The 70,112-nt window shown below is 40.4% G+C and overlaps 5 protein-coding genes, 1 long non-coding RNA gene and 1 pseudogene across 12 annotated transcripts in view; 1 reads left to right on the forward strand and 6 right to left on the reverse strand.

The window, feature by feature from the left end:
• Positions 1-378: 378 nt before the first annotated feature.
• On the reverse strand, positions 379-4,005 carry LOC144988233 (uncharacterized). The gene is made up of 3 exons (XR_013652076.1): positions 3,760-4,005; positions 2,805-2,861; positions 379-2,673 (listed from the first exon to the last, which is right to left on the reverse strand). It is a non-coding gene; the product is annotated as an uncharacterized LOC144988233 (long non-coding RNA).
• An 11,102-nt stretch (positions 4,006-15,107) lies between these two features.
• snx16 (sorting nexin 16) lies at positions 15,108-24,954 on the reverse strand. Of its 3 annotated transcripts, none has more exons than XM_011488758.4 (9): positions 24,567-24,764; positions 23,134-23,605; positions 22,887-22,973; positions 20,913-21,061; positions 20,689-20,758; positions 18,989-19,125; positions 18,777-18,899; positions 17,783-17,814; positions 15,108-17,078 (listed from the first exon to the last, which is right to left on the reverse strand). In XM_011488758.4, exons 2-9 carry the CDS (start codon positions 23,512-23,514, stop codon positions 17,008-17,010), a joined length of 1,050 nt encoding a protein of 349 aa, XP_011487060.1. In that variant the 5' UTR covers positions 23,515-23,605; positions 24,567-24,764; the 3' UTR covers positions 15,108-17,007. The 3 variants fall into 3 exon arrangements, with proteins under 3 accessions (XP_011487060.1, XP_011487059.1, XP_004080983.1); XM_011488757.4 differs by having other exon boundaries at positions 17,783-17,817; positions 24,567-24,738; XM_004080935.5 differs by lacking the exon at positions 17,783-17,814 and having other exon boundaries at positions 24,567-24,954.
• A 2,212-nt stretch (positions 24,955-27,166) lies between these two features.
• LOC101169985 (leukocyte elastase inhibitor-like) lies at positions 27,167-30,708 on the forward strand (annotated as a pseudogene). The gene is made up of 10 exons (XR_013652078.1): positions 27,167-27,275; positions 27,518-27,699; positions 27,815-27,955; positions 28,094-28,211; positions 28,317-28,459; positions 28,539-28,616; positions 28,737-28,811; positions 28,885-29,065; positions 29,184-29,427; positions 30,223-30,708. The product of XR_013652078.1 is annotated as a leukocyte elastase inhibitor-like (transcript).
• Positions 30,709-32,430: 1,722 nt separating this feature from the next.
• On the reverse strand, positions 32,431-36,719 carry adh5 (alcohol dehydrogenase 5). Its single transcript, NM_001104786.1, is given in 9 exon segments — positions 32,431-32,559; positions 33,485-33,623; positions 33,717-33,852; positions 33,972-34,232; positions 34,314-34,533; positions 34,610-34,697; positions 34,790-34,931; positions 35,734-35,835; positions 36,679-36,719. Coding segments are annotated over 9 exon segments (1,140 nt in total). The 5' UTR covers positions 36,697-36,719; the 3' UTR covers positions 32,431-32,525.
• Positions 36,720-40,073: 3,354 nt separating this feature from the next.
• LOC101170231 (leukocyte elastase inhibitor-like) lies at positions 40,074-41,100 on the reverse strand. The gene is made up of 4 exons (XM_078938391.1): positions 41,027-41,100; positions 40,806-40,895; positions 40,546-40,726; positions 40,074-40,398 (listed from the first exon to the last, which is right to left on the reverse strand). The coding sequence occupies exons 1-4, from the start codon at positions 41,084-41,086 to the stop codon at positions 40,172-40,174; spliced, it is 558 nt and encodes a 185-aa protein (XP_078794517.1). The 5' UTR covers positions 41,087-41,100; the 3' UTR covers positions 40,074-40,171.
• A 2,674-nt stretch (positions 41,101-43,774) lies between these two features.
• On the reverse strand, positions 43,775-48,467 carry LOC101165267 (leukocyte elastase inhibitor). The gene is made up of 9 exons (XM_004080919.5): positions 48,115-48,467; positions 46,724-46,905; positions 46,468-46,608; positions 46,212-46,329; positions 45,917-46,059; positions 45,629-45,706; positions 44,570-44,659; positions 44,310-44,490; positions 43,775-44,161 (listed from the first exon to the last, which is right to left on the reverse strand). Exons 2-9 carry the CDS (start codon positions 46,898-46,900, stop codon positions 43,932-43,934), a joined length of 1,158 nt encoding a protein of 385 aa, XP_004080967.1. The 5' UTR covers positions 46,901-46,905; positions 48,115-48,467; the 3' UTR covers positions 43,775-43,931.
• Positions 48,468-58,843: 10,376 nt separating this feature from the next.
• Positions 58,844-70,112, reverse strand: part of LOC101163464 (leukocyte elastase inhibitor) — a 16,694-nt gene continuing 5,425 nt past the window's right edge. Inside the window, exons 2-10 of one of the 4 annotated variants that reach the window (XM_020700724.3) lie at positions 64,131-64,273; positions 62,583-62,764; positions 60,649-60,789; positions 60,393-60,510; positions 60,098-60,240; positions 59,858-59,935; positions 59,637-59,726; positions 59,377-59,557; positions 58,844-59,228 (exon numbers count right to left, since the gene is read on the reverse strand). In XM_020700724.3, coding sequence (XP_020556383.1) covers positions 58,999-59,228; positions 59,377-59,557; positions 59,637-59,726; positions 59,858-59,935; positions 60,098-60,240; positions 60,393-60,510; positions 60,649-60,789; positions 62,583-62,759 — 1,158 coding nt within the window. In that variant the 5' untranslated portion in view covers positions 62,760-62,764; positions 64,131-64,273 and the 3' untranslated portion in view covers positions 58,844-58,998. Of the gene's footprint in view, positions 59,229-59,376; positions 59,558-59,636; positions 59,727-59,857; positions 59,936-60,097; positions 60,241-60,392; positions 60,511-60,648; positions 60,790-62,582; positions 62,765-62,845; positions 63,087-64,130; positions 64,274-65,868; positions 69,592-70,112 lie in introns of those variants that run through there. The other 3 variants (XM_020700725.3, XM_078938393.1, XM_078938392.1) reach the window with 3 other exon arrangements.

Here is a 70,112-nt window from a genome sequence, read left to right on the forward strand (position 1 = left end):
CCATTTCTTTTTTATTTAACCACGGTCCGAGGTTGTGAGGCTACAGCATTAACGGCGTCTGCCTCTCACGTGGCTTTTTGGCATTAGTAATGCCCACACTGTGCCCTCCAAACAACACTTTTCTCTTCTTTTCCACCTCGCCAACGATAAATTCTACTTCACATCGAGTGAAGTTACGTTTTTTTCATTTCCTCTTGTTGTGTGCCATTGTTTCGCAATCAATGAATATTCATTTGTGGGCGTTTCACGGACTATTTATGGGCAACTATGGGCGTGTCATGAGGCCGCAAAAGCTGCGCTGCATTTAGAATTGGTTGTGATTTATTAAGGGAAAGATGCGTAGGATGTGCGTGCGCACGGTTTTATAAATCCGAATATTTCTGTGCGAGTTATAAAACCGTGCGCACGCACATCCTACGCATCTTTCCCTTTATAAATCACAACCGATTCTAAATGCAGCGCAGCTTTTGCGGCTACATGACACGCCCATAGTTGCCCATAAAGAGTCTGTGAAACGCCCACAAATTAATATTCATGGCTTGCTAAATCATGGCAAACACAGAGAGGAAATCAAAAAAACGTAACTTCACTCAATGTGAAGTAGAAGTTATCGTTGGCGAGGTGGAAAAGAGGATAAAACGTTGTTTGGAGGGCACAGTGTGGGCATTACTAATGCCAAAAAGGCACGTGAGCGGCAAACGGTGGCAGACGCCGTAAATGCTGTAGCCTCACAACCTCGGACCGTGGCCGAAATAAAAAAGAAATGAAAGAAATGATCGGACATCAAAGTCGAGCCAAAAAACTGCTAGCGCTGCATCGGCAGAGTGTGTCCGCCACGGGGGGGGGGGGGGGGTGTACCGGAGCTGACCCCTCTTGATGAGAAACTGGCCGCTATTATTGGGGAATCCCTATTAAGTACCCCTTATCGGCGTCCTCCTCCGCCTCAGTCACCTGACTGAGACGGAGGGGACGCCGACGCGCCAGGGTCAGGGTGACACAGGTAAGAGAAATAATTCAAATGAATGCAGTCAAGTCACATGTATGCAGGCTACACAATTACAGATTATTAATATAGAACAATTTTATTTTAGTTGCTGGGTGTTCCAGCGGGGCCAGTGGTTACGATGCTGCAGCTGAGCAGCCGTCTGGACCCAGCGTCTCCACGGCACGCGGCTCTCTACCCTCCAGCAGTGGACGTTTCCTCACCGATGCAGTCCTTGAAATGCAGAGGGAAGTCAGTAGTTCAATCAGAGAGGTGGCCAAGGAGTTGGGCGAAATCAAGATCGCCCTGACTGAAATAAACTGCACGATGAGGGAATTCTTAAATAAATAATATTTTCCACACCTCTTTTTCTTTATAAGCGACGCATCACTTCCAAACGCTGGCACACAGCAGCAGCAAATGGCTCAAATGCGTGGGGATGGGGTTCAGGGTCGGGGCCAACACAGCAATCAGCGCCAGGGGGTAGAGGCACGTTTTTAAGCTGTGCCACATTGTGTAGCACAGCACATGCCAGCACGATTTGGCACACACTGTCACTTTCACGTGTTTCTTCCATCTGCCGACGGTGTCGCCGTTTCTCATTTCACCCGTTTTTGTGCGTACGCCTGGGTCAGAGCTTGCGTGGAGGACCGCACATTTTCCCGTCAAGTTTGCTTTTTATAAATCTCAACTATTGCGTAGAGAGTGGCGTACGCCTTCTTTTGTGCGTACGCAACGTTTATAAATGAGGCCCCAGGACCGGCCTTCTGCTGGTTTTCCAGAAATCCTGCCTTATCTGCTGCTGATAACCTGGATCAGGTGTGTTCAGCCAATTAGGAGCTTCAATGGAAGGTTGGTGGGAAAACATATTCGACAGCGATCCTTGATGCCTGGATTCTGATACCCCTGCGTTGTAGTCACATCTGGCCTTGCTGCTAGATACTGATTATCTGCGGGTGGAAAATGGGCAAACCTGTACGGGACACGCAAGGGTTCTCAGGAAATATCAAGAACATAGAGCGCTTGGTGATCTTGCAGAGCGAAGACATTTACACACACTTTCTTCTACGAGTATGCCACAAGCAACAGGTCACACACTTATACACCACAAACACTTATATACACCACATAAGGGTAAGAGAGGGTAGGTGAGACGGAGCCGTGATATACAGATTTGGAATTTTTTCAACTCTCCCAAATTCTGGATGCTGTACGAGGAGCTTGTTGGAGCTGAACACATGACAAGTGTTTACTCCTTGCGCAACCTGAGAGTTAGAAATGTGGAAAATAGACAAAAAGTAGTTTATGTGGGCATGCTACAGGTGTCCTAGGCATCTTGTGCACACCCTGTTCATGTAGCATTTCCATATGGTCAGTAAGGAACTAGGACTCACGCCTAATTACCGCTAAAGTGCACTGCAAGACACACCTCTTTTTTTTACCTGCTTTAGACTCCTTGTGCCATTCTGTGTTCTTTCTTTGATTTGATCTTGTTTTGACATTGTGAAGTACTTTGTGAGTCACTCTCTGAGAAACTTACTATATAAATAAAGATTTACTTACTTACTCTTCACTTTAAGATGTGGCTCCTCTCTATGATCCACTTCAGCCCAGACAACCCAAAAACCTGCAGCACTCGGGTCAACCCCCGGTACAGGTGCTTGTGACTAAGGCTTTAAGAAGTGTCATACCTGAAAAAAATTTGACTCCTCAGTGATTGAAAGTTCTTTGTTAAGATAAATGAGACTCTATGGGTGCGACTGCTTGTTCAGGTTCAAGGTCAGCAATGCCCTTTACAGAGTTTTTACTCCTCTCAGCTTACATGTTTTTTGGAGATGATTAACCTCTGATGGAGGACTTGGAATGACTTTCTCTCACACTGGAAAAAAAAAAAAAAAAAACTTTGAGTCACCGGAGTATCCCTACAAATGATAGAGTTGAAAACTCTCACACAGAGGACCATAATGTTCTGGTGAAAAGGAAGATAAAAGGCACCGGACCTAGTTTCCATCTTAATTTTCTTCATATATATCCTCCATCATGAGAAAGTTGCTACAAGAGCATGTTAAAATCAGCTAAAACACGGTTTTCATTGGTGTGGGTCTTTAAGGTCAGCGTTTGTTGAAACTATCTTTGAGCACCGCAGAAAAGCTGTCATTGATGATCCGCAGACATTCCCAAAACAGATTTTGCAAGAAAAGGCAAACAAACCAAACACTCTTATCACCACACACATGTTTTTGACAATTCTTACGGCTGAAAACTCGTACATTTTGGTATTAAGTCACAAAAACTTGCAGAATTTAAACAAATCATCAACATTGGGACCTATTAAGTTTCAGATGACTGTGAAGTTTGGTGCCAGACAGTCTCTGAGTATTGAATGAATTTTAGAAACTGGCTTTGACTCAAACAAATTGAATTCCCCCTGACACTTGAAAACTGAAACTTAGCAGAGAATCCTCATATGACATCTGTAACCAAATTTTTTATGTAACAATTTTTAGAGAGCAAAATATTTGATCCTTCGCCAACATTAATTCTGGTAGAGGCTGTGCTTGTGTGCTTTACAGATTAGTTTGAGAAGATGCTCCTGGCAGACATCTGTCTACGAAACATTTATCTTCCATGTAAACCTCACATCCACGGCTGAGACAAATCACTGTAAATCTGCACAAAGCTGGAATGAGATGCAAGGACTTTAGAAACACTTGACAGACGGAGAAGAAACTTCAGGAATGAATATTTATGAATGGCAAAAAAAGAGACAAACCAACCTCTGGTCCTCCAGCAAGATTCCACATTCTGGGGGATAAATAATCCTGAAATTATGGTCATAAAGAAAACTATTGGTGGCAAACTGTGCTGCAATGAGTTGAAATCCTATACGGCTCATATGGTCCCGTTTGAATAGTAAGGCACATGTGATGTCTGCCAGAGGGCCCACAAAGTTGAGGGAGAACTGGGTGAAAGTGTCATAGTTGGATAAGACCAAAGCCTTAGCCACAACTGCCCTTGCGAGTGGATAAGGGCTGTCTGCAGGCAAAAAATCTGTACGAGGCACAACAGGGGGTTCTCACACAACATTTTAATATTGTAGACCACCCGGTGAGCCCGTGAAACAATAAGGTTCATGGACATTTTTTTTCTACAGGGATGCTGCAAGGTCATAGCAAACAGGTGAGGTGCAGGCTTTTTAAGATTTTTTATTTTTTCAACCCCCCCAAACCCTTCGTACTAGGGTAAGAGCCTATTAGTGCTGTCCAAAGGATAGGTGTGTGTTACTTGCGTGCATCCTGACTGTTAGTAATTGGGAAAATATACAATCAGAGCATAGTTTGCGTAGCCATTGCACGGGCATCCTACACTTATATATTGCCTGCACACCCCGTCTGTGGAGCATTAGCATGTGGTCAATAAGAAGCCAATGCGCGCACCTCACAAGTGGCCAGAGTGCAGCCTAATGACACTGCATGACAGTTTTACCCATAGGTCAAAAATGCGTGAAACCCACATTATCCTTACAAATACTTCACGAGTCACGACACACTTACCACACGCAGGACAATCGGACTTTTCATTTTCATGACTCCCTTAAGGTGGCATCAAGGGGGACACCTGTAAGACACACCCCCGCTCCATTTACAATGTGGCCACACCTTTCACAAGCATGGACAACCCAAAAAACCTGCAGCACCTGTATGGGTCAACCCCCCCCCCCCCCCCCCCCCCGCTCCCCCACACGGGTGCATGTGACGAAGGCACTAAATTGAGCTGGTGGCACCAACTCAACTCCTAATGTTAAAAAGTAAGTAAAACAATGTGACTCTGAAGATGCAACTCTACAGAGAACCATGGAGGTGCACATATCATGCTTTGGGACAGTTTCTCAACTAAACAGACTTTACTCCACCGATGAACCAGTGATCAGGTTCATGTATTGTAAATAAATGAATAAATAAATCCGCTTCCTTGAACCACTGAAGATGGGACCATTCATACGACACTACCAAATCCAAGTCCCTTATCTGTCAAAGTTCAACTGGTTTTACTTGCAATGTGTGTTCAATGGTCATGTGTTTTGTACGTAGCGCTTACATTTCATTAAAAAAAGTTGATTGAACTCATGTTGCCGAGGGCGGTGTGAGCGTAGCTTTGGAGATGCAAAGGTATTGAAAACATCACTCAAGAAAAAGTACATTGATGCGCAAAACCTTCACTAAATGTGGAAGCTATTCATCCATGAAAAGGAGCAGAAGACCTACCATGTGTTAAAGGCTGAGGCACGAACTCAAAACTGCTACCAGATAACAATTAAAAAAACATGACCTGTTATGATGGATATGAGTTTTAGCTGCAACAATTTGGACAGTAGAGTCATAACTTGGTGTAAACATCTTGATAAATATTTCTATGTACCGGTATATGTCAACATTTCTGGTAAATTGTGGCATGGCATGGTGTGGGAGATTTTTTTCACACACTTTGAGCTCCTTGGGGCTCACATCAAACTTTATTTCCTCTTATGGCTTGCTTTATCTGAGCAGGTATGAAAGTTGCATGAGCTCATCTGAACTCTAGGGCAAACTAAACAAATGAGCTCTGGTCTGCATGAAAAAGGGGGGTCTTTGTTTGCTGGGAAGTAAAAGCCCCGTGTGCTTCGAGGAAGGCACACTGAGTACTGAACAGCAGACCGAAAGTGGAACGAAACCAAAGAGAAGTAGATGTATAAAAAATTAAAACATTCCACAATGCAAATCTGCAGAGGTCTCATAAAAAAAGCAAGAAAACGTCTTGCCAAAAATGTGGTGCGTGTAGAATGATAAATGTATGATAATCAATAGCGTTTTGGGACGACTTTTTTTTCTTCCTGGTCAGAACCTTTTTAAAACTACACCACACCCAAACAGCTGTGGAACTCTGTTACATTTCCCAATGGTTTTGTCCGCTCTTAGAGTGAAGACCAATGAGGCTTAGTTTCAATAGTGGATTTATTAAATCAATCAATTCATACTCTATAGAGGTTTTTTCTTGTGTTTTAGGATAATTTTTTGTTTTTATCACATGTTATTTATGAAAGTTCTGCTTTGGTTCTGTTTAGCTTTTATAACCAAACCAAATAAGTTTTGAATACGAATATAAAAACTAAATTTTAATTAAATCAGATTGAATGGTAATTAAAATCAAACTTGAACCTTGTGAATCAAAATGGAAAAAATTCAATCCTGTCTGAAGAAATGAAGGCTTCATCCACTGTGTAGTTTTTTTTAAAACTACCTCAAACTCATCATATTTCACATTGCTTTTAGGTTGTTTTTACATTTCCTCATTTTTTATTTGATGTATTTTTACCTGTTTGCTTTTGTATAATGTGTATGTTGGGAGGTTTTCATCACTTACTATTATTTTTACTTTTATTTTTATTATCAGTTATTCATTTATTTAATGTAAAGCACTTTGAGGTGTTCTGCAACAGGAAAATTTCAAAATAAATGCAGTTACATTTGACAGACATGCACATCCAACACATTGCTGGATTGAAGCCTTGACAAATTCCAGCATTTCTGAAGGGAGATGTAGTAATGGTGACGTTTAGCAGATGAGTAAAGAAGTCATTATATTCATTCATTCAATTCTAGAGCACCTTCCACCACCAGCCAAGGAGGGCAAAAGTAGGGATCAAGGAAAGCAGAATACATTATATAATCCTAAAACACATAAAAGACATGAAAATTAGGTTTTAAACAGAAATTGAAACCAACATAATCACTACGGCGCGAAAGTGGAGGAACAGCTTGGCTTTAAACTCTCCAAATGTGTAACTTTTCTAATAGCCGGTGGCAATTGTCACATGTGATGGAAGTTATCGTACATGATAACCTTAAAATTTTGTGCTGATGATTTGCAGAATAGGGGGAGACATTTGTGCTTCAGCTCTGGCTATCTATGCAGTGTACATTCTTTTCCCCAAACAAGCAGAAAAACACAAACATAAAAGACGCATAACTCTTATATGCAACAAGGAAGTCAGCAAGTGGCGTGGCTTTTGGAACTCAGAATTACATGTCAATCTCTAAACACACCAGCTTTTTCTGACTAACAAACAGCACTGTGGACCAGCTACAGCAAATTGGAACGCACAGAGAAGAAAGAAAAAAAGCAAAACTTTTCAATGGGTCTGCAACAAAAAACGGATGTTTGCGGTTTTACTGAGAACCGAACATTTTGACCTCGGGTCAGACTTCCTGGGAAGTCTGCTTGTGGGACGTTTTGCTGCTCCCGCGGACCTGCATGATGACAGCACCCTGTTGTTCAACAGAGTTTCTGTTCGTCTACAGTAAAGCTTCAGATGTGACAGCAGATTTCACATGCACATACAGCTAAATAATCCATGTGAAGCCAATTGCAGTGGAATTAGTGGCGTTATGTTATAAAGCGCGATTGAAAGGGTTAAGGCTACTTTGTGAGATGTGGAAAAAAAAGCTTTAATCGTTAAGAAATCTAGTTAAATTCAGGATTTCACTTGAAAATAAATTCATTAAAAAGGACCATTTAGATAGTCGGGGGCTTTGGCAGCAAAAAACTGTCAAGTGACAGGAAATGGGTCCCGATGAAAGATGGGTACAGATGGAAAACATGTAGGATTTTTAAGAACTAAAGGTTTTTAGCTCATTATCGGGGTTTCAGGCCAAGATGAGAAAACACCAAAGACAAAAAGGGCTGGACATATCAGAAAGTACTCCAAAAAAACAATCAGACATGCACATCCTGAATTGATCCTGGTGGTGGCAACATGAGTCACATATTCAGTGTTTAAAAAATAAAAATAAAATCTTACAGTACTTCTGTGTCTCCTCTTCATCAGAATGATCTGGAAAACCGCACATGCAAAAAGCCTTAAATCTAAAAACCAGTTTGAAAAATTCTAGTTTGGAGCCTGAGCATTACATTTATGCTCAGGCTCCATATTGTTTTTCACACAAAACTAAAGCATTGTATTGTTTTGTACTACTGTAGAAATAAGCAAGTATAATTTATAGCCTATAAATGCCATTTTAGTATCTTTTTTAATTCCTGTGAAATTGAGAAGGCTTCAGCATTCATAAAGAAGGTTTTAATACATTTTTAGAACTTAGTTTGCTATTGTATTGGACGTTTTTAAATTGATAGCATTTTTCCAGTTTTTTTCTTGGAGAATGAGACAGTTATGTTTAAAAACAGCTTTTCCTGGATGTGCATGAGCTTTGATGCTTACACCCCAGTGCACAAACACCAGATCACCTCTGCATGGAAGTTTTTTAAAACAGATATTTTACCATTTGGCTCAGAGTTCTGTGCTCAGCCGACTGGAAGCAATGGCTCCATCTACTGAGTTATGGGTGTTAAGAACATATAGGACAAATCACAGTTAATAATCAAAAGCAAATTTTCTTTTAATGAGATAACAATTCCTTACAGCTGCAGTAAATTGGGATTCCAAGAATAAAGTTTTAAAGTACAAATAAAGGTTTTGCTTGGCACAAATTCCTTCATTGATTTTTTTATGCTTTTTAAAGCTGCAGAAACTGTGATGCATGCAACACGCTGGAAAACTGTATCTGGACAAAACCTAGCAGTGTCTTATTGTAATTTTCCATGGGTGGGGGTATACAGCCTCAAGACCAGATGGGGGGTGGATTGGGCTTTAATTTTACAGAAACATTACAATTTATTTTAGTAACTTATTTGACTTAAAAAAGTTTGCTTTCTAGGTAAAAATAAATATCAGAAAGCACATTAAGCACGCCCAAGTGACCATTTTTGACCTAATTCAGCAATCTTTAACACGTTTCTTACTGACCCAAACCAAACGAGCCCCAAAGCCCGATATTATCAATAGAAAATACAACACTATCTATGTTTTTACAACCATTAGGGAATTATACATAAACTACAGTTTAAAATATTATTAAAATATTTAAAATATTATTAATTTAGGTTCCTTTTACTTTGATTGTACACATTCCTTTAAAATATATATTTTTTAAAGAATGGTCTTGCTGCGTCAAGAGCAGCCAGTTGTGGCTCGGTATCTGGTCCGGACGCCACCTTGAGGAAGCATCCCAGGCATGTTCTACTGGGCGAAGGCCCGCGGGGAAGACCCAGGACACGCTGGTGAGACTATGCCTCTCGCCTGGTCTAGGAATGCCTTGGGATCCCCCCAAAGGAAGTGGATGCAGATCCCTAACTTAAGTGATCATGACAGAAAAGAACTGTGATTTTGACAGTGAACTTGGTAATTCAGTAAATTTTCCCAAATCTTCACATGCAGATCTTTAAATCTCAAAGTAATCAATGGTTTATTAACATGACCATTTGATTAATTGCTGATTTTCTTATATCAAGTTCGTTGTATCTATAATTGTAGGTTTGGTCTAGAGCAGGGGTGTCAAATCAATTTTGGTTGGGGGGCCACATCCAACCCGTCTGATCTCAAGTGGGCCGGTCCAGTAACATAAAAGCAAAATAAGCTATGGTCAGCTAGTTATCTGTTGGTTTGGTTTTGTTTTCTGTCTTTTTCTCGGTTAGGGTTAACCCTAACCATCTAATCATCTCCACATCCATCACAAGATGAATAAAGAAATGCTCAGAAACACAGTTTTAATCTAAAATTCTTTTATACATGTCCTCCATCAGGAGTAAAAAGCTCCTAAAACATGTTAAAAACACCAACAAGACACAATTTTCATTGGAGTCTATCTTTAAGGCCTCCAGATAAAAACTTAAAGGCAATATGTTCTTTACAGTTGATATAAAAAAACATATATATATATACATATATATATATAATATATAGAAAAAATATAAGAACAATGTATAAAACAAGACTTTAAATTTTAAAATAGGCTAAATAAAAACAATAATGCATTGTTAAATGATGCCATAACTGGTAAGCTGAACTAGTGAACATAAACCAGTGGACTCTGTTAACATGAATGATGTCAGGATGTCATCAGATGTCATGATTTGTCATAATTTGAAGTCAGAAGGCTTCCAAGAAAACTTTTGTATACGTGTGCTTTCAAGCTTCTAACTGTTCTGAACGAGCACGTGAAAAAAGCTGGACGAGAGCACAAAATAGTCCAATCACACAACAAAGACAGCCACCAACGTTCCAACCCAGACAAAGAACGGAGAGGCAATACAGAGTCTTGTCATCATTAACACCCACTTTAAGACACCGTATCAAACACCAACAATGTCTGTGAACACAGATTTCAAAAAGGTGAAACCTGAGGTGTCTGTTCAAAAGACTGAAAGAGTGGGAAATCGGTCTCCAAAAAAGACAGATGCCAATGTTCCAACCCAGGTCAATAACGGAGAGGTCAAAAAGAAGAAAAAGGTCTTCAATAACGCCAATAAAGTAGTGTTTAGTTTCATGTCAACATCTGAGGACAGGAGCTTGCTCAGGACAGCCCCAGAGAGGAGCAATCACTACACCAAAAACAACACTAAATATGTGGACTTTTGGACCAAAAAAGAGGTATATCAGCCTCAGAAGAAAATTGAATCAGAAAGTGACCTCCAAAAACAGATTGAGAAATTGAAAGAAAAATTGCAGAGGAAGAAAGTGTTTCTTGATCTGAAAGAAGAAATCAGAAGTTTAGCTCAGAGAGATTTGGACCTGTACATCCCAGTATTGACACAGCTGGAAAAAGAGTTCCAGGTGGAGCATGAATGTGGGCAGGTTTTGGATATGGAAATCTCCAAACATAAACAGGTCATTGGTGATTTCCAGAGTCATGAGGTTGAATTTACTAAAGAAGTTCAACCCGCTCCATCCAAACTCAAGAAAGGGCAAAAATTCTGTGTTTAAATGAGCTCGATGACTTTGGGGAAGTTGAAGATTTAAAGAATCTAAAATCACAACTTGATGAGTTGGTGATATCCAATCTGGAGCTGAAAACCAAGTTGAAGCTGCAGGAAAAGGAAACAAAAAGGCTTCAAGAGCAAGTAACTGAGCTCACCAAACAACTGGATGGTTTCAGCCTAGGCCGAGTTCTCCTGCTAAAGAAGCTCAACAGCAGAGACTCAGAGAAGTTGAAGGAGGTGGGAGGTCATTGAGATGTAAATAGTTGGGTTGTCATGGATACAGGGGATTAGCATTGAAAATGACCGTAGGTCATTTAGATGTAAATAGTTGGGTTATCATAGTTACAACCCAACTATTGGTGAGGGTTTTAATGCATTAGGGCTGCAAAGAAAGGTGAGTACTTTGAAAATACTATAAATCAGGCCTGCTCAATCCTGGTCCTCTGGATCACTTTTTAGAGTATTATAGATGATAAAACACACAAAGACACATTTTTTTTTACAATTGAGGGGAAAAAACTAAAAAAGGGGAAAAAAAGAAAGACTGTTCACTTTGGGGGGGTTTGAAAAAACAGGGCGGCGCGTTGGTTTGTTGGGTCGACTTTGTATCCTGACAGACCCGTGTTTGTGTGGGTTTTCTCCGAGGGCTTCGAATTCCCCCCACTTATGCAAATTCACTTGTATAGATGGTGTGGATCTTTCAAAGTCCTTAAAGCATTATCTGACCTGACATTTAGCTTTGGATTCACTGAATCACTTGTCAGGTACAGATACATGTCACCACACCAAGCACTAGGTTAGATTAAGGATTTCAGAAGCTAAGTACACAGAGATTTTTACTGTGAATATATAATTGGCACTTAAAAAAACAGGGCGGCACGTTGGTTTGTTGGGTCAACCTTGTTACCTGACAGACCAGTGTCTGTGTGGGTTTTCTCCGAGGGCTTCGGTTCCTCCCACTTATCCAAATTCACTTGTGTTGACAAACTAAATGCATCTACAGAGAGAAAAAAATCAGTCACCCAAAATTATTGGTAGCAGATTAAAAGAGATTGAGCAGGCCTGTGGGTTTCCTCCGAGAACTTCGGTTTTCCCACACAAATTATTAGTAATTGGCGAACAAACAAATTTTTCCCTCCCTGAATCGCCACCTTATCCTGGTGGAGGGGTTTGAGTGCCTGAATATACCCCAGGAGCCCGGTTGTTGGGAGCATTTGCCCTGCCCTTGTTAGGGTCAAATGCCCCATCATGACGGTGTAGCTCCTGGGAGACTTCCGGCAGGACTAAGGGCGATTCAAAAGATCCTCAGAAAAACAGATACAGCAAAGATCCAGTTTCCATGTCCTAAACAAAAGTCACCACCAACTCAAAAGCTTCCTTTCATGTTTGGTCAAAAAATAAAGAGACTGATAATGGTATGCCTGCTTTAGCAGGTTAGGGTTCGATTCCCTACGGTGCTCTGCCAAATATTTGGACTTTTATACATGAAAAGATGAGCTTTGCATCCATAAAGCTGGAGAAGAAAAGACCAGACATTTATTCATTTGTGAGAGATTATTGATATTTTCAGAATGGTCTTTTCTTCTCCAGCTCTATGGTTGCAATAAAGCTGTCTGAATTTTTTGTAAACACCTGCCTTCTTCCTGACCTTTGATGGGCCGTCATCAGACTGACATCACGTGACCAGTTCACTCCAACATTGTCCAGCACAGTAACTAGAGAGCTGACTATGTCATCAGCTGTTGTAGTGCTCAACAACTCAAAAACTCCGCCGTGACGGTCTCTTTAACACCTCTTATAAATATGAACAGTTATATGTGATGTTTGAGTTTTCATCAATAGTGACTGAAAATGCAATAAACGACTGGATTCCTTCATATGGCGCCCTCAGAGATATTGGTTCTGCAGTTGAGGTCGACTGCTTTTGGGGCACAAGACTTCTGCAGCCCTCAGCATTTTTTGGATGTTTGCAACAATTTGTTTGCAATAAGGTGTCTGTCACTGCTCCATCACTGACGTCACGGCTGGAGTAAATGCAGACTGTTGTTCTTCAGTCCAGCTAATAGTTGGTAAATCTTCTCTTTTCTTAACTGCAAAAGGTGAAACTTTTTTAGAGCTCAGAGCTGTTAGGTTTTGCTATTGGGACATGCACTGATATACTGCTTCACCTGTTCTGCTTCTCCTTTGCTCCCCCTAGTGGCGGAGTTGCGCATTTCGGTTATTTCTTTAAAAAATCATAACTCGCCACAGGAATGGACTAGAATAGGGGTATCAAACATACGGCCCATGTTTCACAGCTCTATTCGGATATATGAAAGACTTTGTGTCATAAAATGTCAGTTGGAAACAAAAAGTTATTATCAATTTATCCTTCATGATCAATTTTTCAACGTTTGGCATTTCTGTGAATTAAAAGGGAGGCCACCCGGATGTCACTACCAAATCAGAGTCCCTGCTTAGTTATAGTTTGACCTGGTTTAACTTACATTGGGCATTCAGTGGCCACGCATGGCTACGCATGAATGCGTCTTTTAAATGCAGAACCCCAAAATGCGTGTTCACGTGTCTACATAGACTTTCATTGAAAGTGGTTGCTTGAACACCTTTTGCCGAGCGCCGTGTGAAAATAGCTTTGAAGATCCACTGTTTTATTGGCCTACTGACATTTATATGTAAACCAGCCTCAAAGCAGAATATTTGCATGTCTAAGCTGTTTTGTTAGGCTGTGTTCTCAGGGCCACAGTGTTTTCCTTCCTTCCTTCAAGTTTGTTCTCAAAGCCCAAAACTCTTTCAGCAGTTCTCCAGACTCTTGAAGCTCCGTTCACACCACCCTCTGCAACGTACGTTCAAGCAGCCACTTCCAGTGAAAAGTCTTTGAAAATGCGCAATTCTACGTTCAAAACTCTCGCATTCACGCGTCTCTAGGCAGGTTTTACAATCGTTTTTGGGCTCTATGTACAACACATGCATCCATTCAATGTACATTGAAAGTTAAACCAGGTTGAACTTTGACCAATCAGGAACTCAAGCTTATTTCAAAATAGAGCTATGAAAGAAAAAGTCTGGTGCAAGATTTGTGGGATTTCCATCGCTTTGACTTTTGGCACCAAGCCTTTTCCAACTGTAGGTTATATCTATCACCCTGTCCATGTGAGGTGAAGTGTTGCAGATTGATCATTGCAGTTTTCTCCTTTCACCACACTGTTTTACCAAAGTTCTTGCATCCCATTCCAGCTTTGTGCAGATCTACAATCTTGTTTTGGGATGTGGTTTGAAACCTGAGCTGATCAGAAGATTTTTGTGGGCGGACGTTTGTCAAAGCAACTTCTTAAACTAATCTGCAGAGCACACCAGAACATGGACAGTCTGTGGGAGTCAACCTGCAAGGTTCTTTTTACTTTAAATCTGCTCATCGTGTTTTATAAAGTGCTTCACTATTAATTCTTCAGGAAAAACCTCTGATAAAAAAGACATTTTTGTCTTTTCAAGGGGGATATTTTTAATGTAAAGCAATGTTCAACTAATATTTTTCCATATATTACCTTTTACTGATTTTAAGAGATTACAAATTTAAAAACTTTTTTTTTAAATTGACCAATTAAAAACTCAAATAATCCTCATCATTGACAATCATGTTTTATTGATTAAATATGTCATGTGTGTTTACAGTTTGTATGTATAAACACAAATGTCTATTAATGATTATTCAATTATGTTATTATTTCTAATCCATTTATACATTAATATCTTAAATACATTTAAAATATAGGAATTTCTCTTTTATGAACCTTTGCTTTTATTGCTGAAATTGCTTGAAACAATGGATAAGAAATCTCTGTAAAATTAAGTTGATTTATAAAACACAAATTAAAAAGCAAAATGAAATGAATTTGTTGAAAAAATGTTTTTGTTGTTGAGATATTTTAATTTTTAAATTGTCATTAAGGTCAACTATTTTATATTTATCTAGGGAAAACTAAATGTGATCAAGTGCTTTGATCAACAGATGTTTTTATGCCATTTTCTCTCTTCTTTCAAAATACAATGAATAAAATGAGTAAAAAAAAATATTTTAAAAAAATATCAAACCAACTTCCTAGTTTTCGTCACAAACACAACCATTTCTATAATTATGACAAACATTATTAACAGTTTTGTCACATTGGTGACCTTTCTCCAGATTGTTACATCATTTGTGGACAGATAAAGCTGAAAAAACGAATTAATCAAAATTTTCTGCATTTTTTTACACTAAATAAAAAAACAGACAATATTTTTAATATGTCAAAGTGTTTTTTATTGTGTCAACCTTTTTATATAACAAACATCTTTGCCCTATATTGTTCAACAGTGTTTTAAAATTATTATTATTATTCCACAAGTTATCCCTTTAAATCTGAAGCCTTATAACACTACTATTCATAAATATTGTATAGTGCAACTACAGGTGCATATCTGAATCTAAGAGTCCATTAAGGTAATATTACAAAAACATCTCATCTTGAAACTAAACCAAGAAGGAAAACACATGAATGTCTTTAAAAGATTATCTTCATCAGGGTGAAAAGGATGACATGTTTCCTGTCGTCTATAAAGCTATTCCAACACGTCCAAAGAAAAGCCAAGAGGAGAACATCTTCAAGGCACTTTGCTTTGCAAGTAGATCATCTGACGTAAAGTACAGGACACCAAAAAGAGAAAAATCAAATATATATATACACATATATTTAAACGTATCTGATCCAGTTGGAGGTCGAAACACATTTGATGATCAAAACATGTTTTATGTTTCAAGGTAGTAAAAAAATAACATCCTAACAATCGCCATTCATCCATAAAGTGCATTATATGACCTGCTGGAGGCCGAGAATGACGCGATGAAACCTTAAATATCTTGTTCCTCATAAACCGGCCCAGGAAAGAGGAAAAACAGCGGTTATAGCATCATTTCTACACAAAAGCATGTCCTTCAAGTATTATTTAGGCAGAAAATATGGCTTAGGTGGGTGATTTCCCAAGAACAGTCTCAGAGCAAACAAGCCAAAGAGCCCGACTGGTGATTTGTTGCCAATGGCAACCAATGTACTCGATCTACTTTTACGCCTCATCTTAACTTTATTTGCCTTGATGTGAACCACAGCCGCCAAAGTGGTGATAGGAAAATGAAATCGTTTGGAAGTGTGGAAGTTGAAGGCTTTTTTTCTGCATGTCCTGATGTTTATGGACATCAAAGGATCTACTCTTTGAGATGCTTGTGTGTTTCACCTGCTGAGATTTGAACAACACGCCTTTAAAGGATGTCCCAGTGTCTTCCTCTGAGGCCCGATCGTTTGTCTGAAGGCAAAATCCACGAGTAGCAGCGTTGGAAAACCATGCTTAAAAAATCTTCTAAAATATCTACAAGCAAAACATGATTTGCCATAAATGCGCGTATTCATATATCAACTGAAGGTTTTCTGTCGGTCATTAGAACTATTGAAATCGAGACAGTGAAATAAATAACTGGTGTATAAATTGGTGATTTTTTTTAAACCACAGTTCACATCTGGCACTGACAACACACACAAAATTAAACGTAAACTTAGTGACAGACAGTTTTTCGAGAAGAGCTTTGTCTAAAGTTAAACCCTTAATTGCTGATGGCAGTCCAGAAAGAAGACATGACGTCAGCCTGCTGCAGTCCTCAGTCCTTTAACAGCTGCAGCTCTCACAGGTTTTTCAAGATAAAGGGCCAATTCATAGGAAAGAAGAGAAATCGGTCAACACTAACGACATGAGGGGTTTTTGTGTAGATAATCTTAGTTTTGAAAGGTTTTTCGACCATTTTTCAGAAGTTTTTTTCAGTTTTCTGAAGGTTTTTTTTTAGCCAAAAAGGCCAACATTTTGCTGGATAATCAAGCATATCAATCCAAACTGGAAGCTGTAGATGTTTTTAAAATGAAAGGGACTGAATTTTTAGGGTTTTTCAAGTATTTTTACAAGTTTTTTAAAGTCTTGAATAACAGTTATAGTCATTAAATTAAAAAAAGTGGTTGAAATATGAAATGTTTGAAGAATTTCAGAAACAAAAAGTTGAGAATGGAGTAGCAGCGTTTTGCTTGAGAAGGAACACAAGGAAGGGAATCGGAGGACTTTTTAGTGTTCAGGTTTCTTGTAAAGCTGAGGGACCTGGATCATTGGAGGAGAGACGCTGAGCGCTGGTCCGCACCAACACACGGAGGATCGAACGGTCCGGACCTCACACCTGAAACAAAAGACAGAGACGTCACAACTGTGGACAAGATTTCAGTTTTCTGGAAAACAAAAGCTGACCGAAAGCTGGACAAACCAAGACGAAAGCAAAGGAAGACTACTAGAACGTCTCTTTTTAATTTTGGAAAAACAATGACAGGTTTTCTCGTCGACTACTCTTCATCTGTCACTTCCTGACAGATGTTTTGAACAGGTGCAAAGACAGAAAACCATGAAATCCAAGGAAACTAGCATCGCCCACACTTTTATCAGACATCACCATGTGACAGGACAGAGCTGGCAGCATGTTAGACACAGACGTTCAGCCAAACAAGGTCACAGTACAACACAGACAGCTGGGGTCAAGTCAAATTCAAGCCAATTTAAACCTCAGTGGTTATAGCCCCTGTAATGAATTAGCTTTTACATGTATGTAAACCGTAGAAGTCTCAATATCACAAATAAAATCTGTTCTAAGATGTTTTTTTTCCCTTAAACTAAAGGCTTTGAAAGGGAATTCACCCCATCTGTCATTAAAACCCTGCAAATATTGAGCAGGCAGTGCAGACAGACAGCTCAGATGCAACAATTCACAGCACATTCAGAAAGAGAGAAGGAAGCGAACCCCCTCCTGCAAAAACACCCCCACATCACAACCCAGGCCGGATTTAACAACAGACGGGAATCGTGAGTTTGGCTTCTGAGCCGGAACCTTACATGTTACGGGGTTCGGCAAAAGGAGGGCGGTGCTGCTGTGGAATATGTAGGGGGGGGGGGGGGGGGGGGGGGATAATAAAAAATATGCAGTCAAGTTTAGAAGTCCAACTCCATGATTTTACCTCTAGCTTTATTGTTTAAAAAACAGGATAACTGTTTTCACTTTTATTTTGAAATGTAGTTTTCTATTGATATCCTTGATCTGTTATCAGATTGTTTCCACTGTCCGACCAGTTGTGATGTCTACAAACCAAGATGTTTCATTCATATTTTAATTATTGCTTTTAATTTTGCTTCACTAGGACTTGACACTTTACTAGTTACTGCATTTATTCACATCTTTAGAATAATATAACCCATATTCTGACGTTTAATTTTTTACAAATGCAAAATCCAAAGAACCACTGTGGTCTTACTGCTTTTACTGCTGACTTTTCCACTCGTGTCATCGAAAAATGTAAACCCTTTTTGAAAAAATAAAAAAATAAATAAGCCTTGCTTTAATAAAAACTCTCTCCCTTGTGTAATGTAATTAGTAAACAGAATGAAATCCATTCTAAGTTCCAAAATTCAGTACAAAGTAAACAGTAAGTTCACTACAGTAAGTGGAGTGGACTCTATTTTTTACAAAAACTGAAATAAAATAAAAAAGACTAAATATTTATTTAGTTTTAATTTCTGTTTTTTAATTTACTGTTTTTCTGAAAAGTATTTATTAAATTTAAAGCGAAACTTCTTCGAAAGTCTTGTCAAAACTTTAAAACAAATAAAACAAAGAAATGGTTATTTAACAAGCTTTTTTTGGAGTTTGCTCTTTTAAATATGTGTATATAATTTAAATAGGCTTAGCCATGTGTAATATATTAGTACATAGAATCGAGGCTTTTTAAAATACAGGATACAATTGGTAAAGAAGCTTAAAAATATTGAGTTAATTAAATCATCTGATAGTTTTTTTCCTCCTCATCCTCCCCGTCTCCAGACGGTCATTTACCCGTGTTCATCAGGGACGTCCTGATCGGCCTCCACAGCAGACGACTGCACGTCCACCTCGGCGCTGCTCTCGCTGCCCCGTGCCGACAGCCCGCAGGGGGACTCCGGGCTCACTCTCTCACCACTGCGGGACGAGCACGTCCATCAGTCCACCAGGAACGGACTCGATAAAACACAAAGCCTGAATGTGCGTCCAACCCGCCTTCCACTTACTTGATGTGCTTCTCCAGCAGCAGGATGAGCTGCTCCCTGTCCTCCAGCCTCCTCCTCAGCGCGCTGATCTCCTTCTGTTTCTCCAGCAGCTCCTTCTGAAGACGATAATTGCTTTCCTCAAGAGTCTCGCAGAACGCCTGAAAGGAAATAATTAAAAAAATGTCATCCTTTTTTGATTTTGCATCAGTGAAGAAAACCAATAAAAATAGAGAATCTGCCAACTAACAGCAAATTACCCCAAAGTCGTCCAACACTGAGAATTTTCTCTTAATGCAAAAACGTTTAATGTTTCTCATTTAACTCATATTTAGATGTAGTAAAGTTAAAAAACAACCTTCTGACCTCTCTGTGGAGAAGCATTTTAAATAAATATCCTCTGAACAACAGACAATCACTACGTCTGACTTCCCTCACGACTCTATAATGCCTAAAAAACTATATATGTTCAGTACTTGTTTTCTTTTTAAACACCAAATATATCGTCACCTATTTGCTGACGTTAAAAGCTCGTAAATATGAAAATTTTTAAACAACTATTTATGCATCCACTGTGTTCTGATGAGAAAACATGGATGGTTTATAAAAAAAACTAATGTAAAGTTTTTTTTTTTATGATAACTTTTTCAAACTGTAGTCTATATCCTCCGATCTAGTGAGCATCCGTGCACACTAGTTTTTCACGGAGACTTCTGGGCAGTTTCCTGGATTTTGGAATAGTAGATTCGAGCACCATGACAAAATGGCAAATGCCTTATAGGGTTCGCTAAGTAGGAAGTAGTGAGTAAACTCAGACATAAATGACAAGAGGAAAACCTAAAAGCCATTTATGGAAGTGAACATTTTTCAAACCTGTATTTACTCATTATTTCCCATCAGGCACCACTTTCATTTTGAAATCTCTTTAAAAAGTGCTTGACTTGCAATCCTTGAACTGCACATGACCTTCAGCTGATATGCTGATGGAGGTCTGTGAAGCATCATTACTGTCAGTGAGATTCATCAAAATAAGACTTACTCAGGAACATCTGACCAACAGGAACTAACGGGGTGTCTCATAAAAGATAATGTGACAGTAAACCGGGAAAAACTGCCAGAGTTTCCTCTAAAACTCATGTCGCTGGCTTGGTTTATGTCTCTCTCTCACACACACACACACACACACACACACACACCCACACACACACACACACACCCACACACACACACACACACACACAAAAAAACACAAAGTCTTAGTTAGACCCTTCTAAAATATACATTAATGATTCTGCCCACTGCAGGACCTGTAATGGCAAAGATGCATTGTGGGTAGTGATGTTTTGTTCTGTTTAGGGTGTTTTTCTTTGTTCTGGTTGTCGAGGCTTGTGATTTTTGGTTGTTTTGGTTGTGTTGTTGTAATTTGCACCATAAATACTTTGTAACTCTACTACCACAGAAACTGCTAAAATACTTTTACAAAATCTAGAGGATTTTAATGATCTTTAGTTTTTTTTTTTTTTTTTGCAGTTGCTGGGAATTTAGAGATAAATAAACACACGTGACATGTTGTCATCAGAAGTGTAAATATATTTAATAAATAGAAAAACTCTCAAGCTCTAAATCTTAAAAGAGTGAATTTCCCATCTCAAGCTCTCAGTGAGTTCAAAAGTATTTGTGTTTTCTGCATCTTTGCCGGTGTTTTAGTAAATGCGCAGACTTACCCTGCTTTCCTCGAGACTATCAAAAGGTCCCGGAGGATCATCCAGACAAAGAAACTCCCTCACCGGCACACTGGCAAGGAGAAGCAAACACTGAAAAATCCCGTTCTCCACACCCTCAAAGCTACTTCTACTAACAGGAACGTGTTGTTTATTCATCAACCATATTTAAAACCAAAGTTCTCTTAAAAGAACAGCAACAATTCAGTAGTGGAAGGTCTCCATACCAGCTAGAAATGTCTTTGTGTGCAACCAGGTTTTGTAAAAAAGCTTGCAGGCCCAACTGTCTGTCTTCCAGGAAGTCACTGTTGTAGTTGTCCTTGAACCATCGCTTAGGAGGCAGCGAGAGGCGGAACCCAGGAAACATCTCCTTCAGCTGAAATAAAGACGCAAAACATGAGAACTGTGTGTGCGCAATTCAAGGGCCGGACTAGGACAACAAATACAGACAATGTCACGAAGGGTGAAATAAAGGCCTAGTCTGGGTATGTGTGGGGGAGAAAATGGTTAGTAGATGCTTTGATAATGTACCATAAACATTTCTGAAATGCTTTGGGAATTTTTGAATAATCAAGATTCAAAACATTCATGTGATTTAAAGTAAAAGTATTTGTTGGAACGTAAACACGGCGCAGTTTCCGTTGGACAGTTTTGAAGAGCACACAAACGTGGCCGACCTTACAGCCCGCGTGATCCGACCCCCCCACCTTCGCTTAAAGCCAATGTTTGAAAGGATTTTGGCTTTTTTAGCGTTGACGGCCAAAAGCTTTTGGACTAAAGTCATGAGGTGTGTAAGTTGCATCCTACCAAAATGATCATGTTGCAAACTTCTACGCTGTATTTACATATTATTCAGTAACTCGCTGGGCACTATTTATTTTATTTAAAACCAGGAACCTTCTCTCCTGCTAGCTTACAAGCCCTCCCACGCCCAAACGTTAGCGGTGCAACAAAAACGATGAGCAATACTGGAGTTTTCCAGCCGGACAGTTGTGAGCCGGACACCGGCTCAGACGAGGAAAACAAAGGCGTTCATGGATCTAGTCGTGGATGCATCGGAATGGAGCGGAGCAGGGAGCTGCTTTCAGGACACCAAGTTTGTGAGGAAGCTCGCCGACTGTAGTTTCAATATCACAACTATTCCATAAAAATTCAATTTTATTTGTATGCCCCAAAATCCCAACAACAGTCGTCTCAATGGGCTTCGTACCAGTAATTGTAAAGTAAAACATAAATCAAGAGGATCCTGAATACAAAGAATTCAATAGAAAAAAAAACCTGAACTGAACTGGGCATCCCTGCCCTTAAACCCTCCTTTGTGGTAAGGAAAAACTCCTAAAAAAAGAAACGCATTCCAGGAAAAACAAAGAAACTTAGGGGTGCCCACATGAAGGACAAGCTTTTTGAAACTGTTTTTGTTCTGCTTCTGATGTGATTTGGATAAAGAATTACTCAGAAATAAAATTTAGAGCTCAATTTTTACAAATGGTGGGGGGAGGAAAGTAGGTAGAGAAAAGAGAAAACATTTTTTAAAAATGCGTATATTCAGAATGCATTTTTTATCTTTTCATTTTATAATTGAATCGGCTCTTGAGTCGTAATCAGGTCGAATCATGAAGTACCTAAAGATCCCCACTTGTAGGTTTGAGGTACTTTTCAAGAAAAGACCTTGGAAATGCTTTTATTGAAGGAGCAGGATGGCCGCATGAATAGAAAAGCATGACTGAGCAGTTTCAAAATAAAAGTGCGTTGGAACTGAGACAATCATTTCCCAGTTTAGGTTCTGTTCTCTCTCCTTTGCCTTCAAGTCAGTTATTTTATCTCTATTTATATCCTCTTGTCTACAGCAACAACCTCCAATAAAATGCCTCCTTTGTTTTGACGAAATGGTCATTTTATCTTTTATTGATAAATAACAAAATTGTTTCTTCATTCTGATACAGTCAAAGGCCCCACAATGTTCCTTCTTTCTTTGTTTTTCAAATCCGAAAGAGCCGATCACCTGCTTGGCTCAGGCTGTTTATGAACAGCCAGCTTCTTTGTGCGGCTCTAATCTGCCACGTTCCCTTCAAGAACGACGGCAAACACGCTGAAAGCAAGCGGCAGATAAAGAGTCTGAAAACAGGGGGAGGAGGGGAAAACTTCAGGTGACCTTGAAGTGCTCGTGCAGCGGCGTCCACACGTGGCCCATCGCAACTGACCTTGTCGTTGAGTCTTGAGAAGTCTGCATATCTTCGAAAGATGACCCAACTCTGGTCGGGATTCTTCCTGACTAGGATCTTGTAGACCTGGAGGACACAAACATGCAGCTTTGAAGTTGTATGAAATAAAAATGTATGAGTTTACAAAGAAAATACTAAGAAATCCTGTCTTTTTTTTCTGGGGTGAGTAAACTGTACGACTATCAGTAACCATGGTGACAAAATGATCAGTTTTCCAGCTTGGTACCGTGAACTTGGCCCTCTCCTCCATGACCTCGTAGCCCAGCACCGTGGGGGTGATTGGCCTCTCCTCTGCTTCTTGGCTGCCTGCAGAACCGCACGCAGAATGAGGGCAGTTTGAGAACTCCACGCACGGCTCCAGGGGTCCGTTCATCCGGGCCCGTGTCACCGGGCTCTGCACCGGTGGTGGCGGGGTGCCGTCCGTGCAACTGGACTGAAACCGGGAATCCTGCTCCTTTATTGTCGTCCGGGCAACCGGGGATGAAGACTCCGAGCTGCTGGAGACGCTTCCAAGAGACGCCGCTCGCTGTGGCCGCCTGGGTTTGCTTCTACCACCTGACAGGGTTCTGTCCATGGGAACCGGGACAGGCACAAAAGGTGACGCCATCTTCCTGAGTTGTTTGCACCCGTCTTGCCAGTAAGGCTTTGGAGATAGGATCTAGGAACGACCTGTGGCACTTACATTGATTTAGAAGACCCTAAAGAAAAAGAACCAAACATTAAACTTTATAAATCTCTCATCTTCAACATATATCAGTGAATTTAGGTAATTTTGGTAAGCAAAGGTTTAGATATTGACAGCTGTAAGCCCTCTGCCATTCAGTTAAATGATCTAAGTGTAAAAATTGTAAATGAACTCTGTTAAAGGTTGAATTTCTCTTGTAAGAAAATACAACATTTTCAAGAGTTTTCTTAGAATAAAAGGTGAAAAGCTTTAAGATTAATTTAAGTAATCTGACATTTAAATAAATCTGTAATTTACAACTGAGGATTTGTGGGCAACCTGTCCAAGAGTTCAGAGAGGAGGTCAGGGAAACTAATCTATACAAAAATAGGGGGAAATCCTTATAAAAACTTAAAAAATAAATTTAAAAAGTTAATAAAGTCGCATTAGAAATTTGTTTGTGTTGTGAATGTGTTGTGAAAGAGTAAATAAAAAAATAAATAATGAAATATTATATTAATATTTCTATTCTTAAACATTAAAAAAATATCAACACCAAAACAGGAAGGAAAATAACGTGGTATATAAACCATCCTAAACCAACACAATAAACTCCAGATAAATGATAGTTTTCCTTTCTGTGAATAAAAAACATTTAGCATTTTTATTTTTCTAACATTAATGTAACAAAAAGCAACAACAACCATCAATAACGTTAACCCTGACTCTCGAACAATTTAATTTAAATAAAAGCAGCTTTAAAAATGAATTACGACCGATAAAAAAAGGCACTTTAAAAAAAAAAGCCCCTACATTTTTTTGTTTTTATTGGTCTGGAACATTTTTTTAACTAATAATAACGTAGATAAGACAAAAACGACCTGTGTTTAACAGGTTTGGGTGAAATCCACTGTCTGTGTGATCATGGTGGTCAGGTTAGCTAACAGGCTAAAGACAGGAAAGATACCGCCGAATAAAATGAGCGTTTATCTCACCGTTATATTCAGAGTGGCCTCCCCTTTCAAAACGATTTTTTTTCCATAAAAATAATCAAGCCTGCAAGGCGGATTGTCCTTTTGCTGCTGATCTGCTGCATTCCTCTGTTGACCACTTTCTGTTAGCTTGTTTGAAGTCAAGCTTAGCTGCCATTGTAACCACAAGAGGGCGCTGTTTCGTCGTTCTTAAAAAATAAAGTCAAGAAAGAAGTAAAAGTCAGAGGTGTAAATACAAATTGTAATTTTATTTAAAAATGAAAATTAAAAAGCTTTTTTAAAAGTAGGGTTTTGTACTTCTTAACGCAAAAATGACCTTCAGTGTTAGTATAAATTGTTTTTTTTAGTTGGGACTGTAAATCTAGGTGTGTCACCTGGAATCATTGAAATGAAACCCCACAGGCAGCGCCAAAACAAAACCGCCTAACTGTCAAGATCAAGTGACACGAACAGGCGTGCCTGATGTGAAAAACAGGACTTGAGCTACTTTTACATGACACCTTCATATTACTGTGGATTTCAATTAGATTTCAAGTGTCTTTCTCTTCCAGATTTATTTGGTTCACTTATTTTTTAATTAGGCAGCATGGTTTTGTTATAAACAGACATATTTGTACAAAAAAAATCCCCAAATTATTAAATAAAACATTGAAGTTTGTAGAACTAAGGAGTCACGTGGCATTTTCAATGTGTTTAAAGCATATAGAAGACAAGAAAAACTGAGATGTTTGTTAAAATTCATTATAACTGAAGGGACCATTTGTTTGCTTCTTATACTAAAACATTTAATTTTGTAAATGTCCTTGTTTTATTTTAATTATTCCAAATATTTGCATTGGTGTTTGTGTGTATTCTGTCATGTCTCCTGAGAGATCTATTTATTTGCACATGTTGGCAAATGTTTAGTACAAAAAGTTTCCATACACACATTTGTCCCACCAGAGGATTAGACATACCTAAACTTAGATTTATTGTGTAGGACTATTGGTAGATTTAATTATCCCCCAGTAAGATGAGACACTGTGGCAGGCAAATGAATGGTGACATCTGAAGAGTTTTCAAGTGGGTGCCCTCCGTCTTCAGTGTCTTGCTGTCCAAGACAAATCCAGGGGGTTCAGCGGTAAATCCCAGCGTCCCAGGTTCACCCGATCAGCCATCAAACATTTGGAGGTCCAGGTCAGGTCCTTCATCTTGATCCACAGAGCCATTGATTCCCCTTCTCAGCTACTGGAGAGGTCTGTAACTGTCTGCCTTTGAGCCTTCCCTCGCACTCGCATCTCCCTAAGTAGCCTAAGCATCTTGTGTCTCACACTGCCATCTAGTGGATTATAACAAAAGTGCTTTGACTGATCAATCAATCAATCAATCAATTTATTATTTGTATAGCACTTATACAAGCAGAGGCAACCAAAGTGCTTAACATAAAATCAAATAAAATCAGAAACAATATGATAAAATAAAGAAACAATAAAAGCAAAAAACAACAAAATAATAAAATTAACAAACTGACCCACTAAATCTGCTCACTGGAGTTAAAAGCCTAACTAAAAAGACAAGTTATAAAAGTGACTTAAAATCACTGACGGTTCTGGCAGACCTCACAAAGAAGGGGAGAACTTTCCAGAGTTTAGGAGCTGCTGTCTCTCCGAGTCACAAGCCAAGTCCAGGGAACCATGACAGCATTTGATATTCAGATCTTATGACTCGACGTGGACGATACACATGTAACAACTCAGAGAGATACAGAGGTGCCAGACCATTCAAACATTTAAAATCCAAAAGTACAATCTTATATCTTATCTTGTAGTTTTTTTAAATTTGTAACTGTTTATGTTGTATCTGTCTTCTTCTATCTCCTGTCTTCTTCATTCGAGTCTGAAATAAAGTGAATTATTGTATTATTATTAAAAATGATCCTAAAAGACATCCATGTTCTCTCTTTACATTTTAACTGACTTAACTCAATAACACTATGACAATAACCATTTGTTATGTATTATTTCTGTTACATTACTAATGATCATGTTTACAATTTTATGTGTTTAAAATTTCTTTACTTTTTGGTCTAAAAATCAAAACATTTTGTTCAGATCAGTTCAGATGATCCAGATAACTCTACGTTCTTTGGCAACATCGGTGCAGCTGAAACTTCAAAACGAAGCGTTGTTCGATTTCAATAAAGGTTTAGTGAAAAAAATTAGTGTGGCGTCAATTCAGGGAATTTTGTAAAAGGGATACAACAATGAGTCATAAGTTTGGAATGATAACATTGGTTACTACGGCTGATGTCCTATTTGATTCCCTAATGTTGCGTTTTGTACTTTAATACTATGTTCAATAAAGCTGTGGGTGTGTGTGTGTGTGTGGGGGGGGGGGGGTGACAACGAGTTATATGAATAACTCATTGGCCTATGTCCAATTAACTCCATGTTTTTGTCATTTTTGCTCTTCAATACTTTTGAGTGACGATTCTGAGTTAGTCTGTGTAGGTCATAGACATATACATAGTTTGGCAACATCAGTGCGGCTAAAACAGAAGAAAAAAAGCGGTGTTCGATTTAAATAAAGGTTTAGTTGGAAAAAAATAAGCTTGACGTCACTTCAGGGAACTTAAAGGAGATTGCGGATGGGATGGCAGGGGAGGGGACAGGGGGGTTCTGGAGAACACAACTGCTCGCCCTGGTTTAATTCCTGGACACTGAAGAGCAGACAGTAAGTTTGTTTTTTAAAATGATTTCATGAATACAAACACGCTGTTTATTAAAATAAATAGATTGTTGTTAGATTGTGTTATAAGGGGAATTTCTAGACCAGTATAAAATTAATTATTCTCTTTTTCTCTGTGTCAGGACTCTATTCTTAATTATATGAGATCTATCCATTCTCCAACATGGGACCAACGCATGGATGTGGCCCTTTGATACCGAATGATTTTCCTCCTTTCCCATCATCAGACACTATGGCATCCATCAATCCTCTCTCCAAGGCCAACATCAGCTTCTCTCTGGCTATGCTCAGACAGTTGAGTGAGGACCACAGAACTACAAACATCTTCTTCTCTCCGTTCAGCATCTCTTCAGCTCTGGCTATGGTGATGCTGGGAGCCAGAGGTGACACAGCCACACAGATGGCTGAGGTACAACTCACATACTCTAAGAGTTTCTGATCTTCTGATTGAAACCACACAAACATAACATTTTAAAAGTTCTGTATTGTGTACAGCATCTTTGTAACACATTTACTGTTTACAGTGTTTGAAGACCCAGGACTGTCAGGAGGAAGTCCACTCTCTGTTCCAACAACTACTGGAGGAGCTGAACAAGCCAAGAGCTGGGTTTCTGCTCAGTGTTGCTAACAGGCTGTATGGAGAGCAGTCTTTCCTCTTCCTTCAGGTCAGCATTTCATGAAACACTGACAACATTTTTACTGGACTCTGACTGTCAGTCACTGGAGATCCAGGACACTGCTGACAGTTGATTTATCTCCACACATTGACTTAATCGTTGATGGATGGTTTCATGTGTTTTCAGGAGTTCTTAAAACAAACCAGCAGCTGCTACAAAGCAGAACTGGAGTCTGTGGACTTTAAAAACAAATACGAGGAAGCCAGGATCAAGATCAACAGCTGAGTGGAGAAGCAGACCCAAGGTGGATCTCACTCACGCACCATCAGTGTGTCACATGATCCTGACTGTTCTCTAATAGGGTGAGGAAGTTGTCATTTATTCCAAGTGTCTTCAATGTTCTTACCAGGAAAAATCAAAGATGTCCTCTCTGAAGCGGATTTGAAAGCAGCAACCAACCTGGTTTTGGTCAACGCCATCTACTTCAAAGGAACCTGGAACAGACCTTTCATGAATTCTAAGACACGCGATGCTCGATTTAAACTCACCATGGTAACCCAAGCATGAAAAAAAAAGAGAACGCTATTAGTAAAAAAACGAAGTATGACAACAGACATCTTGTTTTTGCTAGATTCGCTCAAAGTCTGTAAAGATGATGAAGCAGAAAAGTGTCTTCCGTCTTGGTTTTGTCCAAAAAGTCAACTGCCAGGTCATCCAACACTTGAGTAGTCACTTGATTTTTGAAATAACTTTATTTTAACATTAGTGTTAAGTATGATTATTATCATTATATTTTTGTAAACTGTGCTCAAAAATCTCTTCTGGATAGATCCTGGAGATGCCTTACATAGAAAACGAACTGAGCATGCTCATCTTTTTACCCAAACAAGAAGGTCTGAAGAAGGTAGGACACTTTTAAAAAAACATAAAAAAAGATGAAACCTATGCTTTTAACATGTACTGTTTCACCTTTTCAGCTGGAGAGAGTTTTAACCTGTGAGAGATTCATGGAGTGGACTCATCCAGACCAAATGCCTCTGACTTATGTCAAAGTAAAAGTGCCTCGATTCAAGCTGGAGGAGACGTACAACCTGAGCAACGTCCTGACCAGCATGGGCGTGAAAGATGCTTTCAATCAAATGACATGTGACTTCTCTGGTGAGACACATGGAACTCTGCCTGGTTTATAACAAAACATTAACACTGTTTAGAAAAAACTAAAATTTTTACTGTATTCTTCATATTTTTTGATGACGGCATTCCCTTTTTTTTCCAGGCATGTCTGCGACCAAAGATCTGTTTCTGTCTGAGGCGACCCACAAGGCCTTTGTGGAGGTGAACGAGGAGGGAACGGAAGCAGCTGCTGCTACCGCCTCTTTTATGTGCGGGAAATCACTGTGCATGTGTTGCCACCGAGTTCCCACCTTTACTGCAAACCGTCCTTTCCTCTTCTTCTTCCGCCATAACTCCAGCATGACTCTTCTTTTCGCTGGACGCTTCTTCTCTCCCGGGTTACAGCTGTGAGCTTTACAATGTTATGTTACAGCACTAAAGTTTGTTAAAACAGCGCTTTTGCAGCTCCACTAACCAACTAACATTTGCACACTACACACGTGCAGTTTGATTGTGTAGATCTGTTTTTTTTATTATTATTATAAAGGAAAAAATGTAACAATCTTAAAATCACTATAATATTTTTTATTTGATTTTCTACAGATTTCATGGATTACATTTAGTTTAGTAAACTTTGAAGTTTTGATGTGGGGATAACCACAAAGTCCACTGAGAAAGAACAGCTTCACTCTTAAATTGCCATTTTTATAAAGCACTTTCAATAAAATGCAGCAAATCAAAGTGTTGGTCTTAAAATGTAAAACCTAAAATAAAAGACAAAAAGTTAAAACAAAATAAAAATTAGATAAAAAAAATGGTTGAATGGATAGATGGATGGATGGATAATACAAGTTGTTAAAAATGAGCAATAAAGTTGCCTATGTTTGACGTTTTTTTAAATTATTATTTTTATTATTAAATTTCAATTAAACTAAATGTGTGTCACAAAGTCACAAAGTCAAATTAACACACAAATAAACAAACTTAAATACCACGTTTAGATGTGACAAATTAGATTAACGAAAACGAAAATACTGGCTGCATACACCAAGAAGTGTTCAAGGAACCAGTTTTGTTCCTGTTCACCTCTTGGAACTTGGAATTGGAACTAAGACACAAAGGTACCAGATTGTGCCCCCTTGTGGTTGATTAGATATCTGACAAAGAAATACTGAAATATTTTCCTCCTTTCTCATCATCAGACACTATGGCATCCATCAATCCTCTCTCCAAGGCCAACATCAGCTTCTCTCTGGCTATGTTCAGACAGCTGAGTGAGGACCACAGAACTACAAACATCTTCTTCTCTCCGTTCAGCATCTCTTCAGCTCTGGCTATGGTGATGCTGGGAGCCAGAGGTGACACAGCCACTCAGATGGCTGAGGTACAACTCACATATTTTAAGACAGGGGTGTCAAACTCATTTTGGTACGGGGGCCACATTCTGATATCAACTGGGCCGGACCAGTAACATAAAAGCAAAATAACAGCTTTGTTTTTTTTTTTTTTTACTCAGTTGGGAAAAATGCCTCAACCAACATAGTAGCCTAATCACTTGTTACTACACATTCATTAATCAACTAATCACTTGTTACTACACATTCATTAATCAACTAATCACTTGTTACTACACATTAATTCACAGAGGCCAATGGATCTCAAATAAAATTCATTTCACTTCAAAAAAAGTTGGTCTATTCAATTTTAATACAGACTGAATATTTGACATCTGATACTGAAGCAATCCCGATAATAAACTCAAAAGGGGCAACAGAAAAAAACGAAACGCCGTGCCTTAAATGTAAATGTCCAAACCATTAAAAATTAAACTGAATTAGACCTGCTAACATTTGTGAACATAATCATTTAACCTCCCTTTCACTCCTTAAACATCACCTGACCGTCAATATAGGATTCAAACCCTGTACAGAAACACATTTACTGTCATTCAAGTGTGCAAAGCACAGTGAAATGTCCAAGAGTCTTTTCCTGGTTTATGCCTGAATTTTGTGGCAACACCTGCCTACTTCCTGACCTTTGATAGGATGCCATCAGTGACCAGACTGACATCACATGACTAGTTCACTACAACATCGTCTGGCGCAGTGACTAGAGAGATGACTATGTCATCAGCTGTTGTTGTGTCCAGAAACTCAGCTGTGACTGTCTCTCTAACATCTCTAATAAAAATGCACAGCTGTATATATCTGTGTTGTTGGTGTTTTCATAAATAGCGACCCAAAATGCAATAAATGTCTGCATTCCTTCATTTGGCGTCCATGTCTCCTCAGAGATGTTGGATCTGGAATCGTAATTGACAGACTCGTGTTAGCAAAGGTCGACTGGTTTTTGGGGCACTGAAAATGGTTTGGATCTTTGCACCAATGTGTTTACAATAAAGTCTCTGTCACTGCTCCATCACTGATGTCTATGCTGCATTGAATGCAGACGGTTGTTTTTCAGTCCAGCTAATAGTTGGTAATTCTTCTCTTTTCTAAACTGCAATTGTGAAACTTTTCTTTATGATGAGTCTCATAGTGGTGCTGAATGTTATATTCTTTGAACACTGCGACCTGTTGATGACATACCAAGCATGCAGGTTTTGCGTTCAGCTTTGTGAAAAAAGAAAACTCATGGTTTTTCCTGGAAAGCTCTCACTCCACTTCACTTTTTGACAACATTTTGGTCATTAGGGTGTCACTACTGATGATCCTTATAGCAAGATAACACCGGTGAAGCTCATAGGGAACCAAAGTGTATCTTACCCAGACGCAGAGCTGTTAGGTTTTGCTTTTGGCACGTGCAGATTTATGCCGTTTCATCTGTTTTGCTTATCCTTTACTCCCCCTAGTGGCGGAATTGCGCACTTCGGTAATTTCTTTAAAAAATCATAACTCGCCAGAGGAATAGACTAGAAACTTGCTTTCTTTTTTAAACATTCTTATGATTTTTACTCTTCACGTGTGGGCCGGACTTAACCACCTGTATGTTTGACACCCTTGGTCTACAGGAACTAAACAGTTACTTCTCTTTTCTTTTTATTAAAGGAGTTTCGAAACCAAGACATGACAGACGTGATTTGAGAGTTAATTTTTATTCAACTTTTATTGAAGACATGACTACAAAGAGGTATTAAGGATGAACAGCCATATTCTAATAAACTAAGTGCTTGTTTTGAGACCATTATTCTATGACCAGCTGAATCAAGTTTTTTAAAGTGTATAGTTATTTATTTCAATTCTTCTCTACCTCATTTGGAACTCTTCAAACTTTCCCTAGTTTTTGAAATCAAACATTTTAGCCTTTTTCCATCAATTAACTGGATTTGAAAGGGATTTCGGTTGCTTTAGATGTTTTTAGGTTTCTCTTTTGCTCTCAATAACCATTGGGAAAAAAACCTTGCACAGGAATAGTGCTGCTAAAGCTTTTATTCTGAAAAATAGCAGCACTAAAGTGTTGTTATGACTGGACAGAGATGAGTTCAGGGCCACATATGATGGTCATTTCAGGCACTTCCAAAAGTCAGCACTGTGCGGATACTGCAAGAAATAAAAACGAGGGAGAACACTTTACCAAAGAAACTCAACAGCAAGTGAAGTTTGAAGTTCTTAAGCTGCGTTCACAGCGAACACGATTCACACGTCAAAGTTAAGTCAATGTACAGACGCCATCAGAGGTTCTGCCATGTGTTTTGAGCGCTGTGGTGCAATGTTTTCAGAGTTCAAATATCTGAACTGTGGCGAAGAAAATGCATCGTGTCAACCAATCAGCACTCAGCTTTGGCCCTTGAGGGGTTCATGACGCGATCAGGGGGCGGAGTCCAAACCAACATGGAGGAGAAGCTGATCATTCCTCTCATGAACTCTATGACAGGTTTCTTATTTTGATTGAGAGAATAATAAAAATGTTTTTTAATTTTTTTTTCCTCCTTGGAATAATATGGGAGACAATTTGGGAGTAGATGGTGAGCTTCTCTGTACCAGGAGAGTCTCTGAATGACTGAATGTTTTTGTAGAACTCTTAAAAATGAAAAAACCTGATCTCTCAATGTCATCCAAACTTTCGTGCTTTGTAAATGACATATACAGCCAATGCTTACATGACTTAAAACTTTAAAAACTTTACAGGCTAAAAATTTTTGCCAGTACCTCTCTCCACAAACGCCTGTCAACAAACTGTCACGCACCTTTGTGTGTAAAATCTGGTCTCCGCATTTGACCCATCCCCTGGGGGAGAGGTGAGCTGCGGACACAGCCGGGCTCGTGAACCATTTGGTGATTTAACCCCCCCAACCCTTTAATGCTCAGTGTCAAGCAGGGAGGCATTGGGTCCCACACAAGGCCACTGAGCTTTTTGGACAAGCTTTAAAAAGTAAATTTATGCGCATCAAAAGAGAGGCAGCGGATGCAAATTTGAAGCATAAATAGCGTTTGGTGTGAGCGTAGCATGAAATGTATTTCCCACCTCTTTCCGGCGTGCATTAGCTCAAATCCTTCATTGATTTGATCGAAGGGCAGAGTGTGAGTCACAAATTCGTCCACCTTTAACTTCTTGTTCATGTAGTCTTCTACCAGTCTAGGAACGCTCTCTACACTCTTCCAACCTGCAGGGAACATAAAATCCACTTCATCAAATAAAGTATTGATATTTGTACAACCAGAAGTAATAAAACAGTGGGTGGGAGTGGGGGGGTCACCTCCAAAGGCTGTGCCTTTCCAAACGCGGCCTGTCACCAGCTGGAACGGCCTGGTGGAGATCTCCTGACCGGCTCCAGCCACACCGATGATGACACTCTGACCCCAGCCTTTGTGGCACGCCTCTAAAGCAGCTCTCTGAGATAAACGGTTACGTCACTCCTGTCAGCATTTCCTCATAAACCAGCAATACTTTAAAGTTTAAACAAACAAGCATAACCACTCAGCTCTGTTGCTTTTGCACTGTTAGGGCTCACCATGATTTGCACGTTCCCAATGCATTCGAATGAGTAGTCGACGCCGCCATCGGTCATTTCCACCAGAACCTCCTGGATGGGCTTGCTGTGGTCCTTTGGGTTCACGAACTCCGTGGCTCCAAACTCCTTGGCCCTTTCAAACTTCTCTGGGTTGATGTCAACTCCAATGATCCTGTTGGCCCCGGCAACTTTGCAGCCCATAATAGCGGCCAGGCCGACGGCTCCGAGTCCAAAAACGGCACAGGTCGAACCGGGCTCCACCTGCGACGACACAAAGGAGCCATGAAGGCAAACAATGGTTTCTAGAGAAGAAAGGAGTCCCTCCATTGATCTTCTGATCACCTTGGCAGTGTTGAGAGCAGCTCCATAACCAGTGGAGATGCCACACCCAAGAAGGCAGACTTTATCCAGCGGTGCCTTCTCGTTCACTTTGGCCAGAGAGATGTCCGCCACTACAGTGTACTCGGAGAAGGTGCTGGTCCCCATGAAGTGAAAGATCTGCTTCCCCTTGCAGGTGAAGCGAGAAGTCTTGTCAGGAAGAAGGCCCTGACCCTGAGTGACCCTTCATAGTGGGAGCAAAGAGACTCAACTATTAACATCCTCAGAGAAAATGTGTGGAAATGCTTCGACACACACACCGGATTTTTTGGCAGAGGTTCGTCTTGGGATTTTTGCAGAACTTGCATTCACCACACTGTGGCACGTACAGCGGGATGACTGTGTCGCCTGTGTGGGGGAAAAAGTTGCAGAGAAACATCAGAAGTGACATTTTAGGTAAAGTTTTCAAAGTATTAATGTTTCGGCTGAAGGCTGCTCACCTGGCTTGAATGAAGTGACCCCCTCACCAACGCTCTCCACTGTTCCAGCCCCCTCGTGTCCCAAGATGACGGGGAAAAGCCCCTCTGGGTCGCTGCCACTCAGAGTGTAGGCATCTGTGTGACACACCCCTGTGGCAAAGAGCTGAGAAAGACTAATTTATGTAAAATCCAAACACCATAAGGTTCAGTAAAGTGATAAAATGCTTGTAATATCCTAATGTTGCATTTACTAGAATGTTTGGACACCTTGATGTTTCAGATAAAACCTGACACGGTTTCTATTTGAAGGTATTTATACGTACAGACCTACGCAGCCTTGTGTGAAAAGGTGATTTCTCCTCATGTTATAAAAAAAATACAATTACGATCTTAACTAAGGCTTTTATTTTGAAACTAAATTAGAAAAGGTTGCATGGATGTCTTGTTAGGCGCGTTTTTTTTGTCTTCTCTGGGATTCATACCTGCTGCTATGACTTCCAAAAGCATCTGACTTCCTATAGCGACTTCTGTGAGGAGGAGGAACTTCTGTGGCGTTCAAAACAGCTAAAATGTATCTGTAATATCTGTAAGGCCTGCAGACCTGAGCTAATATGTGAGCTATCCGTCTACACATGTAGTCACAAGGCCCTGGTTAAGCAGAAAACCACTGTAGTAATATAAGCTAAAATGTAATGTCCACGCATGTGAACACCAGGTCCTAAGAGGTTGAGACAGTTATTTTTGCTCATAACTAATTATTCTTGCAATAGCAAGGATGACGTTGGCTGTGAAAACGAGTTTCGGCGTTCAGCGATCTTTGTCTCTCACTATTATGGTCCCTTTTTTATTGTTAATAATTATCCATCTTCTACTCCTCCTTAGTCCTGAACAGAGTCCAGAGTTGGCAACATTTTTAATAAATCCTTGAATGTAAATCTGAATATAAAGGTGGTCTGCAGGTTTACCTTGATGCGAACTTCGTGGGCCTTTGGTGGAGCAACTTCCACCTCCTCGATGGACAGAGGCTTCCCAGGCTCCCAGGCAACAGCTGCCTTACATTTGATAACCTGAAGAAAAGAACATCAGGATGAAGCTGTTACATGCATTATTTTTTTTAAATCGGTGTTTGTGACTATAACCCTTGTGCTATCTTAGAAGACCCTACCCTTACATTGACGTGTTCTCCCTACCATAACAAAGGTGGATAAAGGTGGAAAGATTTCTTGTAATCCATGGACACCAGTGAAGATCACAAATCATTGAAGAGAAAAGGTTCAGAGCACTGTCTAGTGGGTCTAGATGACCCAACTCCCAATGTTAAAGTGCCTAGGATAGCACAAAGGTTAAGTTGTACAAGGACTGATGTTCTGACCCCTTCCTAATGCTTTTCTGCATTCTCTGAAGCCCATGCAACACTGCTCTGGACTGCTCTACCTCTGCACCATGGCCACCCAGTAGACCAGGGAGCAACAAAGTGACTCTCCAACTATGATGTAACGCTTACAAGCTCCAGTTTTTTCTTTCTTAAAAAATTTATAAATTAGCCTCACGATTCCAGGGCGAAAATTATTAGCCAGATAATAGTTTAACCTAACCTTAGACATTGTTTTCTCCACCAAAGGGAATTTACTTTAATCCTGCAAATACCAGTTCCAGCTCACCCATCAAAGACCCACGGTTGTGTGCAGAATGTGAGTGTGTGTGTATATAGACGGGGGGGGGGGGGGGGGTAATCTTTGTTGCAGCAATTTCGTAGCAAAGTTTGCTACGACATTGCTGCAAACAGCAATGAAAATTTTCGCTTAAACTAACTCAACACGGACATTTCCATCGTTCTCCTGCACACTCACGTTATATCAGAGAAGAACAGCCAACAGCTACGTTTCTTGCTAAAGTTTGTGGAAACTCACTTTGCCTGCTGTCTCCATGTTGGTTCCTTCAGGGCGAAAAGGGGGCGGAGCTACGAACGGACCTTGAACTGACGTTCTTACTTCAAATCTCGACCAATCGCAAGCGAGAACATTAAGGGAAACGACGACGTCATCACGCCGGTGAAAGTTGTCAAACAAAAGCAGATCCGGATTATGGCTAAATTTCATATTCACAAACGCAAATTTTCCAATAAAAAACCTGATTTCTTTGTGTTCAAACTGGAGCTGCAGCAATATTTAAAGTTAATTTTAGCTTCTAAAAATACAAAAGCTCAAAAAACAATTAACATTTGTAAATCTCTTGGAAAAGTTTACTCTCGCATTTTGTCTTCTTATTTTTTATTTTATCTATTTTTTCCTTTTTTTCTATGTTTAGTTCTATTTTCTTTATTTATTTTTATTTTTTCCCTTTTGTGATTGTTACTAATAATTAGAATCTTCCTAAGGATGTAACACGTTTATTCTGTATTCAGAATTGTATTGTACTATATGTGCATAATTGTTGCATTTTTTTGTTCTGTATGTTGCAATTGTTCAATAAAAAAACAAAAACAAAAGCAGATACGGCAATGTCGTTGTGACTCCTAAGAATATGCCATTGTGTTCAATGCTGTTTCCAAACAAATGTGCAAAATGTTTCAAACAACTGTTAGGAATGAAGACATGCCCTCTATGGATGCAAAATACACAAACACAGGAAAAATCTGCTTTACTCCTACCCACATGAACAAAACAAACAAAAATAAAATATCTGTCTTGTTTCAAAGAGATGTCATTTCTGTACCATGTAACAAAAACTACTAGAGACGGTTTGGTCAGTGTTTGGAGAAAAGGCTGGAGTGTGACCCAAAAGTTTATGATAAATAATAAAATGAAAGTTTATTTTAAATAATTAACATTATTTACCCCACCAATCCACCAAAGATACATTAAAACAATTGATTCTAACTGTAATTTTTGCAAAACACAACCAAAAACAATTAACCATCTTTTTTGGAACTGTAATGAAATTAGAATTATTTTGGAAAAAGTGTTTACAGTTAATCAAAACATGCCCACCCCACTTTTACTCTGAAATTTGAATATATAATTTTTGGCTTTCATAATAAAAACTTGGACTCAAATAAAAAACTCATAATTAATATTATTATTATATTAGGCTAATTTTATATTCAGAAATGCAAACTTTCTTTATCTTCTATTTTCTCCCCTGTGTTTATCAAATAAATTAAAATGTATCTCTCTCTAAAAGCCTTAACCAGAAAGCTGTATATTTGTATGAAAGTTGTAGAAACCTGAATGTTTTTATGTCAAAGGCATGTTATATGTATGCTCCCCTGGCATATTTGAAGTTTACTTTGCAAAATTGTGTTTTGTTTTGTACTAACTGTTTGTTAAATAAAGTTAAAAAAAAAGCAGCTACGGCTGGAAAAGTGAGTATGTCAACCCAAATGACCGTTTCTTTCTCTTCTTAGAAATTAAATTCACACAAAACATGAGTGTTCAAAAGTTTCTTAAGATAGAAAATAAATTGTATTTAGAGTTTAGCACAAGCAATTATATGGGCAAACATCTATTAAAGAACAAAAGAATTGACTGCAGATGCAACCGGCAAATAGTCTTTAAGCAGCGATTTATTTTTGAAAAAAAGTAAGTAAATAAAAATAAGGAAATACAACTCTGTGAATTTGTGTTGCAAAATAGTATACTTGACTGTGTGTGTGTGTGGGGGGGGGGACTACAGTCAAAATATTAACTTTACCCTAACCTAAAATGCCACTTTTCCCTTGTCCCACCACCTAATGTCCAAGTAAAGTATAAAATAGTTAGGGTTAAATGTATTGTTCTTTTTTTGGTATCATTTTTTTAATTGGTATCTTTTGTAATTGTGTAGGAGGTCCTTGAGTAAGACCCTTCATGCTACTCCCTAACTATGTAGCTATGAAGGGGCCAAATTCTGGGTCCCTGGTGCCAGTCCCCAGCCTGAATAAAATCCATGGTTGTTTTAGGAAGGGCATCCGGCGTAAAAATCTCTGCCACCTGTGAGAATTAGTTAGTAAGGTTTTGTAACCCTGCAAAACAGGGATCACTGACCAAACACAGTGATTGTAATTTCTTCTATTTAGGTTTCATCATGTTCACGTTCAACTGTCATTCAAGATCTTGTTCACGAGTAAGGGAAGACCGGAGTGTGAGATTGACAGGTGGATCGGAATGGCGTCCGCAGTTATGCGGTCGCTGTATTGGTCCGTTGTGGTGAAGAGAGAGCTGAGCCAAAAAGCAAAGCTCTCAATTTACCGGTCAATCTTTGTTCCAATACTCACCTATGGTCATGAGCTATGGGTCATGACCGAAAGACCAAGGTCCCGAATACAAGAGGCTGAAATGAGCTTCCTCCGTAGGGTGGCGGGGCGCTCCCTTAGACATAGGATGAGAAGCTCGGTCACCCGCAGAGAGCTCGGAGTAGAACCGCTTCTCCTCCACACCTAAAGGAGCCAGTTGAGGTGGCTCAGGCATCTAATCAGGATGCCTCTTGGACGCCTCCCTGGAGAGGTATTCCTGGCATATCCCAATGGGCGGAGGCCCCGGGGAAGACCCAGGACACGCTGGAGAGACTACGTCTCTCAGCTGGCCTGGGAACGCCTCAGCGTCCCCCGAGAGGAGCTGGAGGAAGTGGCCGGGGCGAGGGAAGTCTGGGCCTCTCTGCTTAGACTGCTTCCCCCGCGACCCGGTCCCAGATAAGCGGTGGAAGATGGATGGATGGATGGAGGTTTCATCTGACCAAATCACATTCTTCCAATTCTGGCCTCTGGAGAGTTTTCGTCCTCTGTAGACATGAGCTGGCTTCAGCAGTTTAGTACACTTCATGTACTAAATACTACAAATGCCACAATTCTCTGTTTAGGACCAAACCATATGTTACACCAATAAACGGAAAGTGAATGATTAATCTCTACTGTATACCATAGAAAAAAAAGAAATAGGAGATTATTTTTATAATATAATTATATCCCATTAGTTGTGGCAGATATTGGGTTTAAATTTAGAATTATTATCCTGCTGACAGACAATTCTGTAAATGGGACAAGGCAACCAAGATACTTCAACTTTAATGTGATTTGATCAAGCAGGATATGATAAAACTGACAAGAACAAGGTTTAAATAGGAGTCCTGCTTTATTAAATGATACAATTTATCCAAAAGTTTAGCATTTCACTTAACTGTTTTTGTGTTTCGCTTACATGCTGAAAAAATAAAATAAAAAATATTTGATCTAAAGAAATCTGTTACAGCTGTCACAGTAAATGTAAATGTTAAGCCCCTTGACGTCTGTTGATACACAAATCTATAAAAAACCATTTGGCTCCAAAAGTTACCTTTATTTAACATCTACTTGGAATAAAGAAACATGTGATTTTTATTTCTTAGTTAAAAAAAAAAAATTTGAGGTTATTCGCTTCTTTGAAAAGATCACCAAGGAGAGCAGAAGCGTCCAGTAAACAGAATATTCCTGTTGAGGTTATGACAATTGAAGAAGAGGAAAGGGTGGTGTGCAGTAAAGTATTGCTTTGCAGTAGTGTGCAAGTAACAGAAACTTGCTTCAGTAGCAGCTGCTACTTCAGTTCCCTCCTCATTCATCTCCACAACAGATTTGTGGGTGCCCTCAAACAGAAACAGGTCTTGGGTCCCGGACATGCCTGTAACAGAAGGGTTAATATATAAATAAAAACATAAATTATAAAAAAGAATAAAAAACAATCATAAACATCAAAGAGAGCTGACAAACTTTCTTCTGTGAATACACTCATTTGACATAGTAAACTGTGAACTTTCACACATCTTACCTGAGAAATTACACTTTCTGTCATCAAAAGCATCCACCATGCCCATGCGAGTCAGCACTTTCTTCAAGTTATACTTCTCCTCCATCTTGAATCGAGGAAGACGAACATCGACTTTAGTCAGAGGCATTTTTTCTGGAGAAGTCCACTCCATGATTTTATCGTAGGTCAATAGTTTCTCCAGCTGAGAGGATGAAACAGTAAATATTAGAGATGTTAGTGTGTGCACGTTTGGTCTTTATCAGTCTCTGTGAAAGTCCTACCCTCTCCAGTCCTGTGCTCTCATCTAGTATTTCCTGTGGTAAAAAGATGAGCATGCTCAGCTCCTTCCCCTCGTAAGGCATCTCCAGGATCTGTCCAGCAGAGTTTCAGACATTCAAGCAGAATAAAATACTGACAAATATACAGAAAATGATGAAATCTAAACAAAGATTAAACATTCAATTCAATCAAGAATCAGCTAAAGGGTTATGTGTTCGTTTACCTGACAGTCGATTTCAGGAATTTCAACATAAGGAAACTTGGCCTCCTGTCTCATCATCATCACAGGATTTTTGTCTTTCTGAGATATCAAGCACATAAAAAACACTCTCATATCCAAGAATACGTCAATGATTTTCTGCACACATATGTTCCTGAAGACATTTTTATGTGTATTTTAATGTATTTTGTGCAAACATCATTGTTCGTCTCTAAACTCAGTGGTGAATCTGCCAGTCACATTGGTTGATTACAATAACGCAGGAAGGAAACTGTCCCCTTAATTGGTTTAGTTTTCATTCAAGGTTTAGCGTGAAGTTTTCAAAATGTTTTTGGCTATGAAATTATTAGTTTAAAACAAAGATAACAAGAGTTATAACATATTATAGTGAAACTCCTTGGAATAAATCTTTGGAAAATTATAGTTCAGTTGAGCTTCGTCTTTTTTTTAGCCCTTTTCTACATTGTTTTGACATTGTATTTGCTTTATTTTTGGATTTATACATTTGTATTTTGTTTGTACATGTTTGAAAACATAAAAACGGTTCCATCTCAATTGTTGTCATTTTTGCAGTACAAATACTGAATACAATGATGTTGCATTTGGCTGTCTATGCGGCTGTTCACAGGGGGGGAGGTTCCAATTATTAGCGTTTCCCGCATCATGTTTTTGTGCTCAGCATATGTTTTACAGCCTATTTTTCATTGTCATTTTCCATCAGTTAGAGAGTGGGAGGTGTGAAAGGCGTGGGGGGCTAGGTACGGGGAGGGGGGCCCTATTATTTATTTATTTATTTATTAATGCTTGCTTGTTTTTATATTTTGTTGTTTTAATGTAAAGCACTTTGTTTTATATTTTTATATGAAAAGTGCTTTATAAATAAAGTTTGATTTGATTTGATTTACAATTACCACTCAGAAATGAGTTTTATGGGAAGTTTCAGGTTCATTGTGGATATATTGGTGTAATATAATGGAATAAAAGAAGCTGGGGTTTACTAGCAATATTGACATTTACTGCTACAAAATGGTTTTAAAGATAAACGAACAGAATTTGGACAAATATGAAGTTTTGGTCTGTAAACTATATATATATATATATATATATATATATATATATATATATATATATATATATATATATATATATATATATATATATATATATATATATATATATATATATATATATATATATATATATATATAGTTTACAGACCAAAACTTTGGACACACCTGAATGGGAAAGTGTGTCCAAACCTTTGCTCTGTACTGTGTATATTATTTTATTTTTAATAGAGCTGATGCAGCTTATATACAGGTGCCTCTATAGTTCAGAAAACACGGTACTCACACCCCCTTTCTAAAAATCTGCTAACCCCCTCTCTTCCTGAGAGGTTTTTATTTATTTTTTATTGGAACTTTAAAAGATTACACATATATCCAGGTGGATAGAACAGAAATAAATAAAGATGTAAAATAAAATTAGGATTTTTGTTAAAATAAAATGTCATAATATAATACTAGGGATTCGACCACCCTGTCTGTTTTCCGGCTCTCCCTTGTCTCCTTGCTGCTGATTACCTGACTAGAGTCTTTCCATTTTCTCTGACTGAACACTTTTGGTTCAGGTTATTAGTTGTTCAGGGTATTAGATCTCAAAGGCCAGATTTACGCTATCATGAGCTACAGGGTGCCACTGGCAGTTTTTCTGAAAGTTGTAGTGAGCGTTTGTGAGCTACACTAAAAAAAGAGAACACAGATGCAACATATCCTTTAAACATGTTTAACCATGTAGTGTAACCACAGCTGCCTGGTTTATAGGAGGCAGACGTACAGAAAGTTCAGCGACAACTTTTCTTTGTGTGACAAAACCCACATTGGCTGCACACATCACACTTGATTTTTCCCCTTCTGCCTCTCTTCACATTTAGATCCTCAGCTGTTTATGGGCTCCAAATTCATTATCCTTTAAATCATTCCAGTATCAAGTCTGAGGCAAACACGAGGAGCCCAGTTTTCTTTTAAAATAACTCTCTATCTGCTGGAACCAGTCTGGCCTTTCTCGTCTGACCTCTGGCATCAACAAGGTATTTCTGTCCACAGAACTGTCACTCACTGGAAAACCTAAAGATGGTTGTGGGTGAAAATCCCATCAGATTAACAGTTTCTAAAATACTCACACCAACAATTCTTAAACATACTCAACTATTTTAACATTTCTAAGAATATTTGTTTTTTGTGTGTTTTTTTCTCTATACATATTTGGACATTTAGTAATTGATGTCATATTTTTAAGAATACTTATTTTGTTTTTTCACCTCAAATTATTTCTGTGTATGATCTGGACACAAAAAGATTAAAGTGGGATATTTGTGCATGTGTAGAACTGAACAAATACATCCAAAACACTGACAGCGGTTTCCTGAGTTATTATATTACTATATATATATTATTATATTATATTACTTTTGGCTGCACATGGGCTAAATTTACCTCTACTTGCTTTTAATGATGTTTTCTTCAGGATATTTTGCTTTTTCTTTTGTTACAAATAAAAAAACTGTTAATTATCAGATGTTTTTATTCAGTCTATTTATCTCCTCTAAAATGAATTGTAGCTGATCTTAGATTTGGGATTATTATCTTGCTGACGTGCTGTAAATGAAAACAGGCTCATTACAGGAACCAGTTACTTCAACTTTAATGTGATTTCATCAAGCAGGATTTGATAAAAATGGACAATAACAAATGTTTGAATGGGACTCCTGCTTTATTAAATGTTACAATTTTAACTTAAATGCTGAAAAGAAAAGGAAATTTCAATTTTTGACATAAAGAAATCTGTTCCAGCTGTTGCAATAAATGTAAATATTAGCTGGCTGAGTTTTCTTTGAAGATCACAGATCTCACTCAGGACAGCAGAAGCGTCCGGCAAACAGAATATTCATGCTGGAGTTATGACGGATGAAGAAGAGGAAAGGGTGGTCTGCAGTAAAGTATTGCTGTTTCAAATTACCAGAAGAATTACACATAAACATTCCAGTGGCAGCAGCTGCTTCAGTTCCCTTCTCATTCACCTCCACAAACGCTTTGTGGATGGCATCATACAGGTATAAATCTTTGGCTGCAGATATTCCTGTAACAGAGGACCAGAAGAGTCTAGATCTAAATGAATAAAAACGTGAAAACTGGAGAAAATTGTAAACATCAAAGAGAGCTGACAAACCTTATTCTGTGAATACACTCATTTGACATAGTAAACTGTGAGCTTTCACATATCTTACCTGAGAAATTGCACTTTGCTTGATCAAAAGCATCCACCATGCCCATGCGAGTCAGCACTTTCTTCAAGTTATACTTCTCCTCCATCTTGAATCGAGGAAGACACACTTCGACTTCAGTCAGATCCATTTTTTCTGGAGAAGTCCACTCCATGATTTTATCGTAGGTCAATAGTTTCTCCAGCTGAGAGGATGAAACAGTAAATATTAGAGATGTCAGTGCCTGCACGTTTGGTCTTTATCAGTCTCTGTGAAAGTCCTACCCTCTCCAGTCCTGTGCTCTCATCTAGTATTTCCCGTGGTAAAAAGATGAGCATGCTCAGCTCCTTCCCCTCGTAAGGCATCTCCAGGATCTGTCCAGCAGAGTTTCAGACATTCAAGCAGAATAAAATACTGACAAATATACAGAAAATGATGAGGGAGGGAGGGAAAACATTCAATTCAATCAAGAATCAGCTAAAGCAGTCTTTTTTGAGCCACGGCACACTTTAACCTCGACAAAAATCCCGCGGCACACCAGCATCCAAAAAAAAGATTTTAAAACAAGGAGAAACTCATAGACTGTATTGATCAATGGCCCCTCCACAATCTCACATGCATTTTTGTGATAATTGTGGCAGAAAAAGCTGGAAGTTGCAGCTGTTTTTTCTAAAAGATGGAATAAAAGTTAAGTTAAAAGATTTAAAAACTGTTTTATGTGTGTTCGTTGTGGTTTCAAGACGTTTAACAACGAAGACTCATTGTGCGCTGAGACGCTGTCACTTTAACCCAATGCATCATGGGAGATGTAGTGCAATAATTGACTCACTTCTCTGAGCTTCATTGATTTGTTCACCTGTTCCACGGTCTGATACCGGATCCCACGGAAAGCTAGACCGCGAAAGACGAACTTTAGCTGGTATTTTTGTTAGAACTGAGCGACTTTATGAGCAGAATCGGAACAAGAAAGTGAAGACTTTAACCACTTCTAATTGGTCAGACTGATGACGTGTGATTAAGCCTCCAAGAATGATTGGTGGAGAGTGTTAAAGGGGATTTTTCAGAAAACAGCTTTAGTTGCAGCTAAATCGTGGTACCGTCATGTTTATCATGTCTTTAACAGAATCAAATGAAGACAAAGAAAAAAGTATTTTATGATCTGTCATATTCCTAACTTCTCAGTGTTTTATCAGGGCCTGTTTGGATGAACAAAGAGCTGATATCCTGGAGATGGAAAAATGTTTTTATATCGTTTAATGAGGGCAATATCCCACATCACACTTGACCATCTTGCGGCACACTGGTTGAAAAATACTGAGCTAAAGGGTTATGTGTTTGTTTACCTGACAGTCGATTTCAGGAATTTCAACATAAGGAAACTTGGCCTCCTGTCTCATCATCTTCACAGGCCTTTTGTCTTTCTAAGAAATCAAACACATAAAAAACACTCTCATATCCAAGAATATGTCAACACACATTTGTTCTTAAAAACATATATTTGCATTTGAATATATTTTTGTGCAAGTATTTAGATTAACTGTGTCAGATTTTCAGGTTTGTGTTCATGTTAGTTCAGAGGTCAATACCTCAGACTAACATCAGTCACTTTGTGTTTTTATCTGTGTTTTTACCTTATTGAGTCTAAACTCAGCATTTTCAGTCCGAATACCCAGAAACTGTTGATCCCAGGTTCCTTTGAAGTAGATGGCGTTGACCAACACCAGAGTGGTGGTGTTGTTCAGAATGCCTTCCCCCACCAGATCTTTGATTTTATCTGGTAACAATAAATGATGATACATAAAATAATGACAAAACTGCAGACTATCAGCATCAGAAACACACTGATCCACCAGGAGAATCTCTGTTCCAGAATGTGTTGAACATCAGGATCATGTGACACACTGATGGTGCGTGAGTGAGATCCACCTTGGGTCTGCTTCTCCACCCAGCTGTTGATCTTGATCCTGGCTTCTTCATATTTGTTTCTAAAGTCCACAGACTCCAGTTCTGCATTGTAGCAGCTGCTGGTTTGTTTTAAGAACTCCTGAAAACACATGAAACCATCCAGCAACGATTAAGTCACTGTGTGGAGATAAATCAACTGTCAGCAGTGTCCTGGATCTCCAGTGACTGACAGTCAGAGTCCAGTAAAAATGTTGTCAGTGTTTCATGAAATGCTGACCTGAAGGAAGAGGAAAGACTGCTCTCCATACAGCCTGTTAGCAACACTGAGCAGAAACCCAGCTCTTGGCTTGTTCAGCTCCTCCAGTAGTTGTTGGAACAGAGAGTGGACTTCCTCCTGACAGTCCTGGGTCTTCAAACACTGTAAACAGTAAATGTGTTACAAAGATGCTGTGAACATTACTGATCTTTTAAAATGTAATGTTTGTGTGGTTTAAATCAGAAGATCAGAAACTCTTAGAGTATGTGAGTTGTACCTCAGCCATCTGTGTGGCTGTGTCACCTCTGGCTCCCAGCATCACCATAGCCAGAGCTGAAGAGATGCTGAATGGAGAGAAGAAGATGTTTGTAGTTCTGTGGTCCTCACTCAGCTGTCTGAACATAGCCAGAGAGAAGCTGATGTTGGCCTTGGAGAGAGGATTGATGGATGCCATAGTGACTGATGATGGGAAAGGAGGAAAATCATTCAGTATTTATTTGTCAGATATCTAATCAACCACAAGGGGGCACAATCTGGTGCCTTTTTGTCTTAGTTTCAAGTCCAAGTAACTGCAGATTTGTCAGGAAAGTCATGAGAGGTGAAACCAGATCCAAATCAATCATGCAGAATAAGGCACATTCCTAAATGGGGAACTTTAGTGGCCCACACAAAGTATCAAGGTTCTCGACCATTTTGTGAGCCTGTAGAGTTAAAATGATCTTGCACATTATTTCTACTGGCATGCTGCAAGCAAGAGGTCATAGAGAACACCTAAACAAAAACTGAGGGTAAGTAAGGGTGAATTAGTTGAGACGCTGTAGATTTTTCTATTTTTAACCCCCCTCAAATCATCTTTCTTCTCCATTCTGTTGCTCCTGTTGCTTGGTTTGAACTGGAGCAGATCCTCTTGCTGCCGTTTGATTGGATGATTAGAAATTTGCGTGGTACAGGTGTGCCTAATAAAGTGGCCAGTAAATGTATATTAAATAAAACTCTTGTTTTACATAATGCACATGTACCAATTAACATTGAAATAAGTGACACCAAATCCCATCTTTTTGTATACTGGAATTTTAACGGCCACAACATCAGTGTTAGCATTTGTAATTAGTTTGTTTGGTATTTTAATTTCATGTTATCTGTATTTTCTGTGTATTTCTGAACCTTTGTTTTAATGAGATTTTTTTTAACAGTTCAATCATAGAAGGTCCATGTGGTAGAAAGATTGAGAAGAGAACAGGAACAAAGCTGTTTCCTTGGACTCTTCTTGGTGTATGCAGCCAGTATTTTCCTTTTTGTTATCTAATTTGTCACGTCCAAACTTGGTTTTTAAGTTTGTTTATTTGCGTGTTAGTTTGACTTTTTGTTATCACGGACATCTGAAGAACAAAGCCATTTGTTGAACTTAATCACCTGAGAGAGTGATAGAAATATGTGGTTAAATCCAAAAAGGCATTAAATTCCAGGCATGAATTCAAGGACCATGGAGCATTCTGTCAGTAATAATTTCATTTCCTGAATTTGTCCCATTAACTTTTCCATAACTTAATATTGTTTTCTTTTGTCTATTTATGAGGCTTAATTTGCTGCAGCAACCTATGCATTAGAAATGATGGTCTAATTATGTGCCTTTAATAAATGACCATGATGAGTTCTAGTGTCACATACCTTCTTGAAGAAAGTTCTTCTATGTTTTCAGTTAAAGCTCCTCGATGTTTTCTCTGTTTGTCCTCCCAGTGATCAATAGCAGGATGTCTATAGTTCAGCTGTTTGGGGAGGGGGGCTCTCCTCCTCTGCTGCAATCTCAGTTTACCGAAAGCTCAGTGGTGATGCGTGAGTCATGGCCGCGTTGTTCAATGATGTCGAGTCACTGTACTGATTTGTGAATCATGATTCATCTTCCTCACTGACTCATTACTGACCCGTTCCCGTCTTTTACTAACTACCCGCTTATAGAAAATGATCCAGCTAATGATTGTAACTTAACTAGTTTTTCATTTCTGCTGAGAGAAGTAAAACCCCTCAGAATGAAGCTCACAACAGAACAGAATCATCCATTCTCTCATAGCAGCACAACTCTGCTAACTACCCAGTACAGTTACTCACCCCCCTTCCTGAGAAGTTATTACCCCCTCCCTTCCTGAGAGGTTTGTATTTGTTTTTTATTAGAACTTCAAATATTACACACATATCCAGATGGATAGAACAGAAAAAATAAAGATTAAAAATAAAATAAAATTAGGATTGTTGTCTAATACAAATGTCATAGTATAATAATAGGAATTCTACCACCCTGTCTGTTTTCCAGCTTTCCTTTCTCCCCATGCTGCTGATAACCTGATTTTAGTGTTTCCATTTTCTTTGACTGAACACTTCTGTTTCAGGTTATTAAAGAAGTGCAGGAAAATCTGGACAGGCAGGGTAGTAGATCTCAAAGACCAGATTTAGGCTGCCATGTTGTAGGTCAACAGCACTTGTTGACTCCAGTGCTAGGAAAAAAGAGGTGAAGAAAAAGTGTTTTTTGGCAGTCGTTAAAAAGGAAAAGCAGAAGTGCAGGACTTTGATTATCAGAATCAGAATCTTTTATTATCATTCTGCAGAGCACAATGAAATTTTTTCCAGCAACTCTCGATATAAAAAAGGTAGAATAAAATAAAATAAGAATAAGGAGCTATATAAGGCATAAATACTTAAATACTGTACAGTAGAGTGGGGTGAATATTGCACGAGTGGGTATTCCACATTAGAATGGATATTGCACATACAGCATGAATATTGCACACAGTTTAAAATAGAGTCAGAGCATTGTCAGCTGTGTGCTGACAGGGGTTAGTGGGTTATGTTAAGTCTGGGGGGAGGGGGCGGTTTCGTTGACCCAGTTGTGTGATGTGTGGGGGGGGTGGGGGGTGGATGGACCTCACTGCTCTTGGGAAGAAGCTGTTCCTCAGTCTGTTAGTGTGAGTTCTGATGCTCATGTATCTCTTCCCAGAGGGAAGAGGTACAAACAGGTTATGTCCTGGGTGGGTGGGGTCTGCAGCAATACGACCAGCCTTCCGTCGGACCCGGCTGTCATACACTGAGTCGAGTTGTGGGAGAGGTCCTCCCACAATCTCCTGTGCGGTTTTCACCACCCGGGCCAAGTCCTTCCTGTCTTGAGCGGTGCAGCTCCCGTACCACACCGTAGCACTCAGACAGAGGATGCTCTCTATGGTTGCCTTGTAGAAGTTCCCCAGAAGTTGTGATGAAAGTCCAGTCCTTTTAAGCTTCCTGAGAAAGAAGAGTCTCTGCTGAGCCTTCTTCACCAGGTGGGATGTGTGCAGCGACCAGGTGAGGTCAGATGTGATGTGGATTCCCAGGAACTTGATGTGGTCCACCTGCTCCACCTCCTCCCCGTTAATGAGGAAGGGGGTGTGTGCCACCTTTCTAGTCCTTCTAAAATCCACAATGATCTCTTTGGTCTTGGAGGTGTTCAGGATGAGGTTGTTGTCAGCACACCATCCTGTCAGGTGCTGAACTTCCTCTCTGTAGTGAGTCTCATCATTGTTGGATATGAGACCCACTACGGTGGTGTCGTCGGCGAACTTTAAAACCAGATTTGTGGAATGAATAGCGGAGCAGTCGTGGGTGAACACATGAACTTATGAAACATGAAATTATGAACTTTGAACTGAGCATTTGTGGGCTACACTTGTAAAAGAAAACACAAATACAATATTTCTGTCTGCGCTCACACTACATACAAGAGAAAAAAATGCACCAGAGCAATAGAGGCTCAGATCTACCACACCAGACAAGACACAAAGTGTAGGCTGTGCAAGGAGGCGCCTGAAACAATCCAGCACATAACTGCAGGGTGTAAGATGCTGGCAGGGAAAGCATACATTGAGCGCCACAACCAAGTGGCTGGAATAATATACAGGAACATGTGTGCAGAATATGAACTGGAAACCCCAAGGTCAAAATATGAAACACCTCCGAAGGTGGTAGAGAATGAGAGAGCAAAGATACTGTGGGACTTCAAGATCCAGACTGATAGGATGGTAATAGCGAACCGACCAGACATTGTAGTGGTGGACAAAGAACAGAGGAAAGCCGTTGTGGTTGATGTGGCAGTGCCAAGCGATGGGAACATCAGGAAGAAGGAACATGAGAAACTGAAGAAATACCAGGGACTCAGAGAAGAAATAGAGAGAGCATGGAAATTGAAGGTGACAGTGGTGTCTGTGGTAATTGGAGCACTCGGGGCAATAACCCCCAAGCTGGAGGAGTGGCTGCAACACATGCCTGGAAAGACCTCAGACCTCTCAGTCCAGAAAAGCGCAGTGCTAGGAACAGCTAAGACACTGCGCAGGACCCTCAAGCTCCCAGGCCTCTGGTAGAGGACCCGAGCTTGGAGGAGAAAACCACCCGCAGAAGGGTGAGAGGGGCGTTTTAAAAAAAAAAACGCCCCTCTCACCCTCCGCGGTGTCTGAGTCTGAGTCGGTATCCATAGCCAGTCTTGTTGATTATTTGGCAGAGGGGATTTAGACCTGTGCAGAACAGCAGTGGGGACAGAGCATCACCTTGGTAAATCCCACATTTGAAGGACACTTGTGCAAGTGGCTTCCCATTGGCTTCAAGGGTGGTTTTCCACAGCTTCATTGAGTTTCCTATGAAGGCTCTTAGAGTCCTGTTGATGTTGTACAGCTCCAAGCATTCAGTGATCCATGTGTGTGGCATTGAGTCATAGGCCTTCTTGTAATCAATCCAGGCTGTGCACAGGTTTGTGTGTCGTGACTTGCAGTCTTGAGCGACTGTTCTGTCGACCAGGAGTTGGTGTTTGGCTCCACTGGAGTCTCTACCAATGCCCTTCTGTGTGTTGCTCATGAATTGATCCATGTGCCTATTTATCTTGGTTGCAATGATGCCAGGCATGAGCTTCCATGTTGTGGAGAGACAGGTAATTGGCCGGTAGTTGGATGGGACTGCACCCTTTGAGGGATCCTTCTGGATCAGGATCGTTCGCCCTTCCGTTAGCCATTCGGGGTGAGTCCCATCTCTTAGCAGCTAGTTCATTTGTGCTGCCAGGCGCTTGTGGAGTGCTGTAAGCTTCTTTATCCAGTAGGCATGTATCATGTCAGGGCCCGGTGCTGTCCAGTTCTTCATACCTGAGACTCTTTCTTGGATGTCTGCCACTGTAATGGTTACTGGATTCTGTTCAGGGAGGTTGCTATGTTCTTTTCTCAGAGAGACCAGCCACTGGGCATTGCTGTTGTGTGCTGTCTCTTTCTCTCATATACTTTTCCAGTACTGTTCAGTTTCCAGCCTTGGTGGGTCTGCTCGGCTGTTTTGACCCTGCCACTGAGCGTACATTTTTGCAGGTTGAGTTGCGAAGAGCCTGTTTATTCGTCTGGCTTCATTGTCTCTTGTGTACCTCTTTAGGCGGCTGCTCAAGGCTAGGAGCCTTTGTTTGGCAGTTTCCAGTGCTTCAGGTATGGGCATCTGGCTGTATCTCTTAGGTACTTACTTTTTCATTGTACCTCTTTGAGCCTCTGTCAGCCTACTCACATCCTTCCGAGTTGCCTTGATTTTGGCCTCTAACCGTTGCTTCCATGGTGGGTACTGTTTTCTTCTATGGTTGCTCTTATAGCCAAGCATCTCAAGGATCACTGCTGCTGAAGTGTAAACCAGTTCATTGGTTTCTGTGATGGTTGTGGTAGGAATTGCCCTCAATGCTTCATTCACAGTTTCCATTAGACTTTCAGGCGGTACATCACTTAACCGTTGTAGCTGGTGTCGGGGTTGCCTAGTGTTCATTGTAGACATGATCTTGTCTTTCAGGTCAGTTGCTGCCTTGCTCAGCGGAATTGTGGTTGTTGGGGCTGTGTACCCAATCTCAGGGTGGGAGTGTGGTATAACCTCCTCTCTGACCTGCTGTTCTGGCTCTCCCATGGCATTGTATTGTATCGCTTCAATCTCAAGTTGTGATACGAGTTGCCGTTTGTGGATGTTAGAGCACTGGGCTACCAGTTGTTTGGCAGTTAGCCTTGATTGTGGGTTTCGAAGCATCCATTCATTCCACATTCTATGCATGTTACCCCTCTGGGTGGGATTACTCGAGTAGTAGCATTCTAACAGAACCTTGTTCTCACATCTAGTCCATTTCCGTCTTGTTCCAGTAACCCACTTTCCATCAGGGTGCTCTGGTCCCTCAGCACATGACGCAGACCTTGTTTGGCCGGGCGACGTCTGAGCCGGCATGACATGTGGTTCATTGTCTCTCATGTTGTGAGGTAGGCATTAGCATTAAGGGTCTTGCCCAAGGACCCTCACTGGGTGATGTTAATTGCCCGTCATTGTTATGGTAATTGCCCCATTTCCATGGGAATTGCCCCATTTCCATTGCCATTTTTCCATTACCATTAATTGTTCATTCCGCCCTGGGAATCGAACCTGGGTTTCCTGCATGACAGTCCTGCACGTATATATATATATATATATATATATATACATATATATATATATATACATATATATATACATATACAGTACAGACCATAAGTTTGGACACACCTTCTCATTGAAAGAGTTTCTTTTATTTTTATGACTTTGAAAATTGTAGATTCACACTGAAGGCATCATAACTATGAATTAACACATGTGGAATTATATACATAACAAAAAAGTGAAACAACTGAAAATTTGTTATGTTGTAGGTTTTTCATATTAGCCACCTTTTGCCTTGATAACTGCTTTGCACACTCTTGGCATTCTCTTGATGAGCTTCAAGCGGTAGTCACCTGAAATATTTTTTACTTCACAGGTTTAATAAGTGTGATTTCTTGCCTTATAAATGGGGTTGGGACCATCAGTGGTGTTGTGCAGAAGTCAGGTGGATACACAGCTGATTGTCCCACTGAATACACTGTTAGAATTTGTATTATGGAAAAAAGAAAAAAAGAAAGAAAAAAGCAGCTAGGTACGGAAAAACGAGTGGCCATCATCTTCAAGAAATGAAAGAGTTACAAAGAAACTGGCTCACATGCGGACCACCCCAGGTAGGGAAAACCAAGAGTCACCTCTGCTACGGAGGATAAGTTCATCCGAGTCACCAGCGTCAGAGATAGCAGGTTAACAGCAGCTCAGATTAGACAGCAGGTCTATGGCACACAGAGTTCTAGCAGCAGACACATCTCTACAACTGCTAAATGCAGACTGTGTGAATCAGGCCTTCATGGTAGAATAGCTGCTAGGAAACCACTGCTAAAGAACGGCAACAAGTAGAAGAGACTTGTTTGGGCTAAAGAACACAAGGAATGGACATTAGACCAATGGGAATCTGTGCTTTGGTCTGATGAGTCCAAATTGGAGATTTTTGGTTCCAACCACCGTGTCTTTGTGCAACGCAGAAAAGGTGAACGGATGGACTTTACATGCCTGGTTCCCACCGTGAAGCATGGATGAAGAGGTGTGATGGTGTGGGGTGCTTTGCTGGTGACAGTGTTGGGGATTTATTCCAAATTGAAGGCATACGGAACCAGCATGGCTACCACAGCATCTTGCAGCGGCATGCTATTCCATGCGGTTTGCGTTTAGTTGGACCATCATTTATTTTTTACCAGGACAATGACCCCAAACACACCTCCAGGCTGTTTAAGGGCTATTTGACCAAGAAGGAGAGTGATGGGGTGCTGCGCCAGATAACCTGGACTCCACGGTCACCGGACCTGAACCCAATCGAGAAGGTTTGGGGTGAGCTTGACCGCAGAGTGAAGGCAACAAGTGCTAAGCATCGTTGGCACCTCCTTCAAAGCTGTTGGAAGACCATTTCAGGTGACTACCTCTTGAAGCTCATCAAGAGAATGCCAAGAGTGTGCAAAGCATTAATCAGAGGAAAAGGTGGCTACTTTGAAGAACCTACAATATGAGATATTTTCAGTTGTTTCACAATTTTTTTGTTATGTTCATAATTCCACATGTGTTAATTCATTGTTTTAATGCCTTCGGTGTGACTCCCCAATTTTCATATCCATGAAAATAAAGAAAACTCTTTAAATGAGAAGGTGTGTCCAAAGTTTTGGTCTGTACTGTGTATATATATATCCACATATAAAATCCACCAAAGTCCTCATCTTCTGTATCTGAAATGAACAGCTGGGCTAAATTTCAATCAAACATGCCACGTTCCCTTGCATCATTGTCAGAGTCCGTCTCATAGCTGTGTGGCAATGTTAGTGGAAAGTGTTAGTATGTAAGTTCATAAACTTAAACAACATAAACTCAGATGTAGGCATCAAAAATTGAGAGAAGTAACAGAGACAGCAAAAAGTTGTTTCGGCCGGAGCAACATTATATACAATAAATTGACAATAATTGCAATTTCAGTTTCCTTTTAATTATGTATATTGCAGCAGACTGTTTGACATCATTGTCTAAATTATTCCAAATTTGTGTACATCTAGTGCAGATAGAAAAGCTGGTAAATGTAGCTTCCCATTGTTCTCTTTTAGCATATGCTTTGACAGTTTAATTTGTTACCAACACTCTACATTGTGCATGCATTATGATATGGATTGAGTTCCGGTATCTTAAGGAGGCTGAATCTGTTGAAGAGAGGATCTGTTGGGTAATTTGGCATGGACCAGGTTATTGCTCTCACGGCTTTCTTTTGTGTAGTCTGAAGTTTTGCAGTGGAAACTTCTTATTAAACATGTGAAGTTAAAAATATTTCAGGTGACTACCTCTTGAAGCTCATCAAGAGAATGCCAAGAGTGTGCAAAGCAGTTATCAAGGCAAAAGGTGGCTACTCTGAAGTTTTGCAGTGTAGATAGAATATGTGTTATTCCACATGATATTACAATAGGTGAGGCTCAAACAGGGTTCTATACATGTTACGGTTTGAGTTCTTTGCTTTTGTTTTTGGTTCTATTTGAGCACTGCTACCTGTTTTATTTTGAGAGGTTTCCTGTTTTGTGTTAGTACCAAGTTTTACTTTTGGTCCCCCTCTGTCCTGATTGTTCCCACCTGTGTCTCGTCTTGTCTGTGTCTATTTTTAAGTCCTGTCTTTTCATTCTTCCTGTGTTGGTCGTAGTTGGCTGTTTCCCCATTTCTAGTGTTTTGAGTTTCTAGTTTGCCTTGCCTGTGTCATGATTTAGCTGACTTAGCCGACCCAAGGGCTGGAACCCGTAAGGCAGGGGCGGGCAATTCCAGGCCTCGAGGGCCGGTGTGTCTGCATGATTTCCAGATAGTCTTGCCCTACTCATGGCTGATTACCTGGTTCAGGTGTGTCCAGCCAATTAGAACATGCCAGAGCAGGGTATGCTGGAAAACATGCAGGAATGCGGCCCTCAGTGCCCACGTCTGCCGTAAGGAGACTCGACAGGCACTGAGGTGAGTAGGAAAAGGTTTAATTTTAACTGCAGGAATAATATTGAGTCCCAGGTTCTTCTGTGAAGGCCAGAGGTGTTGGTTGGAGGGTCTTGGCGGCGACAACCGTATGATCCGTGATGGTAGCCAGAGGGGCGATGGAGCGAGAGGTGGACAGGAACCAGTGGAGTAACTCGTGAGGGCGAGATCCTGGAGTGACACAAGACAAGGTAATTAGTCGAGGACAAAAAGGCATGAACAAGAATCTAGATGAAGCCAGGAGATGCACTGTAGGAGTACAACGAACTAGCGTTGATTACAGGTCCGAGGTCTCCTTAAGAGTCTGCCGGCTGACGAGGTTGAGGAAGCGCAGCTGGAGGTACCAGGTGTAGCTGATGAGGGGGAGGAATCTGCCAGAGGCACCGTAACAGCCTGCTCTGCAGTGGTGTTTTGGTTTAGTTTTTCTAATATTAAAGGTCTTTTTGCTATACCTGGAACCTCCTGCCTCCTCCTCTCTGCGCCTGGGTACTTCCTCAACCCCCCCAACATGACAATATAATGTTAGCAGTGCATTTGATTTGAGCGTGTGTTGAATTTTATGAAGTAAAACCAACAAATTTAGATAATTTTTGATTAGTTCATCTACATGTTTTTTTTATTTATTTAAAAAATTGATCCATATGGATTGTGAGAAATTTTATTGAGTCCACCTGTTGTGGAGATCGTCCATCCATGTCTATGTTTAACTGAATGAATTTTCCTGCCTTCACACTGAGATCCTCAGCCATGTATGGGCCCTAAATTAATTGTCTGATCCTGCCAGGGAAAAAGCCACTTAAATCAAAGAAAGAAACAACAAAAGATAGAAGTTTATAGGAAACTACATATTTAGTCTCCTGTAAACAAAACAAACAAGCGTAAATAAATCAAGAAACAACTCAAATCATTCCAAATCAAAAGATAATCAAACAAATCCAAACCCCTTCCTCCTCTACTTCCTTATGCCCAACCCTCAAACAGGAAGTGTAGAGCGGTCTCGGAAACGCGTGCCGGAGCAAATAATTTCAATTAAAAGTGTATGTAAATGCACATATATGGTTGTTTCGGGGTTCTGAGATAAAACCTCTTGCGTTCAAGGGTCGCTACACAAGTTTTTGTAATAAACGTCTTGTCTTGAGCTCCCTAAAATAACAGCTTTCCCTCATAACAAACATATTTTCTTTAAAAAAATCATGTACATAACATTGAACAGGAATAACAGAATTATTGTGTAATGTATTTGTTAAAAAAATCAATAAACCATTTCTTTTGATTTGCTATGCTACATGTACATCTATGTTACTAGTGTGTGTGTCTGCATTCAAGTTTCCTTCTCAAACTAAATAAGCTTTGTCAAAAAATGTTGTTCTGACAGTTTTCTAATATTAAAGATAGGAACTATAACTGAAATAATAATATAAATTATGGAAACTATAAAACTCTTCTTTTACATATAGTGCACTTGTACCAAATCTCCTCTAAACATCAGAATAGGTTAAACCAAATCACCCATCTTTTGAAATCCTTTCTACATTGAAATGTTAAATGCCACACTATCAGTAATAGCATTTGTCATTAATCTGGTTTGTCTTGTAAAATGCTAATTTTGGGAATTCTGTATTTTACTTTTTGTGTTTTCAAAGGAATGACACCTTTGTTTCAATGTTGTGTTGCCTAAAGATTTTATGTTGTTACACAATTCAATGAAATGAAGTCAATGTGGCAGAAAAAATGAAGAGTTGAAGCTTCCTAACAGAAATTAAAGGACAATGGAGCATTCTCACAGTAGGAATTTTATTCTCTGAATTACTGTTTAACTCTTGTGCTATCCTATGTCCCAACCCTTACATTGACATGTTCTCCCTACAATGACAAAGTGGATAAAGGTGGAGAGGATTTCATGTAATCTATGGACACCAGTGAAGATCGCAAATCATTGAAGAAAAAAGGTTCAGGGCACTGTCTAGTGGGTCTAGATGACCCAACTCCCAATGTTTAAGTGCCTAGGATAGCACAAAGGTTAAGAATTTTCTTTAGGGGACGAGTCATTCCCATCTTCATCCTCTCCCTGGGGAGACTGCACAAATCCTGCTGCATCCTGCTGACTCAGTCACCTCCTGGATCCATGCATGCCATTGAAGCTCCTTATTGGCTAAACACACCTGATCCAGGAAATCAACAGCAGATAAGACAGGGTTTCTGGAAAACCAACAGGAGAACGGCCCTAGAGGCCTGTGGTTGGGCACCCCTGCTTTAAACCAGTCATTTGAGTTTCTATTGCCTTTCTATCAGCTGGTCAGTCCATTCTTCTCTGACCTCTGGCATCAACAAGGCCTTTCTGTCCACAGAACTGCTGCTCACTGGATATTTTCTCTTTCTTTGGACCATTCTCCGTAAACCCTAGAGATGGTTATGCATGAAAATCTCATCAGATTAGCAGTTTCTGAAATACTCAGACCAACAATTATTAAGAATAATTAACTGTTTCTACATTTCTAAGAATATTTGAAGTTCTTTGTGTGTTTTTTTCACTATTCACATTTTGACATTTAAAATTGATGTAATATTTTTAAAAATAATGTTTTTGAGTTTTTTCCCCTCAAATTATTTCTATGTAAGATCTGGACACAAAGTGGGATATGTGTGTCTGTGTAGAACTGAACAAATACATCCAAAACACTGACAGCATTCTCATTTCAATTGTGAGTTATCATACTTTTTTTTGTACTTTTGGCTGCAGAAGAGCTGAATGTACTTGGATTACTTGTACTCACTTTAAATGAAATTGTCTTCAGAATATTATGCTTCTTACAACAAAAAATGTGTAAATTATGGGATATTTTAATTCAGTCTATTCATCTCCTCTAAAATGAATTGTAGCTGATCTTAGATTTGGGATTATTATCTTGCTGACGTGCTGTAAATGAAAACAGGCTCATAACAGGAACCAAGAACTTCAACTTTAATGTGATTTCATCAAGCAGGGTTTGATAAAAATGGACAAGAACAAAGGTTTGAATAGGAGTCCTGCTTTATTAAATGTTACAATTTTCACTTAAATGCTGAAATGAAAAGAAAAAATCAATCTTTGAAATAAAGAAATCTGTTCCAGCTGTTGCAATAAATGTATATATTAGCTGGCTGAGTTTTCTTTGAAGATCACAGCTCTCACTCAGGAGAGCAGAAACGTCCAGCAAACAGAATATTCATGCTGGAGTTATGACGGATGAAGAAGAGGAAAGGGTGGTCAGCAGTAAAGTATTGCTGTTTCAAATTACCAGAAGAATTACACATAAACATTGCAGTGGCAGCAGCTGCTTCAGTTCCCTTCTCATTCACCTCCACAAACGCTTTGTGGATGGCATCATACAGGTATAAATCTTTGGCTGCAGATATTCCTGTAACAGAGGACCAGAAGAGTATAGATCTAAATAAATATAAACATGAAAACTGGAGAAAACTGTCAACATCACAGAGAGCTGACAAACTTTCTTCTGTGAATTCACTCATTTGACATAGTAAACTGTGAGCTTTCACATATCTTACCTGAGAAATTGCACTTTGCTTGATCAAAAGCATCCACCATGCCCATGCGGGTCAGCACTTTCTTTAAGTTATACTTCTCCTCCATCTTGAATCGAGGAAGACGAACATCGACTTTAGTCAGATCCATTTTCTCTGGAGAAGTCCACTCCATGAATTTCTCGTAGGTCAATAGTTTCTCCAGCTGAGAGGATGAAACAGTAAATATTAGAGATGACAGTGTGTGCACGTTTGGTCTTTATCAGTCTCTGTGATATTCCTACCCTCTCCAGTCCTGTGCTCTCATCTAGTATTTCCCGTGGTAAAAAGATGAGCATGCTCAGCTCCTTCCCCTCGTAAGGCATCTCCAGGATCTGTCCAGCAGAGTTTCAGACATTCAAGCAGAATAAAATACTGACAAATATACAGAAAATGACGAAATCTCAGTAAAGGTAAAACATTCAAATAAATCAAGAATCAGCTGAAGTGTTATGTGTTTGTTTACCTGACAGTCGATTTCAGGAATTTTAACATAAGGGAACTTGGCCTCCTGTCTCATCATCATCACAGGATTTTTGTCTTTCTGAGATATCAAGCACATAAAAAATACTCTCATATCCAAGAATATGTCAATGATTTGCTTAGTTTAAATGTGTCAAGAGTTTCAGGTTTGTGTTCATGTTAGTTCAGAGGTCAATACCTCAGACTAACATCAGTCACTTTGTGTTTTCATCTGTGTTTTTACCTTATTGAGTCTAAACTCAGCATCTTCCGTCCGAATACCCAGAAACTGTTGATCCCAGGTTCCCTTGAAGTAGATGGCGTTGACCAACACCAGAGTGGTGGTGTTGTTCAGAATGCCTTCCCCCACCAGATCTTTGATTTTATCTGGTAACAATAAATGATGATACATAAAATAATGACAAAACTGCAGACTATCAGCATCAGAAACACACTGATCCACCAGGAGAATCTCTGTTCCAGAATGTGTTGAACATCAGGATCATGTGACACACTGATGGTGCGTGAGTGAGATCCACCTTGGGTCTGCTTCTCCACCCAGCTGTTGATCTTGATCCTGGCTTCTTCATATTTGTTTCTAAAGTCCACAGACTCCAGTTCTGCATTGTAGCAGCTGCTGGTTTGTTTTAAGAACTCCTGAAAACACATGAAACCATCCAGCAACGATTAAGTCACTGTGTGGAGATAAATCAACTGTCAGCAGTGTCCTGGATCTCCAGTGACTGACAGTCAGAGTCCAGTAAAAATGTTGTCAGTGTTTCATGAAATGCTGACCTTAAGGAAGAGGAAAGACTGCTCTCCATACAGCCTGTTAGCAACACTGAGCAGAAACCCAGCTCTTGGCTTGTTCAGCTCCTCCAGTAGTTGTTGGAACAGAGTGTGGACTTCCTCCTGACAGTCCTGGGTCTTCAAGCACTGTAAACAGCAAATTTGTTACAAAGATGCTGTGAACATTACAGATCTTTTAAAATGTAATGTTTCTGTAGTTTAAATCAGAAGATCAGAAACTCTTAGAGCAGGGGTGTCAAACATACGGCCCGTGGGCCGTATCCGGCCCGCCAGGTGGTTAAGTCCGGCCCACACATGAAGAGTAAAAATCATAAGGATGTTTAAAAAAGAAAGCAAGTTTCTAGTCCATTCCTCTGGCGAGTTATGATTTTTTAAAGAAATAACCGAAGTGTGCAATTCCGCCACTAGGGGGAGTAAAGGATAAGAAAACAGATGAAACAGCATAAATCTGCACGTGCCAAAAGCAAAACCTAACAGCTCTGCGTCTGGGTAAGATACACTTTGGTTCCCTATGAGCTTCACCGGTGTTATCTTGCTATAAGGATCATCAGTAGTGACACCCTAATGACCAAAATGTTGTCAAAAAGTGAAGTGGAGTGAGAGCTTTCCAGGAAAAACCTGGAGTTTTCTTTTTTCACAAAGCTGAACGCAAAACCTGCATGCTTGGTATGTCATCAACAGGTCGCAGTGTTCAAAGAATATAACATTCAGCACCACTATGAGACTCATCATAAAGAAAAGTTTCACAATTGCAGTTTAGAAAAGAGAATTACCAACTATTAGCTGGACTGAAAAACAACCGTCTGCATTCAATGCAGCATTGACATCAGTGATGGAGCAGTGACAGACACTTTATTGTAAACACATTGGTGCAAAGATCCAAACCATTTTCAGAGATAAGCTTGTGCCCCAAAAACCAGTCGACCTTTGCTAACACGAGTCTGTCAATTACGATTCCAGATCCAACATCTCTGAGGAGACATGGACGCCAAATGAAGGAATCCAGACATTTATTGCATTTTGGGTCGCTATTTATGAAAACACCAACAACACAGATATATACAGCTGTGCATTTTTATTAGAGATGTTAGAGAGACAGTCACAGCTGAGTTTCTGGAGTTGATGGACACAACAACAGCTGATGACATAGTCATCTCTCTAGTCACTGCGCCAGACGATGTTGTAGTGAACTAGTCATGTGATGTCAGTCTGGTCACTGATGGCATCCTATCAAAGGTCAGGAAGTAGGCAGGTGTTGCCACAAAATTCAGGCATAAACCAGGAAAAGACTCTTGGACATTTCCTTGTGCTTTGCACACTTGAATGACAGTAAATGTGTTTCTGTACAGGGTTTGAATCCTATATTGACGGTCAGGTGATGTTTAAGGAGTGAAAGGGAGGTTAAATGATTATGTTCACAAATGTTAACAGGTTTAATTCAGTTTAATTTTTAATGGTTTGGACATTTACATTTAAGGCACGGCGTTTCGTTTTTTTCTGTTGCCCCTTTTGAGTTTATTATCGGGATTGCTTCAGTATCAGATGTCAAATATTCAGTCTGTATTAAAATTGAATAGACCAACTTTTTTTGAAGTGAAATGAATTTTATTTGAGATCCATTGGCCTCTGTGAATTAATGTGTAGTAACAAGTGATTAGTTGATTAATGAATGTGTAGTAACAAGTGATTAGTTGATTAATGAATGTGTAGTAACAAGTGATTAGTTGATTAATGAATGTGTAGTAACAAGTGATTAGGCTACTATGTTGGTTGAGGCATTTTTCCCAACTGAGTAAAAAAAACAAAAACAAAGCTGTTATTTTGCTTTGATGTTACTGGTCCGGCCCAGTTGATATCAGAATGTGGCCCCCGTACCAAAATGAGTTTGACACCCCTGTCTTAAAATATGTGAGTTGTACCTCAGCCATCTGAGTGGCTGTGTCACCTCTGGCTCCCAGCATCACCATAGCCAGAGCTGAAGAGATGCTGAACGGAGAGAAGAAGATGTTTGTAGTTCTGTGGTCCTCACTCAGCTGTCTGAACATAGCCAGAGAGAAGCTGATGTTGGCCTTGGAGAGAGGATTGATGGATGCCATAGTGTCTGATGATGAGAAAGGAGGAAAATATTTCAGTATTTCTTTGTCAGATATCTAATCAACCACAAGGGGGCACAATCTGGTACCTTTGTGTCTTAGTTCCAAGTCCAAGTTCCAAGAGGTGAACAGGAACAAAACTGGTTCCTTGAACACTTCTTGGTGTATGCAGCCAGTATTTTCGTTTTCGTTAATCTAATTTGTCACATCTAAACGTGGTATTTAAGTTTGTTTATTTGTGTGTTAATTTGACTTTGTGGTTTCACTGACATCTGAAGAACAAAGCCATCAGTTGCAACAAATTGCAGTTTGTATTCGAAGTTTCATCACCTGAGAGAGTGATAGAAATATGTGGTTAAAACCAAAAAGATTAAATTCCAGGCAGAAATTCAAGGACCATGGAGCATTCTGTCAGTCATCATTTAATTTCCTGAATTTGTCCCATTAACTTTTCCATTAATAAGGATTTTTTTCTTTTGTCTATTTGATGAGGCTTAATCTGCTGCAGCAACCTATGCATTAGAAATGATGGTCTAATTATGTGCCTTTAACAAATGACAATAGCAGCAGTTACGTGGGCAGAATATCTTGATCGGATCAATGGTCGGGTTAAAATTCACCCGTGCACATGGGATCAGAAAACCTTTTTCCGATTAGAACAAACGTTCCCATGGCTCACACTGTCGGTCGGAATGAATCATTTGGGCATGCGCAGTAGTGTTGAAAAGGACTGAGCGACATTTATTTCTGCTTCCACAAACTCGCTGCGTGAGCTGGCGGCTCTCCTGAGTCCTGCAGCCACTAAACCAGAGCGGCGGGACGGCTTGCAGTCTGAATTCTCCCACACATAACAAAACAAAAAAAAAACGGACACCGAACAAGCATCCTCCTCCCCTCAGACACGAAGTTATTAATCCAGCTGCTCTGCTCACTCGGGTGCCAGTTGACCGAGTGAGCCTCGGGGGGCACGAAGCGCTCCTGCCCCGCATCTCCCTCGTGAGGGGTAAAAGAGAGGGGAGAGCCAGCGGGGAGAGAGCGGAGCGGCGCTTTTCACGGGGCGTCCGCATGGCAGCTGATGGGTCCCGTATGCGCTCCAAAGCTTTCTCTCAGCGAAATACCATCTATGCATGACGTAACCCAGAGCAGAAGTGACACACGATCGGAATGACCGTTTACATGCTCCACGATCGGATAAACGATCGGTATAACCCACCTATCTCGATCGGAAAGAAATTCTGATCCGAAGGAGTCTGATCGGGGCAGAGTATTCCGAATGGCGCGTTTACATGACGCATTTTCTTTCCGATCAGGCGTTCATTCCGATTACTTTTGCCCATGTAAACGCGGCTCATGATGAGTTCTAGTGTCACATACCTTCTTGAAGGAAGTTCTTCTATGTTCTCAGTTGAAGCTCCACGATGTCTTCTCTGTTTGTCCTCCCAGTGATCAACAGCAGGATATCTATAGTTGAGCTGTATGGGGGAGGGGTTCTCCTCCACTGCTGCAATCTCAGTTTACTGGAAGTTCAGTGGTGATGTGTGAGTCATGGTCAATTGTTCAATACTGTCGAGTCACTGATTTGTGAATCATGACTCATCTTCCTCACTGACTCATTACTGACCTGTTCCCGTCTTTTACTAACTACCCGCAAGTAGAAAATGATCCAGCTAATGATTGTAACTTAACTAGTTTTTCATCTCTGCTGAGAGAAGTGAAAACCCTCAGAATGAAGCTCACAACACAACAGAATCATCCATTCACTCATAGCAGCACAACTCTGCTAACTACCCAGTACAGTTACTCACCCCCCTTCCTGAGAAGTTATTACCCCCTCCCTTCCTGAGAGGTTTGTATTTGTTTTTTATTTTGTGTGAAAGATTACACACATATCCAGATGGATAGAGCAGAAAGAAATAAAGATGAAAATAAAATAAAATTAGGATTGTTGTCTTATAAAAATGTCATAATATAATACTAGGGATTCTACCACCCTGTCTGTTTTCCAGCTCTCCCTGCTGCTGATTATCTGACTTGTGTGTCTCCATTTCTTTGAAGACTTCTGATTCAGGTTATTAGAACAAGAGTTTCAGGGAGATCTGGAAAACAGGCAGGGTAGTAGATCTTAAAGACCAGGGTTAGGCTACTATGCTGTAGGTCAACAGCACTTGTTGACCAGACTCCCGTTGGTGGAAAAAGAGATGAAGAAAACGTGTTTTTTGGCGGTTGTTAAAAAGGAAAAGCCGAACTGCAGGAGTTTGATTATGACCTTTGAAGTGAGCGTTTGTGGGCTGCACTTGTAAAAGAAAACGCAAATACAATATTTCTTTTTAAAGTGCATCTGGACGATAACAGATACATTCAGATGAAGCTACATTGCGCTCTTGTGGATCTTGAGAAAGTCTGTGACAGAGCTCAGGGATGTCCAAGTCTAGGCCTCCTGCTGGTTTTCCAGAAACCCTGCCGTATCTGCTGTTGATTACCTGATTTTTGCCATTTAGGAGCTTAAAATGGTAGATTGGTTGGAAAACATGTTGGACACTGACCCTCAAGGCCTGGAACTGGACAACCCTGAAGAGGAGCTGTGGTTTGCATAAGAAAGTCTGGAGTGTCAGAGAAGTACATTGAAGTTGTTCAGGACATGTAGTAAGACTGGCTGTAGGAACAACAGAGGAGTTGAAGGTTAAGAGTGAGAGTGTACCAGGAACAGGTTCCAGCCCTTCTTGTTTTGTGGTGGTGAACAGGCAAACAGATGGGTTAAGACAGAAACCTCCCTAGCCCATAATTTTCAAGAGACAGATTCCGGTTGTTCAGTAAGTCCTCCCCTTAAACAACATTGTTTTCTCAGAAGAAACACATTTTCTTTAGAAAACCCTTACTCAAAATGCACAATGAAGTCCGTCAATTTTCTTTCTTTCTTTTGCTTTGCTACGTTTACATTTAAGACACCAGTGAGTGTGTCTGCATTCCAGTTATTTTTTTCTTGACCAAACTTTGAGCTTTGTTAATAAATACAGGTTAGGAGCCCTATATTATTTTATAATGTATATTATAGAAAATATAGAACTCTTCTTTTATATAACACACTTGTATGGTATCCCGAAGAGAGACTGACCGTGGCTCCGAGGGCGGAGCAGAAGGCCTTCCACACCTGGGACGTAAACTGAGGTCCGCGGTCGGACACAATGTCGGATGGTATCCCATGGTGGCGAAAAACGTGATTGATGAGGATGTCCGCGGTTTCGGATGCAGAGGGTAGCTGAGGCAGGGGAATGAATTGTGCGAATTTAGAGAAGCGGTCAATGACTGTAAGGATTACCGTGTGACCCTGGGACGGAGGCAATCCGGTTACAAAGTCCACCGCAATATGAGACCAGGGACGGCTTGGCGTAGGCAAAGGCAACAGATGACCAGAAGGGGGCGAGTTGGATGACTTGGAGCGGGCACAGATGGTGCAGGCCGCAACATACTCCCTTACGTCCTTCTCCAACGCGGGCCAGTAAAACCGCCGTTTTAGTAGGTTGATGGTCCTGTGAACCCCTCCATGGCAGGCAATGCGGGATGTGTGACCCCAGGTCAGGACGTTAGACCTAAGGGAATCAGGGACATACAAGGTGCCAGGAGGACATGTAATGCCATTTGGTATCTCACCTTGGGCCTGTTGGACCTTGCTTTCGATCTCCCAGGTGAGATTACCTACAAAACAGGAGGTGGGAATGATGGGTGAGTCAGAGGAGGATTCAGAGACTGAGTATTTGCGGGACAAGGCATCCGGTTTGACATTGCGGCTGCCTGGACGGTACGTGATCGAAAAATTGAAGCGGTCAAAGAATAGACACCAACGGGCCTGTCTGGAATTAAGACGTTTGGCACTGCGGAGATAAGCGAGATTCTTGTGGTCGGTCCAAACTATAAAAGGTTGCTCTGCCCCCTCGAGCCAGTGGCGCCATTCCTCCAAAGCTAGTTTTATGGCTAAGAGCTCACGATTCCCAACATCATAATTCTGCTCGGCTGGGCTCAGTTTGCGGGAGAAGAAGGCACAAGGTTTTAGTTTGCCTGAAGACTCCTCCCGTTGAGAAAGAACAGCCCCAACTCCAGAATCAGAGGCATCAACCTCGACGATGAACTGTTTAGTGACATCCGGTTGTGTGAGAATGGGTGCAGAGACAAAGAGTTCTTTAAGTCTCTTAAAAGCTGCATCGGCGGCGGGGTTCCAGTGGTAAGTCTTGTTGATGGAGGTGAGTTGCGTGAGGGGAGCAGCAATGCTACTATAATTGCGAATGAACCTCCTATAGAAATTGGCGAAGCCCAGAAATTGTTGTAGCTTTTTGCGGCTTTGAGGAACCTCCCATTGCGTAACAGCTTCAATTTTGGCGGGGTCAGGGCGGATATTGCCGGCTTCGATTATGTAACCAAGGAACGGGATAGTAGATACATGAAACTCGCATTTTTCGGCTTTGACGTACAGACGATTTTCGAGAAGCCTCTCCAGGACGAGGCGGACATGATGTTCGTGCTGATCCGGATCAGAGGAGTAGATGAGGATATCGTCCAAATAAACGAAAACAAATCTATTTAGAAAGTCCCTGAGGACATCATTTACAAGGCGCTGAAAAACGGCGGGAGCATTGGTAAGCCCGAATGGCATAACTAAATATTCATAGTGTCCAAGCGGCGTTTTAAATGCCGTTTTCCATTCGTCACCCTCCCGAATGCGGACCAGGTGATATGCGTTCCTGAGATCAAGTTTGGAGAAAATCTTGGCTTGTTGGACAGAATCAAAAACAGAATCAATTAGAGGCAGGGAATATTTATCTTTAACAGTAATTTGATTTAGCTCACGGTAATCTATGCAGGGTCTTAACGTCTTGTCTTTCTTCTCCACGAAGAAAAACCCTGCACCGACAGGAGAGGTTGAGGGACGGATATGACCCATGGAAAGGGCTTCCTGAATGTAATTTTCCATGGAGGCTTTTTCGGGCCCAGATAGGTTATAAAGTCTCCCTTTAGGGAGGGGGGCCGCGTTGAGCAGTTTGATGGAACAATCATATGGTCTGTGGGGCGGAAGAGCACTGGCCTTGGATTTAGAGAATACGTTTTTGAGATCATGGTAGCAAGCGGGGACGTTGGAAAGATCAATTTCTTTATCGAGTTCAGAATCGGAAAAGTTAGTGATCGGGATGGCAGAATGTAGACAGTTAGCCATACAGTGGGTACTCCAGTTGGCAATGCGAGGAGAACCCCAATCAATATGAGGATTATGGGTCTGAAGCCAAGAAAACCCCAAAATGATGGGTGTCTGAGGACACTGGGTGACGAAGAACTGGTGGTATTCTCTGTGATTCCCGGAGGTTAATATAAGAACGGGCCTCGTGCGTTTAGTGATGCGGGTGAGTTGTTTACCCCCTAAACCAGCAGCGGTCACGGGGGAGGCGAGATCTTCGAGGGATAGCGTGAGGTCATGAACGAGACGCTGGTCTATGAGGCTGTGTTCGGCACCTGAATCTATGAGAGCCTGGAGTTCATGAACTTGATTTTGATGAACGATTTTTACCGGGACAAACAAAAACTTAGAATTCTTGACGAGATCGGGATTATTTCCCCGTGGACTGATATCTACCGGGGGGTTTCGGGAGTTTAAGAAGACGTGAGCTGCATTGCGAGACAAAATGGCCGGCTCGACCACAATAAAAACATAGCCCCTCTTCACGACGCTTCTCCCTTTCTTTTGTAGTCAGGTTTTGAGTGACCTACAAGAATGGGCTCACCAGCACTGCAGGCAGGGAGTACAGAAATGAATGGCTGAGCTACACATACAGGAGGAGCAGGATTGGACGAGTGCGATGGTGGCTTGCAGTTCCGTTCCGTGATGCGTTCTCGTAGCTGGACGTCGGATCGCAGAGCCGCAGAGACGAGATCTTCAAAATGTCCTGCTTCGGGCTGAGAACATAGGTGATCTTTTATTTTCTCATTCAGTGACTGGTAGAATACCCCTTGGAGAACTGGATCGGGCCAACCCGCTTCGACCGCTAGTATCCGAAAATCAATAAGATGGTCGCTTACCGAACGGCTACCTTGTTTGAGATTTAGCAACCGCCGGATGGCTTCTTCCTGTTTACGGGGCTGGTCAAACACGAGTCGGAATTCCCCGAGGAATCGGTCAAATGGAAGATGAATTATAGGGTGAGACGCCAGAAAGGCCTGAGCCCATTGTAAAGCTTTGCTACGAAGAGAGTTAACGATTAACGAGATTTTGTTGTGATCGGCCTGGTAATACCTGGGGGCCTGCTGGAAGATAAGTTGACACTGAATCAGGAACCCTCCGCAAGATTCAACATCACCGAAAAAAGGTTCCGGCTGGAGACGGACATTTTCCGGGACAGTGGCGGATGCGGAAATGGGATTGTTGCCGGAAGTGTGAACTTGAGCTGCGGCTGTGGGATTAGAGGATCAACCAGTTAGTTCACAGAGGGTTTGCGTGATGCTGTCGAGACGACGGAAAAGATCCCACTGAGTAGAGGACATTTGAGAGATGGCGTCCGCTTGATGGTTTAGCAGATTTCCTTGTAGGGATATAGCGTGGCGGAGACCTTCCGGGTCAGCTGGGTCAGGGGTATGGCCAGTTCGTTCTGTCATGATACGACGAGAGTTCAGAGTGACCCAAATGCTGAAACCCAGAAGGAGACTCGGACAACGGGGTAAGTCTAGTTTGATTTTATATAGCAAAGGGTGAGTAATGGCTTTTCTCCAGAGGTGGCGTGGCAGCAGGATTCCAGAGCGAGACAGTCAGAGTCCAGGCAGAGAACAGCGACCAGGTGAGTTCCAGAGGTGATTCTTCCTGAGATAGAGACGAGAGGAGCAATGAGTAACTTGAAGCATTGACAACAAACAGGAACATGAGCTGACCAGACTAAGCACCATGGGAGGAACAACGAACTGGCGTCGAGTGGAGGTCCAGGTGCTCCTTAAGAGGGTAACGGCGATAATGAGGTGAGTGGTGGCAGCTGGTCGCGTCAGGAACAGAGCAGGCGGGGGAGGGGGAGAGTAGCTGGCAGAGGCACCATGACAACTTGTAACAAATGTCCTCTAAACGCTGGAATGAATAACACTAAATCTTTTTAAATCCTTTCTACGAACTGGAATTTTACCTGTCACAATGTCAGTATTGGTATTTGTAATCTGTTTCATTTTTTTTCACAATTCTTATTTCGTGTATTCTGTATCTCGTTTTTTGGATATTTCTGAGGGTTGGAATCTTTGTTTCAATGCTTTGTTGCCTAGAGGTAGGTTTTATGTTGTAAAGCAGTTTAATTAAAGGAGGTCCATGTGGCAAAAAGTGTAAGAAGAAAAGGGAAATGG

This window comes from Oryzias latipes, chromosome 20 (genome assembly GCF_053564925.1).
Source record: "Oryzias latipes strain Hd-rR chromosome 20, Olatipes_Hd-rR_3.1".
NCBI lineage: Eukaryota > Metazoa > Chordata > Actinopteri > Beloniformes > Adrianichthyidae > Oryzias > Oryzias latipes.

Coding starts and splice junctions, on each gene's coding strand:
- snx16 (XM_004080935.5), bottom strand. CDS start 23,514: ATGGCGTCACCTTTTGTGCCTGTCCCGGTTCCCATGGACAGAACCCTG. Junction 18,900..18,988: donor CTGCTGGAGAAGCACATCAA/GTAAGTGGAAGG, acceptor CTCGTCCCGCAG/TGGTGAGAGAGTGAGCCCGG. Junction 17,079..18,776: donor GACGTCCCTGATGAACACGG/GTAAATGACCGT, acceptor CTTTTGTTTCAG/GTGTGAGGTCCGGACCGTTC.
- LOC101170231 (XM_078938391.1), bottom strand. CDS start 41,086: ATGATGATGAGACAGGAGGCCAAGTTTCCTTATGTTGAAATTCCTGAA. Junction 40,896..41,026: donor TTCCTGAAATCGACTGTCAG/GTAAACGAACAC, acceptor TCTGCTGGACAG/ATCCTGGAGATGCCTTACGA. Junction 40,399..40,545: donor CAGAAAGTGTAATTTCTCAG/GTAAGATGTGTG, acceptor CTTCTGTTACAG/GCATGTCCGGGACCCAAGAC.
- LOC101165267 (XM_004080919.5), bottom strand. CDS start 46,900: ATGGCATCCATCAATCCTCTCTCCAAGGCCAACATCAGCTTCTCTCTG. Junction 45,707..45,916: donor CTGAGTTTAGACTCAATAAG/GTAAAAACACAG, acceptor TTGATTTCTTAG/AAAGACAAAAGGCCTGTGAA. Junction 44,491..44,569: donor AGAGCACAGGACTGGAGAGG/GTAGGACTTTCA, acceptor TCATCCTCTCAG/CTGGAGAAACTATTGACCTA.